The sequence below is a fragment of the Pyrus communis genome, chromosome 5 (genome assembly GCF_963583255.1).
Source record: "Pyrus communis chromosome 5, drPyrComm1.1, whole genome shotgun sequence".
Taxonomy (NCBI): Eukaryota; Viridiplantae; Streptophyta; class Magnoliopsida; order Rosales; family Rosaceae; genus Pyrus; species Pyrus communis.
Window position 1 is genome coordinate 18,606,815 of NC_084807.1, and position 72,089 is coordinate 18,678,903.

At 36.5% G+C, this 72,089-nt stretch overlaps 5 protein-coding genes, 1 long non-coding RNA gene and 1 pseudogene across 6 annotated transcripts; 1 reads left to right on the forward strand and 6 right to left on the reverse strand.

The window, feature by feature from the left end:
• Positions 1-10,117: 10,117 nt before the first annotated feature.
• LOC137734344 (uncharacterized) lies at positions 10,118-10,936 on the reverse strand. The gene has a single exon (XM_068473625.1). The coding sequence runs from the start codon at positions 10,934-10,936 to the stop codon at positions 10,118-10,120; it is 819 nt and encodes a 272-aa protein (XP_068329726.1).
• An 11,413-nt stretch (positions 10,937-22,349) lies between these two features.
• Positions 22,350-24,042, reverse strand: LOC137734706 (polyubiquitin-like; annotated as a pseudogene).
• A 110-nt stretch (positions 24,043-24,152) lies between these two features.
• LOC137734707 (histone H3-like centromeric protein CENH3) lies at positions 24,153-26,979 on the reverse strand. The gene is made up of 7 exons (XM_068473969.1): positions 26,818-26,979; positions 26,641-26,678; positions 26,259-26,301; positions 26,050-26,168; positions 25,524-25,598; positions 24,846-24,921; positions 24,153-24,512 (listed from the first exon to the last, which is right to left on the reverse strand). The coding sequence occupies exons 1-7, from the start codon at positions 26,849-26,851 to the stop codon at positions 24,457-24,459; spliced, it is 441 nt and encodes a 146-aa protein (XP_068330070.1). The 5' UTR covers positions 26,852-26,979; the 3' UTR covers positions 24,153-24,456.
• A 1,839-nt stretch (positions 26,980-28,818) lies between these two features.
• LOC137733310 (rhodanese-like domain-containing protein 4, chloroplastic) lies at positions 28,819-32,345 on the reverse strand. The gene is made up of 8 exons (XM_068472469.1): positions 31,648-32,345; positions 30,939-31,041; positions 30,763-30,849; positions 30,268-30,342; positions 30,093-30,167; positions 29,688-29,768; positions 29,341-29,574; positions 28,819-29,218 (listed from the first exon to the last, which is right to left on the reverse strand). The coding sequence occupies exons 1-8, from the start codon at positions 32,256-32,258 to the stop codon at positions 29,171-29,173; spliced, it is 1,314 nt and encodes a 437-aa protein (XP_068328570.1). The 5' UTR covers positions 32,259-32,345; the 3' UTR covers positions 28,819-29,170.
• A 487-nt stretch (positions 32,346-32,832) lies between these two features.
• LOC137733311 (uncharacterized) lies at positions 32,833-37,197 on the reverse strand. Its single transcript, XM_068472471.1, has 8 exons — positions 36,629-37,197; positions 36,304-36,377; positions 35,766-35,846; positions 35,262-35,346; positions 34,892-34,989; positions 34,587-34,674; positions 33,749-34,097; positions 32,833-33,311 (listed from the first exon to the last, which is right to left on the reverse strand). Exons 1-8 carry the CDS (start codon positions 36,878-36,880, stop codon positions 33,058-33,060), a joined length of 1,281 nt encoding a protein of 426 aa, XP_068328572.1. The 5' UTR covers positions 36,881-37,197; the 3' UTR covers positions 32,833-33,057.
• Positions 37,198-43,657: 6,460 nt separating this feature from the next.
• On the forward strand, positions 43,658-45,061 carry LOC137733467 (uncharacterized). The gene is made up of 4 exons (XR_011068489.1): positions 43,658-43,764; positions 43,857-44,027; positions 44,396-44,463; positions 44,902-45,061. It is a non-coding gene; the product is annotated as an uncharacterized lncRNA (long non-coding RNA).
• A 6,535-nt stretch (positions 45,062-51,596) lies between these two features.
• Positions 51,597-53,913, reverse strand: LOC137733666 (abscisic acid receptor PYL3-like). Its single transcript, XM_068472816.1, has 3 exons — positions 53,647-53,913; positions 52,709-52,924; positions 51,597-51,961 (listed from the first exon to the last, which is right to left on the reverse strand). Exons 1-3 carry the CDS (start codon positions 53,767-53,769, stop codon positions 51,746-51,748), a joined length of 555 nt encoding a protein of 184 aa, XP_068328917.1. The 5' UTR covers positions 53,770-53,913; the 3' UTR covers positions 51,597-51,745.
• Between the last annotated feature and the right edge of the window lie 18,176 nt (positions 53,914-72,089).

Consider the following 72,089-nt stretch of genomic DNA (forward strand, 5'->3'; position numbering starts at 1 on the left):
TTAGTTAGTACTCTGGATATCATTAATTAACACGTAATTCGATGCGGTTCTTGATTAGCACCATATCTAGTTAATCGGCTACTAAATTTCTAGAAGTTTGATATCCACACATTCTATTTTACTTTTCACACATTTTTTTTAATTTTCAACCGGCGAATTGGATGAATTGAAGAAGATCCATGGATAAAAATTATCAACAGATGTGTGAGAAGTAAAATGAGATATGTGGATAGCACACCTCAATTTCTAACAGTGAAGCTGTCTTGACAACTAGTTATTGAAATTGACTGGCACACAAAATACCTCTAAGCACAAAAAGACTACTTGCTAGAAAAGCTATCATAAAGAGAATATGTACTCCCTGGGTTTGTATTGTGATCACATGAGGTGTGTCGTAGTTTGTTTCTTTTTGTTTTACATTCATATGTTGTTGAGTTTGTGTTTCGTTTTGGTATTTTCTTTAATAGGTGCATATATGGTGAGGTTTTTTGTATGTTACTCCAAGTGAAATTTTGTGTTTGTGTGTTATTGGCTACTTCTGAATCTATTTCATTGTTTTGGTAAATATGTGATGGCGTTTCTTTGCTTCTTATCCGATTCGTCATACCCACAAATTCATCATTATGTTAGCTACTAAATTGGCCAAGTTGGCTTGTCTAATACATAAGTCGAAGCCCTTTGATTTGAGGATCTCCTGAATGTTATCCGTAATGTTCTCTTTGATATTTACATTATTTTTTAATGTTATAATAAAACTACTATCATTTCGCTTAAAAGAAAATTTCTATTGTTGTTTATAGTGGGGACAATATCAATGCTATTAATGGTAAATTGTGGCTAGTCCCTCTAAAACTTTAACAAATTTTCAGGTATCAGCTAGTGTATACAATTTTGTATTTGATTTACTATATGACTGGAGAAATGCTAAGGAGACTATCAAAGTGAGATTCTCCACCACCTCATGTTTTCAGAACATTGGTTTATAATGAAGGCACGAGTATTGTGCCAAAACCATGAGGTTACAGAGACTCCATGGAAAGTCCCACTTTTAAGAGAGTTTCCTTAGCATTTCTCATGTGACCGACTACAAATTCAGTCACATAATAAATGAATCAAATACAAAGTAGTATACACTAGCTGACACCTAAATATTTGTTAAGGTTTTAGAGAGACGGGAAGCAACCTACCACTAATAGCATCGACACTGTCTTCACTAAATCACCAGTGCAATTGTTGATGTGAAATTTTTATATAAAAGACCTCGAAATAATTAAAAGTAAAATTATTTGATATAAGTTTTGTGAGAAACGATGTCAGATTATTTGACTTATTCAACAAAATTTCTCCTACAACAGCCACGCAATTTGATACTGTTTTAATCCAATTTGTTTGTGTAAATAATCTCTCTTTATTTCTTTTTCCTTTTTTCTTCCGGATGTTAATCTGTCAAATGTCTATACTGTTGTAAGTTGTAATCATGTTTTTTTATCCTAGTCAAAAGGACTAAAGGACGGTGTGGTTGGCTGTTTTTTAGTTAAAACTTATTATCCACTTTGTTTGTAGTGCTTTTTTGAGTAGTTGATCTTTGTTTTATGGCAACATCTTTTCCAGAAAATTGTACACTAAAAAAGAAAAAAAAAATAAAAAAAGTTATCACCTTCATATATATTAAATGTAGTTTACTTCTACTCTACTTTTTCACTCAGTGATTTAGTCGCTCCCCCTTTTAGCTTCTTTCTTCCTACTAGCTGACACATTGGGGAGCAAAAAAAAAAAGCATAAATCATGATAAATCATTCAGAAGAGAAAAACTAAAAAAATGATGTCTTTCTTGTTTGTTCTATTTGGTGAGGCCATCACTTTCAAGAATTTAGTATACAAAATTATGAATTTAACCAACAACATTTGATTCTGAATGCTGGTCACACTCTCAGTCCAAAAGGTAAAAATCAAAAGCATATCCAGTAATCTGCAAAAGCATTGTTGTTTTCACTCAATAGGAAGGGATTTTAAATTTTACCCAAAAGTTGAAATTTGGTAGGGAAGTTGATAAAAGTATAACCCTAAGGTTTGTGCATGACTTTGTAAAGTTTATACATTATTAGGATGCAGACCATACACAAAACTATATATTCCAAAATGTCTTTATAAAAGTTAAGGGTTAAACGTAGAGAAGGAGAAGATTCCTGCATGGGTGAATGTTTGGTAGGACAATTAGAAACGTCAAATGGGAGAGGAAAAAGCCGTATTAACTTTTAAGATTGTCTTATTCCTTCGATTTTGTGCTGGATCTTTGTGCAAAGAACATCATAAATATAAAACCCTTGGCGGTTGGCCTTGAAAAGGGCTGCCTAGAAATCACATTTGACAGCTTTTGGAAATCTTAATTTAATACCTTTCTGAGCCTTTTGAAGTTAAAAAGAGTCCTTGAAGTAGGTTTCTTGATGCATTTTCATGTTCTTGTTTCGAGCTCAGATCTTCGTGTTTGTTCTAAACCTACCTAACTGACACCAACATGTTTTTTTCATCTCATCATAACTTCATATGTAAATTAATGGATAGCTCTAAAAGTAAATCTATTCGGGTTTGAATTTTGGAATTTGGGTCGAGGGAACATAAATCAAGGGGGAGGGCTGATAGTCTCGGCCCAATAATGAATATTTAGTCCGAGTGACGTTTTCTGCCCAGAAATGAAATGCCAACGATTCGATGGGAGTCCTAGTGGAATTGGGTTGCTAAGGATCAGATCTAGGTGTGGCTCGGTTGAGTTCAAGATGAATTAGAATTGCTAAGGATCAGGATTAGTTTTGATAAGATTCGAATCATTTCAAGAATCAAAGCTTGTGGCTGATCAGATAAGAAATGAATTGGATGCATAAAGGGACTAGATTTAGAATCCTAGTTCTAGTCGATGTGGTCGAGACCTAATAGAGATAGTCTCTGTAGAAAAGGGGTTTGATGAAACAACGTCAAGAATATCCAGGTACATGTTGAGGAGTCACAATTCTAATAGGGTTCGACCACTCAGCAAACTTGTTCATCACGAAATTCACCCCTATAAATAGAAAGAGGTTTTGTAATGTAAAGAGGACCTTCAAAACAACACACAAATAGATGTTCAGCTAGAAACCCTATCCCACCCTAAGAAAATAACTAACTGCTTCACTAACTCTCATCAGCATATATTCAGTTCGGTTGAACATCACTGAATTGACAAAACGACGACAAATGGAGTTTGGTTGAACATCACTGGAGTTGAAGAATAGTCGATCTAGGAATACCTTAAATTTGATTAAAAAACCCTACTTCCGTTTCGACTGATTATTTATTCCAATTCTTAGCGGGCGAACAGTCTTTAATTCTTTCGTCGAACAAGGTCACTTCATTAGCTTTCCCAGCGATCTGAGGTGTTCTATGATTGATTACTCATAAGTGCATTTTAGAGTTCAAAATTTGGATGGCCGAACCACTTTTACCTTAAAGATGCTCATCTCCCTTGAGTATCTTTATCCATACAACTTGATTCATGTTCGGCGCACCTATATTTTCACCAATTTATATTGAGTGGAGGATGCAAACCCGGTGCAGAAGATCTTGAACTTGGTAGCGATTTGCATAACCTTATCTTCAAATTTTATAAACCTAGGTCGAGAGGCCTCAGCCAAAGTCCTTGTCTTCAGATTTGCATAACCTTATCTTCAGATTTCATCACCATCACCATCACCACACCACCACATTCATTTTACTCTCCTGACTAAACTTGGCAACTAATTAGCATGCCAGCATCAGCAATCATTCACAGCTCGTAGAATATTTCGACCTAGTCCGTATAATTTTCAAGGTTAACAAAATTAGTGAAAGCGAACATTGGATTGCAAAATAAAACATAATTACCAGAGAATGCCAAATGCAAGTACACAAGTGGATATAAAAGATTTGATAAAAAGAAATGCACAGAAGAACATATCACTTCCCTAAACTTGATTTTTGAAACATATGTAAGATGAAATTCACTCCTAAGGTTCTGTTTAATAATCATTTGGTTTTCAGTTTGTAGTTTTTTATTTTATAGTTTTTACTTTTTTGAAAATTAAAATCTTGTGGTAATATTTTCAGTTTTTAGTTTAAAAAAAAATGAAAATTGAAAACCAAAAAGTGAAAACTCAATAGAAAATTTTGAAAACTCCAAAACGTAGTTTTTAGTATGAAAGCTAAAAGTAGTAACAAAGCAAGATTTCAGTTCTCAAAAAATGAAAACAAAAACTGAAAAGCGAAATGGTTATTAAATGGCTCCTAAATTTCAATACTCATGTAATCAAATAATATGTGGGACCATGATTTTTTAGGGCCAGAGTAAGGCTAATCCAATACAGTTACCTTAGAAGTCTAGTTATGGACTCACCAACTCTGGGCGAACGGTATTAGACAAAGCAGCGGCGCCACCGTTACCCTATTTTGGGTTAATAGGCCGAGTCCTTATGACTCTGCTGGATGACCATGCTTATTATGCAAAACATACGATTTGATCCAGATGGATTCAATCAGATCCTACAAGTCTTAGAGTTCCTACAATCTAAGGATTGGCGTGCGTTGCAAGTAATTACACTCCTAAGAGGATGCAATATCTACTTCTAGATATCCTCTAGGATTCTCTTGACTTGGAACGAGGATTCCATCCTAAAAAAGTCTCTCTCCCACAATATAAGTATACCCATCTAGGCTTTATCTCTGGTAACGCTATCTAAACACTTCAATTCTCTTGCCCACTGCTTGAGTCTAAAATCACTCACTAACTTGACCATTGGACAGCCTTTGGCCTGCACCCCCTCCCCCAGCCATAGACTTGTTCATGGTTGTTTACTGTTTTGCAAGTTGCTCAAGTTTGTGCACAACCACCATCCACGGCGGTGCGCGAATTTAGTTTCAATATAATAATATTTACACTTTTCTATGTGCTCGGTTTGAAAAATTATTTGTGTAAAACCTTAGATTCATCCCAAAGAATAACTAATCTCTATATGAGTTATCTGTATAAGAGCTATGTAAAAATGAAGTATGAAAAATAAAAATAAAACTAAAATTTATCTTAAATGGTGTTTCTTTTTTTAAATTGTTAGATCATTATAATGGTATAATGAAGCGAAATGCAAAAATTTATATAGAAGAGAAATGTGGGAAAATATGTAGAAGCTACATGCAGAAGTTCGGGATTCAATATTTTTCCTGCACTTAACGTATTATAATGTTTTTGAGCAGTGTTTGAAAATACCTTGGTTGCATTTTGTGCAGCCTGACAACCACATCCATTATTTGGTTTGATATATAGATCTAGTACAAGAGAATGTCGGATTATCTAACACCAAAGTCATATGTATGTCAAGTTTAATTACATAATTGATTTATACTACCCAATCAATCAGCCCATGAATTCATTGATATGATGTGAAATATAATTTCAATATGATCTCAATATTTCTCTATTTATGTTAGGAACCATGCTAATTTTATCGCTCCAATTTTGTCGGATCAGAAATATAATCTTCAATAGCGTCGGGTTTATATTTTTATGTTGTGTGCACAACTAAAAAATTAGTTTTGACTTTGGGTTTTGGGCAAGCAGAATGGTGGATAGAAAAGAGGGAATGCATGTTTTGCTCTAGCCTTTAGGAAAAATGTATACCTGTCATTGTTGTAAGGTTTGCAATTTGTAGTTTGTGGTGATGTACTTTTATATAGACTCGGTCACCTGGAAGAATGAAATCACTGGTTTGGATTCTCAAGTACAATCTTTTCCCTTATTTATCTTCTGTCTTTTTATCTTTTACTCACATCCATTCTTTATACAATATGTTTTCTGCTGGCGTAGTTTTGTTCGATCTATCCAAGTCATGACGTGTTTAGTCTCAAATCCAATCAGAGTACAACAACAATGTAAAGTTCAAACGATGCTAATGTGGAACTTGCACATCATGACTTGTATTGAGCTAAACTATACCAATAATTCTTATACAATTGAAGTACAAACGAGAGTTGAAATCTGAGCGTACTTACGGGGGAGAAGTGATTAATTATAGAGAAATGAGAGAGAGAGAGATATATATATATATATATATATATATATATATAAAATAGTGATAGGGAAAGACACTTTTATGACATTAACCTCCCGCAACAAACGACCAATTGGACCACGACCTTGAACTTGGTGACTATGGGATTCAAGAGGGAAAACAAAATTGTGTTCAGGGATAGACATTAGAAGTTATGTAGTTGCTTTACTAACAAAGAAAATCATTGGTCGTGTTTTAAAGAAGAAATGTTGTAGTGTGGCATAAAGGGGAACATGAATATGTTGGCCTATAGTTTTGTGGCACATATGAACAATCCAAATGCTTGCTCTTGAAGAAATCTAACAAAGCACATAATCGCTTAGCCTGTTGGCCTTATGCGGTAGATGTTTATTGATTTTTGTGGATGTGGTTGGAGGAAGATCATATTTTTTTAGATACTGCATACACTCTCTTGAAGTTGTATTGATCGTTTATGGTTGGATTATGAACGCAATTTCAATTGATAAGAAAAAACATAACTTTTAGGGAAATTTGGAAAAATAACCAAAATTTGAACTTCATATAGAATTATAGCCAACTTTTAAAATTTATGATAATTATAACCAAAGGTTGATATGAAAGTACTAATATACCCTTAATGACTATAACTTTTAACAAAACAAATCCAAGGACTCTCATAACCCAAATGGTTTTGCTGCTCTACGCTTCCCTATCTTCAATGTTTTCCTCCACACCTGATTGTTCTTGTTTTTTGGCACAAAATTTAGTCCAACAAATAGAAGGAAAGAGTTGGATAAATGTGGGTTCTTGGGTGAAGCGAATATGGTTCAATTGACCGAGGGTTTCCTCATTTGACTGAAACTCCTTATGCATATTTGAATCTTGGTTGCTGAGTTCGGAAGAAGCGTGAGATTTGAATGATTTTCTAGTCTACGTAAGGAAAAGAAGAATAGAGATTATATTCACACATCCCAAATTACTTCGCTCACACCTTTTTAGTTTTTTAATATTTTTTATCAAGTGTTAGTGGTGTGTAGAATATCTAAAAAATATTTAAAAAATAAAAGATAATCTCTCAAGAAGAAAAAGGAGTGAACTTTGGAGTGTGGAAAACAAAGGAGTGAAATTTAGTTGTCCCTCAAGAGCAAAACCCGTTTCTCCTCCATCGACAGAGCGACGACAACGAGGAAAACTGGTCATTGGAGAGAGAGAGAGAGAGAGAGAGAGAGAGGATGAGTCGAATGTTGAGCCACAGGAGGAGGCCAAGGTATTTGTTGGAAATTTAGCTTTTGATGTTGATAATCAGAAATTGGCTGAGTTTTTTTAGAGGGCTTGGTTTTTTTTTTTTTTCCCACCAAAAGCAGATTTGCTTTAAAGTTAAGCAAAAAAGTGTGCTTATTTTAAAAGCAGTGACCTTCAGATAGGTTAATTTTAAAAGTTGTTTTCATAAAGAGTAAAGTTGAGCCTGTAATGAATATTTTCAATTCTTGCAATATCCCTTTTAGTTTTTTAAAATGACATTATTTATCCTTTTACACACATTTTTTCCAATGGAGAATAAAGTGACCGCTACTACCTTCCACTATAACCACTAATCGTACACAACCACCACAATCGTTATCATTACCGTCGCTACCACAATAATCACCACCACTACCACCACACAACCATAACTATTGCCACAATAACCACAACCATGCACCACCACCATCATGACCACAATCATGACGACTACCACTATAACCACAACCACCGCCACATGCATTACCACCAGTATCATTGCCGCCACTGCCACCATCACCTCAACTACCACCTCTGCCACTGCTACCCTCACCTCTATCACCATTGGTACTTTTGCACCCCAACCACCGTACTCCACTATCACCACCATACCCCCCAACATTGCCTCAGCCATCCCCACCACTGCTTACATTGCCTACACCACCACCACCATTGTTGCTACCATCTACAATTATAACCACCAACCTTACACCATCGCCATCATCACCACCACCATCTTTCAAATGCCACCGCCAACAAGGCAGCGACACCTAGGGTCGTTGACACCATTGCTACCTCTATACCCCAACGTCCACACTCTACTATTGGCACCACCACCATACCTTCACCATTGTTGTTGTCATCACCACCATTGCCCCAGCCAACTATTGTCGCCACAACCATCACTAATGTCCATTTTTGTTATTATAAACAATTTTAGCACTTTTACGTTAAAATTTACTAAACGCTTTTACACTGCTTTTCTTACTCGCATCACTTTTAAAATTAATTTTATCAAACACTCAACGGCTACATTTTATAGCTAATTATTATTAAAGCACATCAAAAGCAATTAAAAAAAAAGCACAAGTCTCATGAGTTTCCTCGATCAGTGCTCAAATCCTCCTCAAGATCTTTCGAGCAATGCTCAAATCCCTGCTTTGAGAGGTTAAAATTAAGTAACAAAGATTGTGCATATAATTTATATAAGAAATGATATTCACACACTATTTGCTTCACTCAATACTGTTTATTTTTTTCCTTAATGTTTAATGAAACAAAAAAAATATTTATGGATTAAATAAACATGATCGGAAGGTGAAAAAAAATGTTGAAAAATTATTTCCAATACCCCTTGGTCCATGCATTTATTGGCTCATCATGAACTTATCAGCAACTACGGATAGGTTGGGCAAAACTAGAGAACTGTATGAATGCCGACACTGATAAAAATTCAATCATAACTTACATACATGTTTTTGCGTATCTTCTCATCATTAAAATCAAATAAAAAAGAAACATATATACATGATGAAAAACCAGTCACAATCATTGATCAGAAAAGACCATGAGGTGGACCAATTCATGGCTTTATCAATAGAGGATTTGGTAGTTTAGGTCATGGAATTCAAGGCTTACCAGCTTGAATCATGGAAGTTCATATCAACCAGCAGCGACATATATTGAAGAAGCCACTTTGCATTTTATATATGGTGGGAGCTTTGCTCTGATTAAATTTATGAACACAGATAAATTATATACTGTGGAATCCTGTCACAGAATCTTACCTAGCTGATGGGGGACTGTTAAAGGGCAGAGAATCAACTAGACGAACAATAGCACAACTAGAGAAGGAGACTAAGATAAAGAGTCAGGCTCTATTCATAAATTCATTCAAATACCTCCCCCCCCCCCCCAAACCTCTAGAATTCTAGCATTTTAAAAGGCCTAGCCAACTGCTTAATTAAACACTAACACAACTTCCTAGTCCACTAAAACTTCATAAATGATAATAAAGTCTCAACCCAAATACATAATTAAACACAACTTACCAAAATACAAATTACTAAAATATAAATTAGCCATTTAAATATGAGAGCTCAATGAATTTCTCTTTCATGCACTCCATCACTAGCTCTTAGGAAATCTTATGAATTTGTATTAATGTCTATTGTGCTTATTTTAGTCATATTCGTGTATGTCATAAATTTAAGGTTACGAGTCCACTAATATGAACTGACACACTTAAAATGTATTACAAACTTATCTTCTCTTTTACTTTCTCGCACACCCTTATGTTTATAATATGTGACTAAGGTTAAAAGTCAAGAAAATACAAGCAGAGGATTCTAATCTCAACAAGACATATGCAATTGTGATACACATCATAGCAAAATCCTCTTTTCCATGAACACAATAGTTTTTTCTTGTGTCTCTAATTGTTAGCTTGTCCCCAAATGTTGAATCTGTTGATTGTCCCAGTGTAGGTTTGCTTGCCCACGTGGTGTACCACTAGGGCCGGTCTTGAGTTTTTGGGTGCCCAGTGCGAAAGCTCAAAATATGCCCTTTTTTAATATGGAAACATATGTTTAAAAAAAAGAAATATTTAGTGAGGGCTGGAACCCAGTCAAAGCTAAGGGGGCTAGGCCCTCACGCCCAAATTATATTACTTGAGAAAATATACAACAAGGGGAACATAGTACCTAAACACCAACAATAAAAAATACAATCATATACAACCATTCCTAGCAAAGCTCCTTGAAATTTCAACCTTTAATAAATTGTCTTCTGGCATTTTTTGAAGCAAAATCATCAATTATATCATCATACTCCAAGTCTTCAATCTCATCCTTTTCAATGCATAAGATTGCAAATCCATTTAGCCTATCTTGAGTCATAGTGGTCCGCAAGTAAGATTTTAATAATTTCAGTTTTGAAAAACTTCTTTGTGTAGATGTCATAGTCACAGGTACAGTCAACAGTACGCGATAAGCAATCAAGACATTAGGACACATGTCAGTTTCTTTTACAAAGTTTGCTATTTCCATGGATGTCCAAGGGTTATTAGAAAGAAATGCTTCTTCAGGTAACATCATTTGCAACACCTGTAATTCGGAACATAAGTCAGCTCCATCTACATCCATGGTATTTCCATGTTTCAAATGTGCTTCAAGATTCATACAATTTTCTTTTAGTTGTTGATCATCCAATGAAATTAACTTCGATGCATCAAACAAGAAGCCAAAAATAAATTCAAAAGCCTTTAACTGTTCGAACCTGTGTTTTAGTTGAGAAAGACCAATATCCACTATAACAAGAAAATAATCTGTTCTAAATGATTCTTTAGCAGACTGTTGTTCCCTCTCATTACCATCAACTTCATCATGATGTCTTTTTCTAGTTCTATGACGTTTAGTTTGAAAAACAGGGTCAATTTCCAAATCAAGTGCAATTTCTTTAACATCACGCATGGTAGAAGCAAAACCAGTTTCTCTGTAGTTTTCAAAAAATGTAACAAATGCTTCCAATGCCTTTATAGCAACATCAAGTCGCATGTCTTCAGATTGTAATTTTTTGCTCACCATGTTAATCTTCAACAAAATGTCATACCAAATAACCAAACTTAATACAAAATCAAAACTAGAAAGTTCTCCTGATGCTAAACATTCTGCATCCCTACTCAATTGAGGATTCTCAGTAATTTCCACCAACGTAAACAAAGCATTTCTAACTTGGGCTACTTGGGATTTAATTGCTTTAACACTTTCAATGTGACTTTCCCATCGAGTATTTGACAATGACTTCAAAGTTAAACCATCAATATGTTCAAGCAAAATATTCCAACGCTTTGTAGAGTTGGAAAACACCGTATATATGCATTGACATGCTCCAAAAAAAAAAATTTGCTTTAAGACATGAACTTGCCATATCACAAACTATTAAATTAAGACAATGAGAACCACATGGCATGTAAAAGGCTCTGAGTTTTATGTCTAGCAATCTTTTCTGGACACCTTGGTGTTTCCCTCTCATGTTAGATCCATTATCATAACATTGTCCCCTCACATTATCAATATCAAGATCAAGAGACTTTAGGACATCTTGCAACTCATTAAAAAGTCATTGTCCTGATGTATCTTCCACACTTAAAAACTCCATGAAATACTTCCTTATATTTATTAACCTACTTGACAAGTCAGCACATCTCAAAATTAAAGTCATTTGTTCCACATAACTTGCATCAGGAGTACAATCAAGAATGACAGAAAAAAAATTTGGCTTCTTTTACTTTTTTAATGATTGTGGTTTTGACTTTTGAAGCTAAAGTAGTATCAACTCATTTTGGATTTTATGGCTCAAATAGTGGTGATGAATCTCTTTATTCTCAATGAGTCAAAAATGCTTTGCATTATTGGATCAAACTCCGCAATCATTTCAAGTAAACTTAAGAAATTGCCATTAGAGTCTTTATAAGGTCTTTCATTTGTTCCACGAAATGCTAAATTACGTATGGCAAGACATTTCACAACAGCAATAATTCTAAGCATCACTTGTTTCCAATGATTTGTCTCTTTCTTGATTCGCATTTGAAATTCTTTATCAATTGTCTGATTTGTTGTCAATCTACTTTTCAACTCAACCCAAATTCTCGAATTAGTGAGATGCTCTTTACTTTTTTCATGTTGGTCAAGCTTCACACCAAGATGTCTCCAATCACTAATTCCATCTTTTGCTAACTCACTTTTTGAGGCAATTGTTTTAAACAATTTACAACAAAAGCAAAATACTTTATCCAACTCTTTTGAGTACACGAGCCATTTCCTATCATAAATTTCACCCATTGGTAATTTTCGATCATAATAGTGTGAGGAAAATTTTCTAGAGAGTTTGCCCTTAGGATAAGTGAGATTAGTTTCTCGAATTGGCCCCTTTTCTACAAGTAAGTCTCTCATTTCTGCATTAAGATCATCCCAAACTCTTCGATCATAAATGTTTAAATGGAAAATAGGTTCAGGAGACTCAATATTTTCCTCTACACCAATATGATCATCATCAACATTTAAATCCACATCACCACCATTTTCATGGTCTTGAGACTCATCACCAACATTTTCTTCTAAATCACTACCATTTTCATGATCATGAGACTCCCCAACAACATTTTGTGGCTCTTCACCAACATCATTTTCTCTTAAATTTTCAACTGACTCATTCTTTGTAAAGAAAAATTAATTAAGAGATCCTCTTAAACTTTCGGCAATTTCGTTATCCTTTGCCTGTTTTTTCCTTTTCATATTACCAGAGAGTTGTTTCCTAAAAGATATGGCTTTGATAATTTGTTTGCAAAAATTACCTACATATGATATAACAAAAATTTCTTATCAAAATTATCATTCCAACACATTATATATTATAAAAACACCAACACATAGTCTAACATATTATAAAAATTGAGCCTAAAAATTGGGTTTCAAATGAAATCAAATCATTCAATTCATCAACAACAACAATTCTATACATCAATTATCAATTTATCATATAATTCTATGTCACTTGCATTGCAAAATTTTATATTAAATTATAAATTGATATATCTGTCTAGCTACGTGCACCAGCTTGCACTTGCAGTTGAGACTTGACTTAAGTTGCCAACTCAAGAGGAAACACCGAAACAATAAAGCTTGTAGCAGCAAATGAACTGAGAGTGAAAGGGGAGAGTCAGGACGGCAGGAAGTGGGCAGGGAAGTGGGGAACAAATTGGGAAGGGGGTAAGGAATTGGGAAAGGGTTGGACATATTAGGGATTAGGGTTAATTGGGGACCGAGTGGTCCCTGTTATGCTTTGTTGATTTTTTTTTATTTTTTATTAATGCCCAAAATCTGCGGTTGGGCCCTTTTGTTCTCTCTTGGGCTCTTGCCTTCCAGCCTCTATTTGGGCTCAAAACGTTTTTTTTTTTTTTTTACTTAGTTATTTGGGTTTTTTTTTATTTTGGTGCCCCCTTCATTTTGGGGCCCTAGACAGCTGCCCCTGTGGCATTGGGCCTGGGCCGGGCCTATGTACCACTTCGTGTACCGATTACATTGAAAAATCTCTCATTTCCATGATCAAGCAACAAAAACCTTTTTCTTTTTGGGGTTTATCACTATCTAATAAACTTGAGTCTTGGACATATTGAAGGAGCAAGAGTCATCCAAAAAGAGAATTTATGGATGTTAGAATTTTGGGTCAATAACAATGGTCAAGATACAGCTGCTAAAAATTTCAAAGTATAAAATACTGTGAAGTATAATGGAATTGTTGGGATAAGATGTTCAATAACACCCAAGGTACTCTTTTTGACCAAAAATCTAACAACTAAAAACTCCAGAATATAAGATATGTGAAGAATATTAGAATTTTCGAATAAGATGTCCAATCATACACCATCTACCCAGGTACTGTAGAATTATCAGAGAGACAGGCTGAAGGCCCACTTCCAACAACACCGATATTGTCCCAACTTGGTAATTACCACCTGCACAATTCGTCAGGTGTGAGGTTTTATCACAAAAGGCCTCAGTGTTAGTTAGAGTGGGGTTAGGATATTTAAACTATTAGTTATCTTTTATTACAGCTGATGTGGGATTCAACATGCCCCCTCACGTGGGACCCAATTAGTGGGTCACACGCGGGAGATCCACACATTAGTAACCATGTGGAGCCAAGGGGGCCAAGGGACCCACCATCATCGCGCGCGGTCTAGGGGACCCACCACTACAAGAAAACATGGAATAGGCGACGACATTTTCTGTGACGCCCATAAGTTCATCACATTTTGGTATAATAAGTGAGGAATTTTAAAAAAGCGTCATATACATACTAGTGTGGGATACGAAACATTTTTGGAATGTTGTTCGTCACATAGCAATCCTAAATTCCTCACAAATTTTTTGGCGCCAAATTTTGCTGACCAATTGTTTTCACTTGGTGACAAAAAGATTGGGTTCTTCACAGAACCTAAGATTAGGCCACCTAGGTATGTGAGAAAAGTCAATTCATCACCATTTGTTTTACTAAAGGCAAAGGGAAAAAAATAAAAATAAAAATAAAAACAATTAAAATCAAAAGCCCTAATTAGAACTCATATATTCTACTCCCACCCCACTTCGTGGCTTAGTCTCTCAACTTTGCGGACGACAGATTGTTGGTGGCCACGACTGCATCGCTCTTTCGTCTTCCTCAAACCTCAACTGCTTGCTCTCATACTCTACTCTCTTTGATTTAAGAAGACCTAGTTTCTCAACTATCCTTTCTCCCAATTTATTCTTAAAAGGTACTCAAATCTCTCTCCATCTCTTGAAATTACTGCACTTTTCTTTATTTCTCTCGTAAATTTGTCTTAACTGTGAAAATTTGAAATTTTTCTTATTTTTTGTATTGAGTTTTCAAGATACAGAGAAACCCAGTAGTAGAAATGTCACTTGTGTTATTGGGGTAGAAGATTTTTCTACTTTTGTTGTTTAATTAAATTTTAGGATGATGTTGATATATATTTCTAAATTAGGGTTTACAATGTGGGAGTGAAGACTTAAATGGCATGCTTTCTTTTTTTCTTTTTTCTTTTTTTAAAAAAAATTGTAGTTAGATGGGTGCAAATGCTTAATGGTCTGCTTTCTTTGTTTTAGCATCTTGCTGATCTTGAATTTCCAATTATATGAAATTCATCTTTACTGTATTGTATGCCTATCTTTGCTTTCTTTGTTTTATTGACATTCATCTTTGCTATATTATATGCCTATCTTAACAAATTTTTAAAAATTTCTTATGGCAACCTATATATTCTAATATATCAAAGTTTGTGCCCAATGCTAGTATTGAAGCGATTTGACGTCATGGATAGACAATTGATTCATTGTAGGAATCGCCTTAGTTCGGAATATAGAGAAGGTGTCCAATAATTCATTGTCGGTACTTGTCACCATGTGAACCAGAATAATCAGATACTATGTCTTTATAGAGTTTGTCATAACAGATTTTTTCACTCAGTTGAAGATGTTCATCTCCATTTATTGAATTCTAGTATGGATATGAATTATGATATATGGATAAATCATGGTGAGCATATTAATCAAGTGCAAGGAGAGTCTTCAATGTCTACGAACAACAAGCCGATCAATAATTCTAATGTCAACACTCATTTTTGTCATTTCAAATGCACTGGAGATTAAAATTTTACAATTGACAAGATACAACTTAAGAAACACAGTTGGAAGTGAACATGCAAAATTGACACGATACTACTTGTTTGTCCCACCAATATATCTTATGCTAACTTTGCTTTTGTTACTTGTTGAGAAAAACATTGTATGTGCCTAGTCCAATTTAATCCATAATCAAATAGAAACTACAAATCATGTTTACATACAGGTTTTGCATGGTGATTTGCTTCTGCATTAGATAAGGATAACATACAAGTAGTCAAGTTGTGTTGTGTTTTCTTAAGCATATTATAGCTGAAATGTTTGGAATGAAAGAAATTGAATTGTTTCTATTTAATTATGAAATGATAACATGAAGAAAATGAAGGATGAAATGAGGGAAAAGCTGATCCAAGAAGCACCTGGAGGTACACCATCAGATTCCGTACATGTGCCATTAGATGATGAGTTTGGAATCATGGTTGAAAACCTTGGAAGGAAGGGAAAATCAGTTAATGGTGTAGGTGTTTTTCCTCGTACGGATACCTCTAGTTGCATTTCTTCTATGACATCAAGTTTCGAGTTAACTGATATGAGATCTCAGATCAAGCTTTTGTCAGATGGTTTCCTCAAATTGCAACAAGAGAATGAACAATTAAGAGCTTGATTGGATTTACATAATGATGATGAAAATCTATTCACAAAAATCAAGGCATTTTTTGCTGCAAGTCAGGAGAAGACCAACAACTCTACAGAATCTAATGGTTATATTTCAGAGGGTGAAAATACTTATCCTGAGCTAGAAGAACATGATTTGGAATAGGAATGATGTCCATATTGTGTCTTTTGCAATTAGTTTCAAGTATACACATGGTACACCTCTTTTGTTATCACATGGAGCACCTCTTTTGTTAGCACCTAAATGTGCCTTGGACTTCTCATTTGTTAATACCCAAGATGTCTATATATAGATGTTACTACTCTTGATTATTCTGTCTTAGACTTCTCTTTTGTTGGTACCTCAAGCTATTATTTGTTAGGCACCTCAAGCTATCTTTTGTTAGGCACCTTAGGCTGTTTTAAACTTCTCTTTTGAGATAGGTCACCATGACTTTAATTTTTGGGAGTTACATTTGATGAATGTATTCAACTTATGTGTTTTAATTGTTGATTAATGAAAATGTGAAGTATTACCTTATAATTGTTATGAATTGCAATTCTAGGTTATGAAACGAGAAAAACAATTAGTTCGTTGTTATTATTTCTAAAAAGGTATTTGATTTAAACATATGTGATGTAAGTTGCGCCACATATCAAAGGAATATGTGACCTTTTCAGCATCACTTAGTGTAAACTATATCATCCGATATCATATTGGGTGACTACAAAATCATCACTTATAAACCTGATATGAGATGAAAAAATAGGTCACATTGATAGGAGCATATTTATGCGACTTTGTTATCTTATTTCTTTGCATTTATTTAGTTAATTTTTATTTATTGTAGTAAATTAAGTTATTTTTGTATTATTGTAGGTCCAGTTGGTAAAGATGATAATAAATAGAAAAATGGAGCAATTTGAACCAATTTTGGACTTGAATTGGATAGCATGCGTGGATAGCATATAGGATGGACGTTTTTGGTAAATGGTGTTAGACATGTGCTAAAATCTAGAGAAATTAAAGTTGAGGCTTGGAAGGCAAGGAATTAGACAAGAAAAAGGAATCCTAGTTGGAGAGAAACATTATCTTATCCTATCTTATCTTATCTTATCTTATCTTATCCAACCTTGTCTTATCTTATCTCTAGCTGCAAGAAGGAATCCTCATCATATTCCAACACTTTCTACTTGATTTTTAGAGTCCTAAAATAACTCAAAAATGCCAAAACCCTTTCCTCCTTGGATTCAGCCATTTTCCTCTATATATATGAAATTCTTGCTGACATTTAAGAGTGTGCCATGCCTACCATTCATCCATTGAAGTTGCTGGAATTTTCAGAGTTCTTTCTATCTTTGTTTTAAGTTTCAATGTTTATTTTATATTGTTTTTCAGTTATGATGAACATGTGTAACTAAGTTTCTTTTTAGCTAGAGGTGAATTCGAAGCCATGATCATATGTTTTATATAAATTGATTACATCCAGTTATTGTTTCATAAAATATGAATGCGATTTACTTATCTGCTTTATAGAAAACTTATTATTGTATGTTTATTAAGGGTGCACACTTAGTTTGCATGCAGGGATTTGATGTTAGAATATAAGGGAATTTCACCTAATCGTTATGAACTTATATTTGTAAGTAGTAAAAGTCACTAGTCATGATTGAGTTAAGTAAATTCTTGGCAAGAGTATCATGCTTTTCATAGTTACAAATGTTTTGTCAATGCTTATGATTTTCACAGAACTTCATCTTTGAGATGTATCTCTATCATGCTTTTCATAGTTAGGGAACTCGAGAAGAATAATTTGGTTGCGTCGCTGAGTCCAATTCAATGAACTTAGGAAAATCTGAGAGTTAATTAGTACTGTTCACAGTTAATTTGGGGCATTGTCATTCATGGTTTATAGGAAGAATAACTGGAAATCGATTTGTATGCATAGGTTTCATGTGTGGAGAAGAATCCTTTAGCTATCCTTTCATCCATATTTCATTCACAACTTAATTTACTTGCTGCCCTTTACTTTTGTTTTAATTAAATTCGTCCAAAATATCCCCCCTCATTGTTTTCATGTTAGTTTAACTTAGTTTTCAGTTTTATAAGTTTAGTTTGTGTTGATTAGCATCCCTTCTAATCCCCGAAATAGAACGATCCCTACTTACTCATACTACGATTGCATAATTTATAGGGTTTAATTTGTGTGTTAGTTTCTACCACATCACACATAATTTTGTATTTTGTGATGTATAATTTGTCACATATATTGTTATTAAGTGACGTATAATTCGTCACACATATGGTTAATTTGTGATGTATAATTCGTCACACATATTGTTATTAAGTGACGAATGTTGTGTCACGTATGCTGAAAAAATGTGGCGAAAATAAAATTCATCCCATGGACTATAGGTGACGCAAGTGGTGATGCTAGAATTTCGTCACATATAGTCAAATGTGACGAATTTTCTTGTTTATGCGACGAATTTCTGTCACCACCTAAGCCATGTTTTCTTGTAGTGCACCCATCACGAGATCCACACATTGGCAACCACATGGAGCCAAGGGACCCACCATGGTCGGCGGGGCCTAGGGGACCCACCCATCACGAGATCCATACATCAGCAACCACGTGGAGCCAAAAGACCCACCATCATCGGCGGGACCTAAAGACCCACCCATCACGTGCCAATACAATACATGACCACTCCCTAGCTTTGATACCATGTAGAATTATAAGATAGATGGGTCAAAGGCCCAATTCCAACAACACCGATACTGTCTCTAACTTGGTAATTACCACCTACATAATCCGTCAGGTGTGGAGTTATATCATAAAAGGCCTTGGTGTTAGTTAGAATGGGGTTAGGATATATAAACTATTAGTTATCTTTTACCACAGTTGATGTGGGACTCAACACGCCCCCTCACTTGAGTTTTATCACAAAAGGTCTCGGTGTTAGTTAGAGCGGGGTTAGGATGTTTAAACTATTACTTATCTTACTATGGCCGATGTGGGACTCAACACGTCCCCTCACGTGGTACCCAATTAGTAGGTCACATGTGGGAGATCCACACATCAACAACCATGTGGAGCCAAGGGGCCAAGGGACCCACCATCATCGCGCGGGGTCTAAAGGACCCACCCATCATAAGATCCACACATAGGCAACCACGTGGAGCCAAGAGACCTACCATCGTCGACGGGGCCTAGGGGACCCACCCATCATATGGCAATACAATACATGCTCGCTCCCTAGGTTTGATAGCTTGTACAATTATCAGAGAGATGGGCCGAAGGCCCAATTCCAACAGCATCAATAATGTCCCCAACTTTGTAATTACCACCTGCACAATCCGTCAGGTGTGGAGTTTATCACAAAAGGTCTTGGTGTTAGTTAAAGTGGGGTTAGGATATTTAAACTATTATTTATCTTTTACTACGACCAATGTGGGATTCAACAGGTACCAATTGTCGAATGTCCATTCTGACCATCCCATTTCAAAGTTCTTTACTAAATGAATCAAAATCTTATAGCTAGAATTATATGAATAGGATACCAATTTCCGGTATGCAGTATGAAAACATGCAAACTCACGGCCAAGCAAGGCTATAAAAAGATGTATAAAGAAATAAACCAGGAAAACGTTCTGGAAAATGAGTTTCTTTTGAGCCAACCCATGAATCTAGGTGATTACTTACAGAGCAAGCAACAAATACGCGTATGTAATTGACAGAAAACTTCTAATGCCTTGAAAAATTAAAAAATAAATTAGTTACGTTTATGGTTATGTGGAGGAAATTGAAAATAAATTGAATTAGGGTTATAAATTTTGAATGGGGAAAATGCGGAATCCCGTTCCTTAATTCGATTATTATTTATGTTGTATAATTTTTCGTTATGTGGAAAAGACGAAAATGCCCTAGTTGGTTTAACGTAATTATACGAGGATGTATTTTATCCTCATATATTTTAAACTATTTCTGTCATATTTGGATAGAGCTTGGTCCCACAAGCGTGTAGGTGAAAACCGTTCGCCAAACGAAGTTATAATGAATGAAATGGAAACAAACAAAGATAGGGGTAAAATGATCATTTTGCCGTGAATCTAGAATGCTCCAGATTTGCTGGAGCTTTGTCTTGGTGTAGAAAAGCCACCTAGTGGCTGTGGGAAAAGGAGGGGTGGAGAAAGAGACCAATCGAGGAGGGGGTGAAACAAAAAAAAAATGGAAAGGAGGAAGAAGGGGAGAGGGTTGCCAAATCGGGGAGAAGGAAAAAGAGAGAGTGACCAATGAGAAAAGGGAGCAAGGAGGGAAAGGAGGGAAAGGAGGGAAAGGAGGGAAAGGAGGGAAGGAAAAAATAAAAATAAAAATAAAGGAAGAACGGGTGTTCTTCCCGACCTGACCTGGCAGCAAGCAACCCGACGCCATTTGCCGCATTTCACGGTGAATTGTCGCCATCCATCACTTGGGTTCAACCTACCCAACCTTCCCTCCACCATTTTTGCCCAAAAATCAGAAGAAATTCAGTTGAAGTTTGGTGGAAAACCCACCGTGGGTGCCATGGGAAACCTTGGCCGAGATCCTCCATTTATGAAATGATTTCCTTCAATCACCACCACCAAGACACTTCTCTTGAGGCTTAGAACAAAGCCCAAATAGCTATAGGGGCGGCGGAGCACCGGAGGTGAAGGATTGAAGCCACCCATTTCTAGGGTTGCCAATGAGTTCGAGTGAAATTGGGGCCTTCTCCGGCCGAATTGTACTTCGGCCCAGGTATGAAAGTTGTTCCACAATTTGGTAATTTTTAGAGTTAGTCGGAAAATTGGGTTTTCATTCATCAGAAATCGCCACTTATGGAGGCGCGTGGCCAGTGGGCCGATGCTGCCTTTTCATGCAAATTTTGATATTTTAAATCCGTAATTGGTACCCATTTGAGGTGATTCAATTGTGAAAGCTAATGTTGAATATTTCCATTACTAGAATATTTTCGGAAATTGATAAAAGAATGAATGGTGAACTACGAAATGCTTGATCCCGCATCAAGGGTACATAGGCAGTCTAACAGGGGCTAGATGCAGCCTTAAATAATTGAGATTAATCTTTTGTTGGGAATTTGATTGAAGAAGAGAAATTTTGGGGAATTATTTGAGATTTTAATCTTAGGTTTTTGGTAAGTAAATTATGGTTATAGATTTTGTGAGTGATTAATAAATTTAAATAAAGAATTGTGATTAACGGTAGTTAGTTAAACAAGAGTTTAATTTTGGCCTATACCAAAATTAGTTTCCGAAATAAAATTTTCAGGTCGGGGCGTTACAAAACTAACAAGATCAGGATTAACTTTTATAACTAATAAATTGATAACGAACCACATAAAAATCATACTAGAAGGTTATAAATTCATCCTCATTCACATTTTGAGGTCCACTATCGGAGGGAAATTACAGGAAAAAAAAAAAGACTACAGAACAATCACATGCCAAAGATGTCATAGTGCAAAAATGTGACGATTAGCAGCACGGTGTAAGAACACGGATGCTTAAACTAGAACCTGGCACATGAACTATCCTTCCGGAATTTATACAGATATGATATGAGATTGGTGAACTCATTGCCACAGGCCCACAATGGGATAGAGGGATATAAGGTAAGCCATCAATATTCTAAAACGGCATCAACTCTATTCATCCATCGAGATTGTACGAAAAAACATGAACGAATTTGCTAAGCCATCAGCATTCTAGCTTATCCCGTTAAGCCCTACTTAAATCAGTTCGCCGTCTGCAGAACCAATCTCACACATTATCAAAGTTTTCATCCCAACTTAATAACTTCAAACTGACTTAAGCCTACCCCTCAAACCACTCAATTTAACATACTTGACACTCTTGTGCCCGACACAACAAAGAAAACAAAATTATCCAACAATCCTCGTTCTATATGCGATCAATCAATTCGACGTCAAAAAATGCAGGATCATCACAAAACAAACTTAACATATAAACAATGAGACCCAGATAGTCTACCAAATCAAATCATCTCATAACAGACATCATCAGAAAAAAAACATAATGGTCAACCACATTCCAATCCTAAATCACTGATTCACTACCAAAGCAAAACGGTGTCTTAATGTTCTAAATCACCTTCTGCTAGAAGGGGAATATAAAAGAAATCAAAACCAAATAAGAAATACTGACAGACATCATCCAATCTTAAACATTGCCTCCACAAAGACGAAGCACGAGGTGCAGGGTAGACACTTTGTGGATGTTATAATCAGCCAGCGTACGCCCATCCTCAAATTGCTTCCCAGAAAAAATGAGTCTCTGCTGATTGGGCGGGGTACCCTCTTTATCTTGGATTTTAGTTTTCACATTGTCCATTGACCTCAAGAGTGATTGTCTTCCCAGTCAGAGTTTGACAAAGATCTGCATACCTTCTGGTTGTTACAATCTGCCAAAGTCTTTCCGTCCTCCAACTGCTTCCAGCAAAAATTAGCCTTTGTCGGTGGGATTCCTTCTTTATCTTGAATCTTCGCCTTGACATTGTCTATAGTATCAGAGCCTCAAGAATGATAGTCTTTCCAGTAAAAGTCTTGACAGAGATTTGCATCCCACCCCACAATCGAAGAACAAGATGCAAAGTAAGCCAAAGTCCTACCATCTTCCAATCGCTTTCCTGCAAAAATTAGCCTCTACTGATCAGGAGGGATTCCTTCCTTGTCTTGGATCTTCGCCTTAACATTGTCTATAGCATCAGAGCTGTCCACCTCAAGAGTGACAGTCTTTCCAGTTGATGTCTTCACAAAAGATTTGCATCCCACCGCGCAATCGACAACAAGATGCAAGGTGGATTCCTTCTGGATATTGTAGTCTGCAAATGTCCTACCATCTTCCAACTGATTTCCGGAAAATATAAGCCTATGCTGGTCTGGTGGAGTCCCCTCTTTGTCTTGGATCTTTGCCTTAACATTGTCTATAGTATCAGAGGTCTCCACTTCAAGAGTGATTGTCTTTTCTGTCAACGTTTTAGCAAAGATCTTCATTCCACCACGTAGGCATGGTACAAGATGCAAAGTAGACTCCTTCTGGATGTTATAATCGGTGTCCTACCATCTTCCAACTGCTCTCCAGCAAATATGAGCCTCTGCTGGTCCGGTGGAATCCCCTTTTTGTCTTGGATCTTCATGTTAACATTGTCTATGGTATCAGAGCCCTCCGCTTCGAGAGTAATAGTCATTCCTCTCAGTGTTTTAACAAAAATCTGCATTCCACCACGCAAATGTAGAACAAGATGCAAAGTCGACTCCTTCTGGATGTTATAATCGGCCAAGGTCCTTCCGTCCTCCAGCTGTTTTCAAACGAATATGAACCTTTGTTGGTCAGGCTGACTCTCCTCCTTGTCATGTATCTTGGTCTTGCCTTATCGATAGTATCTGAGCTCCCTCCCAACCTCCAGGGTGATAGTCTTGCCGGTAAGGCTCTTCACAAATATCTGCATGCCGCCCCTGAAGGGCAGAATCAAATGCAGAATGGACTCTTTCTGGACGTCATAGTCTGCCAGTGTCTACCATCTTCGAGTTTCTTCCTGACAAAATAACACTGCTGGTCTTACGGTATCCCTCCTTATCCTTAACCTGGGCTTTGATATTGGCTATGGTATGGTGCCTCTCAACTCCGAGAGGAATGCTCTTTCCTGTAAGCGTTAACCCGTATGCTTGCATCTGTAGAAGAGTTTGTTTCTCGCTTGCGGTTATGAGGTTTTGGAGAATATTGGGGGTAGAGGCGTAGAGGTTTGGTACAGCTAACTAGGGTTTGAGTTGGATAGCGCTTCCGGGAACTCAGGTCTTTCTGGACTTTCTGCCAAGTATTCTAAACACGTTTGTACGCTTAATTACGTTTATACAGCAAATATGTTTATACAGGAGTTACCTTTGCACCCAAGTTACAATATCCTTTCGAAAATTACCACATATGTCGAATTCAATAATACTTATAATCTATTAGCAACAAGAATAACACTTCCCAAAACGATGAATGATCGGTCCACCAATTGCAATAACCATCCTATCATTGAAATCTGACATGGAAATACAGATGATTCGAACTACTATGAATGAAATCTGCCTACTTCCTAGTTCTGAGAATTTCTAACTGCAACGAGAAAAACAAAATACGGCTACCGTGAGAGAGCAAATGCTGACTGTTTCTAAAATTGTTACGATTAGTGATTATGGAGTCAGTTACTGTTGTCATGCTCTCACCAGATCCTCCCCTTCCCTCCAATCCGACGAGCCAACTCAAAATCCTTCTTCACTGAGGATACGAAAGTAAAAGAAACAGGTTTGTTAACAATTATATTGTACAATAATGGTAAAAACTGTCAAAGACTAACTGAAACTTGAAGTGGAAGATGAAACAGTAAACAGACGGTTAATCCAAGACATACAATAAGATAATGCATCTGAGGACATCCCCTTTGAGTTTTGTCAAAATCCACTACCCCAAAGAGTGCAATTTTTTTCATTGTTTAGGTGTTATCTCACTACAAGCATCAGTTGGTTGCAGCTTGCAAATTTACATAGCATTAGGGGGATTAGGGGAAAATAACATTTAGTTATGCAGATATTAGATCTCAAGTTTACTTACTAAGAGTGACCCGCTTTGCATGAATTGCACAGAGGTTGGAATCTTCAAACAACTGAATGACATAATCCTCTGCAGCCTGCAAAAGAACAAAATTCCGATAGGTATGACTGATTTGTCTCAAATAACTCATAGTAACTCCTCCGATGGACTGCAATTTAGAGGGTGATGGTTAGATGGTATGCTTGGATTGGGATAACAAGACAAAATTCCAGCAACCAAATCCAAGCAATTCATTCTATAGGCTTCATTTGTTGAGCTGATTTGATGACGAAGTAGAACAATAATGGTGGTAACGAGAAACTGTTGATTGTTATCAAGAACAGTTTTTATTGCAATAGAACGAGTAAGTCCTCAAAGATCTTGGGTTGGCACAGCAATGCCATTGTGTGATCAAAGCATAGCAAGAAGCAGATGGGCAGCTGAGGAAGCATCCAATGCACTTCCATAGATGTTAATAATACTTATGGCATTATCATCACTCATCCAGCCAGCATATTTTAACAGATGGATAAACAAAGATTATGCTACAACTCACTGAAATTACAATGCAGAAACGTACCAGTTTATCAAACAGACAGAAAAGGAGGAGGTGGGGTAAGAAAAGTAGTATTTGCAAGGTTAATCTCTTACATACAACTAAATTCACTTGCCATAAAATAAATAACAACATATATTCACCTCTTGAATTGCTAGTAAAGCATCAGGCGTCCAACGCTTAGGCTCTCTAGACACAGAGTTGGTGATTTCTCTTACCTACAAGGAAATAAAAGATTGTCAACTTTGTGTGATCAAACCTTGCGCATAACTAGTGCTTAAAATCTAATAGATAATATCACCAGACGTGAACCACACAAAAACGAAGCACATTCCATTTCACAATCCAATTCTAGCCTCACTAAAAAAAGCTTAACTCTGAGATTGCCAAGATGTCAAGGTCAACTTGTTTATACAATACGAAATGAGTTAATCAAATCGACATCAATAAATTGGAACTGTGATTCTGGGTTTCCATGCCAACAAAAAAAATACATTCTCTTGATTGTGTGAAGAGAAAATTGCCAGAACTAGCAATAACACTACCCAACATTTCTTTTCTGTTTGTTGATATCATTCGGTGCACTGCACGCCCTCATGTATATCTTTGCGCACATGCATGTGTGGGTGCAATTCTGTATGTATAACAAACAGGGAGATAAGAACTCACAGTTCTGATGAATGGAGCAGCTGGGATAATCATCTTAACTGTCTTCTGGAGGTGACGAATCTCCCGAAGAGCCACTGTTCCTGGCCTGTAACGCCGCTTCTTCTGCTGCGTTCCTGGACCTATAGACATAACAACTATAATCATTCAGAAACAACTCACTTCCACTATAGCATCATCACCACCAGCACCAATGAAGAAAACATATATACTTGTCGGATTTGCCTCGGACCTCCTCGTGCCTCTAGAAGATTCCTTCAGTTTATTGAAACAAAAGGAGTTAAAATAAAACACATTAGGAATGCCAGATTTAAAGATATGAATTGTCTTCACCAGATTACAGATGAGTGACAAGTTTAACAGTTTCCTGCTATTTTCAAGAAATTAAACAACAGAGAAAATAACGAAAGGGGTAAAGCTCCGTTTGACTAATAAATTTCTCCCAATTCCCCTCCTCCTAATCCTCATTCCCACAGTTTTTCAGTAACCAAACATAGGACAAGAAAAATCCGAAATTAACGAGAAATTGAAGAGTGAGAAAGATAGAGGGAGAGGAAGAGGGGGGGGGGGGGGGGGGGGAGAGAGAAAGAGTACCGGATGAGCAGGTGAGGCCACCGAGCTTCGGCCTGCAGCTGAAGGCAGAGAAAATTAGGGTTTTTGAAAGCGCAAAAATCACAATCGTCAACAAAATACACATACATCCATGCATTGTAGAGAGAGAGAAAGAGAGAGAGAGAGAGAGAGCAGTTTGTGCGCGAGTAGCTTTCTTGCCTTTTCTTCCGGCGGTGTGTTTGACTCTCGCCATTGAAGTTCTGGTCAGAAGGAGGAGGAAGGAGCTTCTTCGCTGGTGTAAGAAGCGACGTCGTCTCGCTGATTGTTTCTAACTGTTGCAGATCCAGAGATGCGTCGTCGGCTCCGACTATAAATTTCAGAAAAATTAAAAAGCTTCCCGCTCCAACTGTGTGTCGTTTCGTAGCCGGTGAGGCATAAAACGACGCCGGACGAATTATTTGGGAGCCACCGCAGCAAAATCGTCTCCAACGGTAAGATTTGGACGTTGTACGAAACGACATGAGTCAACCGGTAAGTCTTTTCAACAGTGACTACGGCAGGAATTGGATCCGCTCCGGACCTCCGGAGCCTAAAGATCAACATATCTAGGCCATAGAAATTGAATTTGACGGTCTCTGTTAACTCATTTTGCTAGCTCACCACATATAATCAACAATTCTGATTTCTTTTACAAACCAATCAGCGACTCAGATGTATTGATCCTTAGGTTTCGGACACTAAGGATCCAATTCCAATTTTTTCAAAGTTTGCATTCACAACGTGGTAAGCTTATTGCGGTAGAAAAAATTGAATTACTGTCACGTGATATTATTAAATTATTAATGTTGTAATACTTACATTTATTAATTAATACTATATAATAAGCCTTAGAGTATGTAGTTCGTTCATTCATATTATAAACTTAAATTAGTAAAATCATGCGAAGATATTTCAAAACTTTCTTAGTCTCACATGTGACTTGGTTGAATTTACAGTTTGAACGGCTAACATGCAATTGACATTAGCAAAAATTCTTTTTCAAAAGACCAATGCCTTGTTTGGTGGCAATGATTTGATTAAAAATAGATAATTCGCTAGATTCATTATAGAGGTATTCATCAAATTCCCCCCTTAACTTGTGACTGTTAGCCAATTTCCCCCCTCAACTTTAATTTTGGCCAATTTCCCCCCTCAACTCTCATAATTAGTCAATTTGCACCCTACTGTTAATTTTTTAATTTGATCATAATTAAACAAGTGTGTGTAAGAAACTAAATAAGATGTATGTTAATCATGTTCCTATATCTTTATCCTATTACAAATAGATTAAAATTTAGAATTTTACAATTTATCATAGATAGTATTATTAGTCATAATAAATCAGTATGGAGTAATTTTATTTGATTTTTGACTATACAAAATTGATAACGAAAAGGATTGATGTGTAAATTTTTATATGTGAATACAATTTTCTTTATAAAAGTGAAAGCTAAGTTCAAGTAAATTGCAGAGAATCGAGCTTTAGTGAAAAACATGGCTAGTCTATTCATAATTTTCGACTCCTTATTAAGAAAAACGCATTTTATTGAAATAGGTCTGATCCATAAGTTTAGGATTATTATTTCTTTTTGTTATTATTTCTTCTTCTACATGCTTTAAGCCCGATTCATAACTTTTTCTTATAATCAACCCATATCACATACTAATTGTATTATGTTTTTGTATATTTTACCCTATATTATGCAAGTGAGTTTATGTTAATTTTAGTACTTTGTTGGAAGTTATTAGAAAGATTGAAAATTAAGAAAAGAATAGATGGAAAATTAAAAAAAATAAAAATTAACAGTAGGGTGCAAATTGACTAATTTTGAGAGTTGAGGGGGGAAATTGGCCAAATTAAAGTTGAAGGGGGAAATTGACTAATTATGAGAGTTGAGGGGGCAAATTAGCCAAAATTAAAGTTGAGGGGGGGAATTGGCCAATGGTCACAAGTTCAAGGGGAATTGATGAATACCTCTTCATTATATGCTGATTGAAAAAAGAAAAAAGAATAGACGTCAACTATTCAATAAAATATTGTTTGTCTTGATCCAATAAAATATTGCTGTACTTATTATTTTTAACTTATGCTGAATCTCATTTCTCAAAAGTTGGAGCTTATTATTTGTCTTGATCCAATAAAATATTGCTGTACTTGTTATTTTTAGTATTGGACCAGAATAACAGACACACTAGCTCTTAGGCTAGCAATTAAACACACATATACATTCCAAAAGTCCTAAAGATATCATATTTATAGTAAATCCAAACAGAGCTTACCCATGAATCACATCTACACAGAGATCCACCTGATTACAAACAGTACATTTGAAGTTAAGCAGTCAAAAGTCAAAAACAAAAGGGATACTTGGGGAAAACTATTTTATCCAACTCATGACAGTGAATTATCTTCAGACAGATGTAGCCTCCAAAATTTCATGTACCACACTATCAGGAGCAAAGCTAAGAGTGTAGCCTCCAAAATCGTTCGTAAACAGCTTGCTGTCGAAGAAACAAGCTTTAAACAACGCCTCTAGGGCTGCGACGGTCTGGGAGATGCCGGAGGCTTGAAATCCGGATACTGCAACCATAAAAAAAACATGAAAGAAAGAAAGATTTGGTTAGTTCTTGCACAAAATAATTGATCATGAGGGTTGATATAAATGAACATAAATTCAAATAGAAAATAAAGTGAGTAATTACATAAGGGAATGGGGAAAGTGGTTTCGAAATCCCAGGAAGTGATTCTGCTTTAACTTCTGGTTTTGGTACTGAATTCGGTTCCGGGGTGGCTTCTATAGCTGCTTCTACTTTTGGTTCGACCACAGCTTCTGCTTTCTGTACAGTATCACTAGCAGCAGTAGGCTCTGGAGTTGGTTCTGCAGGTGCAGGAAGAGCCTTGCTAACAGTTACTGGCAGAAGAGCTGTCCCAATTTGCTGAAATTCAAGGCGGTTGAGGATAAAAACAGCGGAGTTTAGTATATTGTAATTGTCAAAATAACTAGTCTGTGAGGCAGTGATGAGGGAATCCGTCATTTTTAGTCTCATACCTTTATGTCATCGACGAGCTCCTTAGGGGCAACCTTCGTGGTCAAGAACTTATCAACTTGTTGTAGAGTTTCTTTTCGATCCTGTCATAAAAGTAACTTAGGTTATGACAATGAAGTTGAATGCTAATCCTTGGGATCAGAATGTAATATGCTTTCAAGGCCGCGATGGTTACAGATGTTTATGATTAATAAACCTTCATATTTATGACGAGCTAGACGTGTTTCACAATAATTACTAAAATGCAAAGGCGGTCTGTTAGAACAAAATAACTAAGAGGAAACATGGAATAATATAACTTTTGGCCACTACGCATTATTTCAGAGACGTAAAATTTTCTTATCGACCCCGATAAACATTCCATCAAAATAACTTCTTGGAAGTATAAAAGAGAATAGGAGACTCACCTCAGCAAAAAGGAGTTTCTTGCTCGCAAACTGAACTAGTGCAGCTGAGCCTAAAACTTGGAGGATTGTTTCTAACTAAAAAGATGAGAGTGCAACAGTCAGTTCGAAAGATGTTTGAGAAGGATACATGTTACACCAAAAGGAAAACAAATAGATCAGCATGGATGGACTTTACTTCAGTAAAAGCCAATAAACCCAATCCGGTTGCTGCGGCGACCCCAAGGGAAAGAGACAAGGCACCTGAGTCCTCCTGCACATAATTGACCACATAAACATATAAGAATCCTGTTAAAATCATATAAGTACATCAAAATTCTTTCGAACATAATCATCAACGAGGGAATCCATCACTGAAAACCAATAAATTTGCTCGTCCCAACCCATTTTCGGAATGGCACACATCAACAGCTTTCTTGTCCCATCTTGATGAAATATGTAAGCTAGGGGCGGGGGGATGTTTCAAATGTTTATATACTTCTATCACGATCAATCCGGCTTTTCGTTTATGATTTTCTACTAAACTTTTTAGACTAACCAACATGTTGTTATTTGTGTTCAATATAACATCCTTGCTCGAAAGTAGGAGACCAAATAGCACCTTACTGTTCAATAAGACAATAGATTTTCACATGTGAAATATCAATCAACATATGGAAGTCAAGAAAATTACTCCAACTGCACCATTAAGAGCATCTGTTAAATTGCCAAAATCAAAACTCAGTGCTTTTGTTGGTGGTGTCCAAGGAAGACCGCTGTTCTGCAAAATGATATTTCATGTCAAGTACTAAAGCTCAATAAGACTCGTATGGAAACAAAGATTAGATGTAGAAGGGCAATGGGACTGACCACCCATCCTCGTGGTCCTTCAGCACCATCTTTAATAGCATAAGCAGCTTTGAACCCATTTACAGTGACTAATTCTGCAACCAGCTCGGAGTTCCCATCAAATCTGGCTTCCATCAGAACATTTGCAGGATTAGCTTCACATATTAGCTTTGGGAATAACACAAACGTCACAAGCATGAGAAAAATGAATGTCAAGGAAAGAACATTATAATCAGAATCGATTTTACGGTAACTAGAAATGGAAATGTCAACAAGCAGTTTCTTCATGAAGTTATTCAATTAAGCTTTCTTCCGCCCCCTTTCACGCCACTGAAGAGAAGCATTGTTTTCAAGAAAGGGATTTGGAATGTGCACAAACCGGAGTTGATATTTTTGCGCTAACATATGACAATTTGTATGAAATTCTAGGAAAACCAACGTCTTTTATGTAATACTGGTAACTGAGTTTTATTGTGAGAATTCTCTACTCAACCGTCCTCTTCGAAACTAAATGCTAATGTGAACTGAATTTTTCTTTCGCAGTCCAAATAGTGATCTCGACATAAACCAATTGCATAATGTACACATTCTAAGGTGATGTCAATTCTAGGCACTTGATAGTAGCTCTTGATTGTGAACAACTGCTTCGAAATAAGCTCAGAAATTGACAATTCATGATTCGTAAAACAATGAGGAAACGAAAACTAAAGAATCGGGTTAACAATCTTACTTATCGAGGATGAACAATGTGGTATTTTCTGGCTCCTTGAACTTCAAAGAGAGTTTCTTCAGGAAACCCGGCTTATCTTCACCTTTGTAAACAATCGACACCGCCTTCTTCCCCAAACCCTTGACATCCGGAGTACCAATCTGCCTAAAATCCGCTGGCGATCTTATATCAAGCAACTGAGCATTGGCCTCCTCACCCAATTTTACATAAGCACTTCTGGCAGATTCAACACCGAACGGCTTAGGCAGAACCTGAGACAGAATCAATGGAACCGCCAAAACTGCGAAACCGCCAGCGACAACTGCAGGATTATCTGTCACAAAACTGATAACACTGTCAAGAACCCCACCTACTTCCAAGTCTCCACCTCCACCACTCACAGTCTGCCCCAATGCTTCATATGTCAAAGCCTTGGCAAACCCGGCATTGAAAACTGAAGATAAGAGCAGCAAGCCGCCGTGGAAACTCCGAGATGAAGACTCTTGTGAAGCTTTCAAACTTGTGGGATTGGAGAATTTGGGAAGGGAAATGGAAGGCAGTGATGGGATTTTTCTTCTGCCACCAAGAACTGATCTTATGGGGGTCAAGCTTGCTGCATTGAAGGCCTCCATGGCATAATTCTAGCGAGAGAATCTAGTGAAAGAAACAGAGGAAAAAGACTCTTTTTGGTCTCTCAGAAAATTGATGAAAATTGATGATGGAAGGCTTTACAAGCCTTCAGCTTCAGTGGGTGCAATCTGGCTGCCGCCTTTTGGGTGGAGGGTGGTGCTGACGTGTCATGCAAGATGAGAGGTTGCCCATTGAGCGATTGACACGTGGCAAGTAAGGATTGCGATCACTTTATATTGTTTGATGGCTGGGATGATGACTTTGGGTTGTAAATGTTTTGTGTGGCTGAGAAAAATGTCACTAGAAGTCTTGAGAAACTCTGCAACGAAAAATACGTATAGAGTACACTCCGCGGGTGCAGTACGGACCACGGTACAGTTGATGGTGGCTGCCTGGTGGAGATTTCCCGAAGAACGTCCATACAACTTAGACTCGTTATTACAGTATTCCAAGTTAACCACATACCAACATACAAAAAGATTAAGACACATGACAAGTTTGGTAATCCGTGCCCGTTTGGTTCACCAAATGAACGTTTTTTTTTTTTTCTTTCAAATAACGGTAATAGAAACGCCTTTTGAAGAGCAAAAATAAAACAAGTTCATTACATGCACCAAAATGTCGCAGGTAGTTGCAGTAAGCTGTAATCCTAGTGTGCTATATTTCTTGAAATGTCGAACCAGTTATACATGATAGATTGAATTCTTCAAATTCTTGTCACCCCTAACTAAAACTTTGTCAGACTGAGCACATACCCAAAATGTATAAATTATGTTACATCTGGATGATCAAATGACTGCTTTACAGAAGATCGAAAAAGTAATCCAAACCTTGCCCAATTTCCCAAATTGAGATGCCGCATCCCCATTTGCGAGCTTCCTCTAGCCGCACGGAAATTGACATTGGTGATGGATAGAACACAGCGTGGTAATTACTTTCATCATCGGAGTAAAAGAACAAATGTTCTGCGCTGTTCTTTTCCCATTGCAACTCGGGCTTGTGCTTCTCCAACAAGGACAGGTAATCCCTTCCAGTGATAGCACCACCACCTGGACCTGCATTTTCGATAACATTAAAAGACTCTCCCTAAAATGTCGAACTACTAGAGAATTCAAACACATTCAAGCCAAAAAAAAAAAAACTTCAAGAGATGTCCTGGTAAATGAATTACCAACGATTTGGAAGCCGGAGACAATAGCAGATGCTTAGATAAAATTATCAAATGCACAATGTTAAGATGATCAATCCAAACCCCATATAGTCATCGTACAAGACTTGTTAAGTTTATTTACTCACCTAGGTTCAATTCCCTTCCAATTCTAGGACAACCGCCAATAGATTCATAGGACAAACAGCATGGGAACTCATAATGAGTTGACCCATCATATTTCACTCCCCATGGGCAATAACACGAAACCGTAAATCAAATATAGATTCTCCAATGCCAATGAACAACACAAATTGTACAAGTAGAAAAGAAACAGAATAATACCTCCTGTGAGGACGAAATCATTGCCGTAGAAATTGATGCCAAGAAATATCTTGCGGGCTAGAGCACTGTTTTTATTGGTACCAAGGAGCAGCTGCAGGGTAGAATGAATCCACTTCAGAGGTGCATTGGGACCAGGATTATTGGGTCCCGAGAAATCATACGTCATAAGTGAGAATCCATCCACAGCATCATCCACGCTCTGAAGATCTTTAGGTCCAAAATCATGCGGTTGGAGCTTCTCTGAATGTGGCGGACCAATAACATAGACTAATTGCAACCGTTGCTTATCATTCCTGTCTAAGCTCACACCATGTAATGCATCACCAAGCTCTTTTATAAACTGCAATGCCTGCACGGGCAGAATAACAAAGATTCTCAGATGTTATATAATTTGAGAAGAAGATACATGGTATCACTTTCTAGAAAACAGCACCAATGAATAGCCACAACAAATAAGTTCATTAGGCAACATCTACACCTCCAAACAATAGTGACTTTCAGCAAACTTGGATGTAGGTACGAAGAAGACAAGTTCTTGTTATATTCGGTAACAAAGTGACTCCGATCAAAAGATTTCATTAGCCCGCTAATACAATTTCATATATCCTTTATCTTTGTATTGAGGAATGTATATTAAACAGTTGCATCTCAAAATAGCAAATGGAATTCTAATTTGGAACATTGCAGTTACAGTTGATCAAAGTCCTGACACGTCAACATATATGAATACTATATACTTGTGAAAGGTATAAAAATATTTTCAACAGACAACAAACATGACTTTTATGAAACAATGCCATCATTTGCCTAGTTGGGTCATGCAAAATTAGTACTTTACCAAATTCCGCAAGCTTGGATCATGCAAAATTCTGTAAGCTGCCCACCTTGACCAAGATTCCAGCACAATACCGTCATATCCCATCTCCCTGATCAATGAAAAAGCCCCCCACAAAATTAGTACCTTATCTGCGTTAGATATAAAGAAAAATGACCAAAGTTTTGGACCTTTTTTGGTACATACAGACTACAGAAATCATTAAATAGTAAACAAGTTCAAAAGGATCAGAAGCCAATGGGGTAGAATTAGGACGTAATATCTCAATAAAACAAACGTATAAAAAGTACTCTAGGTTGGAAGCCTACTTGCACTCGTTTACTATAAGATTAATAGCTTTACTCCTCTGCTTCTTCTTTGTAAGCAGCTCTGCTGGAAATGCTTCCAGAACAACTCTAGGCAATACCTATACATTATCGAGGTATGCTACAGATGAGATTACTAACCGATTGAGATAAAAAGTGTGCCACAACTACATATAAAAGCGCAGGACATATATCGACGACTTATAAAAAAGAATTTAAATTGTTTCTAAGTTGACTAACTGTTGAAAAGACCTCTCAAATTTTATTACATGTCTTCCCACATTCGATTGTGAACAATTGATGTCACAGCTGTTCAATATTAGTCAAATACAAAAAGGTAGTGAGAAGGGAGTTAAAGAATTCTTCTTCATACCCAAGCATCTCCTGCCATCCTAAGATCTGAGATCCATCCCATATCAGCATTATGCCTACCTTCCAGAATTAAGCTGTTGCCTTGGCTGTTGACAAAAGGGGTGAAATACTGAAAACTTATCCAGAAATAATATAGCTACACAAATCTTAATTATCGCTTAATTTTCACAAATCTACGACTTACTGAATCTTAACAGATATTCCTACTATCTCTAGAGGTTGAAGGTCATAAATGAGAGGATTATCCCCATCCCCCAACCCCCACAGCCAAAAAGTAATCATACATTAAGTTTGATTCCGAGCCAACTTTATTTAGCAGACAGTTCTAATCTAGAGTTTTGAGAATAGACACCCCAATGGTCACGTATATAATCAAATAACTGAGCAGAGTTTTGACAGTTACCATCGGCTTATTTGGGCAATGATAACAATTAAAAAACATGGTACCAAACAGTACATCAACTACTCATATCACTTTGTCCAACCACGAAAACTGGGAGCATACCTCTTTAGGTCATACCAAATTGGAGATAAATGAGTAAACTTGGAGTTGAACCATTTGGCCATATCATAGCCCTTAGAATTCCTGTATAATTTGACATGTGAGAAGGAGTTCGCAAAAATTTCAAGCTAATTAATGCAAATACGTCTAATATGATTATAAGAGCAACCAACCAATACAAATTACTAACCTAGGTATTATAGAACAACAAACTTTAAAATGGAAAACTTTACATAATCACATTAGATCCACCAAGCTACGTTAAACCAAAAGGACCGGCACTTTGTAGTTTTTCTCAAAGAGAGACTAATGGATCAGTTCAAACTCTACTACTTTCTTTACTATGATTCCGAGTGTATTTCGTTACCAAATGATTTCCTCAAATTTTACATATACTTCAATTCCAAGTAATTTTTTTTCTCATATTTGAAACGTTAACTGAAATTCTCGTTGTATTTCATTCCAATCCAAACAGCTTTTAGAAAATAATACAATCCCATAAATTATTATATAGCCAAACAGATTGAAAGACATGGCATACCATGGAGTGATGTAGGCCAATACAGGATATGCAAAGTGCCTGCCACTCGTATTTTCGGAAACCTTTCCATTTTCCTGAATTTTTCAAACCACATTATCAATAAAAACACTGTAAGATCATAAATTTTCTGTTTGGCAGCTGAGCAAAAGTTTGAATCGAAGCCAAAAATAATTATAAACACTAAGGTTTCGTATCATTTCGTGCATTTCTTGACTAATAACAGCTAAAATACAGTAAACGATAACTTCAATTCGTCTTAATTTTTCCCGCATTTTCTCGGCAATCAAACAGACAAATTGAAGAAATCAGTAGGGAGGGTACTTGCAGTGAGGATCTCCTGGTAATTCACATCAGGTTTCACGATTCCTCGCTCGTAGAAGGCGTAATCCGTCGGGTTCGCCGTCGGAGCATATTTGATGCGGTAGGCGAGCATGGCGGTTGCTACAGCTACGCAGAAGAAGAGGACGAAGGTGACTATGTGCTGCCGGTTTGCGTCGCGGAGTTGTCCCGAAGGTTCTACTCGGTCTTCGCCGCGGTTCGAACTCGGTGCGACTCGGCGCTCTCTTTTCTTGGCCATTTTTGAGTCGGAAGGCCCGGAAAGTTCAACGGACGTTTACAGAAGCACGAGCAAGAAAGATGGTTTGTTGACGATAAATGACATGTCGTTGTTCATGCGGTTGTGTGTAGGTACAATAAAACGCCCTGTCGTTGGAGTTCAATCCCTCCTCGTTGATGATTCGTAGAATTACAAACTAAATTAACAAATGAACAAAGTAATGTTGTTATATATAAATCAATGATGACCATCTTCTACAAGATTCACCATCAAGATTCAAGAAGAAGGGTGAGGCTCCCCAACCTTTACAAAATACAAACTACTTCAAAGTAACAAGGCTAACCAAAGAGTTTCAACTCTTTTAACACTTTTTTTCTCTAAGTTAAACAAAAAAATGTTCTCACTATCTATCTCGAAAAGAAGTATGTTGCCGTCCTTGGATAACACTAAAGGTGTGAAACGGTCAAAGTAATCAATGTGTCGTGCACGGACTTCTCAAGAGAAGAAAGCAAGGTCCAAGATTCTGTCACTCCATATTCCTTCGTAATCCAAACATCTTATGGCTTCACCGTGGCAAATACATTAATAGTCTCCCAATGAACTTAGAGAATTTGCAAGATATTTCTCATCGAGGGGGATTAAAAACTCACGATATATATTTCCATGTCTTTCCCTTGCTATATGCCTTCAAATTCCAATTGGTGTATTGGAACTTTATTTTGGTAGAAAGGGACATGTTTTGAAGAATGCTTTATTTGCTACTCTTCAACCAAAAATTTATCATATTCAGTGGCTACATTCACCAATTCTTGTTGTTCAGTGATTTGTACATCATAGAACTTCTTTCTTAGATGTAACCTCAAAGCTTTTTGAGCAATGGCTATGAGCTACCCATGGTTTATAAGAAATTGGCACCTCATTCTAGTCTTCCTGAATCTCATCATGAAGTCTTTTGTGGACTTATGTTCATACCGTTTGACTTCTGCCATGTCATTGATAATTACTTTAGGTTCCACCCTGTAAAATTGCTCATGAAAAGCCACCTTCATTTGCTCCCAGTTGGCAATGGAGTTAGGAGGTAGGAGAGAATACCATGGAGAAGTCAGCCCAACTAAAGAATCCCCAAACAACCTCAGCTTGTAGCTGCTAGCTTTTGTTCATCAATGTATGCAAGGTAAGGGTTTTGGTAGGTCACCCTGAACATCGAGTGGGCTTTTGCCTAGCATTCTGCATTATTAGTCTCCTTAAGTCAGCTATCTCATTCCTGAGTTGCTTATTTACCACATTACTTGGCAAGGATGGAGATATTCCTTACTTCGGGGGCTATTTTCAAAGTAAGTGGGCATCTCAAGCACTGCATCGGGCTGTCCCACCTCTCATTTTATTGACCATAGGTGGAGGCCTACAAGGAAGTGATTTAGTGACTATTGCGGGCATACCATTTCCACTGGCTCCTCCATTTGAACTGGATGTTAAAGCATTAGTTCCATTTTGCTCGTTTATGTTTCTTTACATGCTTGTGACTGGGACTACCTCGGGCAAATTCACCCATGTAGGCCCCTTCTCCTTTGAGATCGGATTGTTGAGCAAATTGTACAAGAACAAATAATTCACTTGACAAAAGTTCACCCTCGTTCCTTTTTCTAATATAGAGTCGTTTAGAAGAGCCACCACATTAGCTCTAGTTGAGGACGTGGGACTTTGGGATTTTCTGGAAGCCAACCACCTCTTAAGTCTCAGAACATGGTTTGATCCCACCATCCCCTTTTTTTTTTTTTGGACCTGTAAAGCACTTGTACACTTTTTTTTTGTAAGGTCGATTATTTATTTTCTTTATGAAAATAGATGGTTCAACAGTTGCCCCCTCAAGCATCGTGTATAAGAAATTTTCGCATGCATGAGCCTTGATAATTTTTGTGGGCTTGGACTAATGTATTGCGCCTTTCTTTTGCAGATATGAATCTGCACGGACATTCGTTTGTTAAGCAAGCATTTACCAGGAGAAAAAGAGCATTTTCTAAGGGCCAAACGTAAGACTGATATCTTTCGTTGGACTTTATCAAGCTCGTTGTCCCTATGGAAAGCAGAATTAGGTGGCGGACGCATGCCAAGTGAATTCCAATTTTTTTGAGTTTTTTCCCCAGATGATGGAGTTATCAAAGCTTGTAGGGTTCAAGCAAAAAATTTCATGCCTGGTCACTGATGGATGTTAACCACAATGAGCATGGTGATACTGAAAAGAGACATAAAAACCCTTGTCCCCCTCGGGCTTTTTATCTATGAAGACTTGCATAGCAAACTTCTTTTGCAATTTGATTTCACTATGAATGAGATATATTTACACATTCTTCCGACTATGCAACAATTTACTTCCAATACTTTTGGTGGAAGGAATATGTTTTTGGTGATTTATGGCTGTAGTTAATTTTTGGGTTAGATTGCCTACTACTATAACATCCCACATCAACCAATGGAGAAGGGGTAATGTGCTTTATATGTACATGCCCACCTCCGTATAGCACGAAGCCTTTTGAGAATTCACTGGCTTCGAGTTCCATGGAAACTCCGAAATTAAGCGAGTTCGGGCGAGAGCATTCCCAGGATGGTTGATCCACTAGGAAGTTCTCGTGTGAGTTTCCAGAAACAAAACTGTGAAAGCATGGCCGGGGCCCAAAGCAGATAATATCGTCCTACGGCAGAGTCGAGACTAGCTTTAATGCTAGCTTTAATGCTAGGCTGCCTACATACCCTTTTGAAGGATTAAGCCATACTTAGTTCAAAGGAAATGATTTTTTTCCTTTGCTTACGTCCTCTATATATGCCTTCCTCTTAGAGTTCTTTAGGCACTATTTAGGCATAAAGCTTCTTCATAAGCTTTCCATTGATGCATGGGTGTATAAATTTCCCATTGGCATTAGAGAGCTCATAGGCACATTTTGTGAAGACTTTAGTCCCAGTTAGCGTCGAAGTTCATCAATAGTAGCTTGCCCGTCTTTTATTTCAAGTGCCCCTGGTCGTGTGTTGTGGGTAAATTCAATTGATTCGTCACCATTATTGTTAGCCTTAGCAGCTAGCCATGCAATTAATGCTACAATTTCGGGCATAGACTCGGCGTCTTCATTTTTGCTCTTCAACCATTTAGAGATGTTGTTCGAGGTAAATACCTTGTAACGAGACTCATGTAGTCTTACTCGAGTCATTGATTGCTTGATAGTTCCTATACATGGTCGTGGCTTGGCTTGGAGATCGAGGAATGCCCCCTGTGATTTTGAGCTAGCATGAAGTCCCATTACTTGACTTGAGATTTTGGAGATGCCATTGTATGTGGGCTTGAACTCTCATTGTTTCATTGTTGACATATTTTTCCGGATCCTTCTTCTTTAACTTAACATGATTTATCACTTTGGACTGCCATCATGGGTGATGTGTGTTAGCAACCTTGACTTTACCCTCAATATATCGTGCTTGCAATTGGGTATTTGAGACGGTATTATCTCTCTTGGCAAGTTGTTTGCACATTGTGGTATTTTTTTTTTTTTCTTCTTTAAAAGAAGCCACCTTCACAAGCTCCGCAGTGATTGACGGGATTGGGGTTGAGCCAATCACAATTTTAGTTGTGGTGCAAGCTTTATCATCTGCAAGTGCGTTGGTCTTGATGACTCTGCAATTTTTTGGCTTTCACAGCTTTGGTTGATGCAAGTGGAGCCTTAGCAGCTACAGTTGAGATGCCTTCAGTAGCTTCCATGAGAGCATCTTCACATATTTTCTTACTAAGTTCTTTTAGGAATTCGTTTCTTCGCATTTTTTGGGATCTTTGATGGATTCTTCTTCTACATAGGCTTCACGAATTTGACAGCTGCCTTGCTGGCTTCGACTCCAGGAGTTGGCTTTTGGACATTGAGTGAGATTGGTTCTTAATCAAGGATAAATGATATTCGATACCTCCTCACACGCCCCTTCACCTACGTGTGATGAATTTTTAAGCCAAATACGTGGACAACACGAATTAGGCGACGTGGAGCATGTGTGGCCATTGAACTTCATACATTATCAATCTCTAATACGGTAATATCATGGTTCCACCATAAAACCAATTAGCAATACCTCCGGAGAGTAGCCCAACCTTTATAAGCTTTTGCAGTGTTTCTCTTTTAACTAATGTGACTTTTTTACCTTTCACATCCTCAAAATTGCTCATAGTCTATGTCCAACTTCATCTCCTTTCCATCGCACGAAAAATTATTGTATGTGCCGATCATATTTAACATGTTTTGCGTAACATGTACTAGGATACCTGTCCTCTGCATGTTGTTAAAGAATAATTATATATAATCGGCGCTTACAATAATTACACATCTACAACCTATAAATATGCATGGTCGTAGCTCAAAATTTAGAAGGATAACAAGTATTTGCAGGTCTCTTAATACATCAAGCTTCAAAGCACTGGTTGTTCTCTCCCCCTCAAGGGCTTCCGACTTTTACCATCTCAACATCTCTACGAGACCAAGTGAGACATGGCCGGAGGCCATTGTCGGGGTATGGAACAAGACGTGCCTTGCTTCCATATATGGTTCGTTGTTGCTTGATCCGAATGTGGAGCTCACGAGATCTTCCATGCACTTGACAATAGTTTATCAAACTCTTTGCGGAGAGTGAACAACATTTCCTTCTTTTGTGTAAGAGCTTCTCTGTTCTCACTATCCAATAATTATACTTTTTCAGTCACTGCCCTTTAAAGTCTTTCATATTTTTACCAAAGATTTCTTAAGCTGTAAGCATGTTTCCTTAAGATAGATAGAAAATGGTAAAAAAAATGTAATAGAGAACTTGAGATGTATAGGACCTTAGGCTCCCATTTGGTTGGCTGGATGAGATAGGTTGTGATCAATTAAAATGAACTTGAGTCCCATCAGCTATTTGGTGTGTCAAAATTTAAGAGGAACATGACTGGTATGATGAGTTATGAATCTACAATAGAGTGGGTTGTCTAACGAATCTTGTTTTACAAACCCTTGCCAATCCAATCATATTTCTAAGGTCCAATCCCGTTCAACTGACCAAACAGGTTCATACCAAATGTTCTTTGCTGCATCAACTCTTTAAAACATCTGCACTACATTTTCAGCATTGATGACATGCATGCTGAAGTAACTAATACTATTAGAAAAGTTACCAATTAAGTAACGTCCGACTGCACCTAATGGCTAATTGCGGGAATTTTGGAAGGTAATAGTACTAAATTGGTGAAATTAAAAATACGGGTACAACAGTAGCGGAGTCAATATGGAGCAATGGCGGCTACTGACCCCAATAGAGTTTATCCCGACTTTGAAATTTTACTTGACCCTATACCAGTTAAGGCAAATGAAATAAAGATACCTTTAATTAATATTTATTTTAATTGACACAAACCAAATAGGTGTGTGACGTGCAGTTTTCAAATAATCCAAAGCAAAGGTAAACGACTAACTAAGCAAAGCACTAGGTACGGTCAGCCTTAGACAAGACAATAGGGTTCTGATGAGGCTTTGAATTGGGTTTGAGAGTTTTGATTTAATGAGGGAGGTAGGGAGTGTATAGGGAGAGACGGAGGTAGGTGATTTGCAGAGGGTGAGAGAAAAACGGGAGAGAAGGGGTAGTACATTATATTTTGATTTTATAATTTTGGGGGTTTTGTGTTTAAATTTTGCGTTTATACTTTTGGGGGTTTTGTGTATGCGCATGGATGCTGAGTGTGGTATCTGATCTGATTTGATTTTCAGTTTCAGAATATGGTCATGTTGGAATTTTGGGGCTTTCGTATGCAACGTTGGAACCACTTTGTGCTCAAGGTATATAATAAGGTACGTAGCCTCATTATTACACCTTATCTTATCTTCTGTGAGACGAATTTTGTTGGTTTTTCGATTTTATCAGGTCCCTTTTTTTAACGTCTGGCGTTCGTTGGTGAGTTTTTCTACTTTTTTAGTACTTTTTTGCAGATATAGCCTACAAATGTTGTCCCGAAGGTTGGCCATAATCATTACTTCCTATTACAATTATTAAAGTTAATTCAATTAACTAAAGTTGATTTGAATGTGATGATGATGGAGATATTTGCATAGGTGATAGAATCTCGCTGACAACTTTCGATATTCAGATGGAATTTGCATATGAATTTTGTTTATCTAATTTTGGGTGTTCTGTTTATATCGTTAGATTCGTCGCCTGAGTGTATGATTTGCTTCTGTTTTTTGTTTCAGGAGATGTTGCTCTACATTTCTTCGGGCTTTTGTGTGCAGCTTTCGAAGCCCTTTGTGCTCAAGGTAAATAATTTTAGTTTTTTCCTTTGAGGCTTGCTTATTAGGACAAACAAAAAACGTTTTGATAAATGGATGCAGATGGTTTGAGAGTTTTGGCTATTCCCTCAGTGTGTGTAGGCTTTTATTCATGACGGGTTAAGTAGTTTTGAACTTCTCTTTTGCTTCATATGGAAACCTGCTTTACCATCTCTAGGCTACTAATAAGTGTGCTCAACGTTCAAATGGTTCTTTGACACGCTACTTAGCATTTCTGATTATTCAGTTAATTAAGTCAATGATGACAATACTATAGTTTCATCTTTCAGGAGAGTTAAGTTTCTCTTTTATATGATTCGAAGTTTAATAAATGGTGCCTTGCTTCAAAACCTTTTGTGATCTCATGCTGCCATTTTATTTAGACTCAAGAGTGTTAGTTGATTGACGTAATTACCCTTCATTTGCTAACAATTATCGACTTTTTTTTATGTATTGTATAGTAAAATCACGGATTTTCCCCTTCTGTACGAGTGTCCGCCGTCGTAGAAAGGAAAGGGACGGGTGGCACTCTTCTTCTGCTTCTCTCAGGTTGAAGAAGATTTCTCAAGCAGCTATAATTTCAAGGTAGGTTGGTTTAAAGCGGTTCCAAAATTTGGGATCGTTTGGGATATTTTTAGTGCATTGTGGTCTTAATTTAATTGCGTGGTTGGTTTCAGGATTGCTTGAGTCGAATAACAACCTGGGTGATCAAAAGGATAAAAAAGCATTTAGTCTCTGCTTGCAAGATGACTTATTTTCATGTCTGTCCTCCCTCTAAGTCAACTGAGGATTCAAATCTAGCGGGGCCAGCTCAAGATATGGATAAAACAATTTCAAGTCTTTAAAAGGTATAATTTGCTAATCCCCTTTTCCTTGGAGTTAATTTTTAGTGATGTGTTTTTAATAGGATTGCAGATTTGAGTAGTGAGTATTTTCAGTAGTGTGATTTTTTATTAGCAATTTATAATGCTATTTGTAAAATTTAGCCAGATTTTTTTTAACAACTATAATATCGTTTGATTTCAATTTGTAATTACTTCTTTTGATAAATTTAAGCTTAATTATGTTAGTAAATCTTTATACCTTATGTCCAAATTCATATACAATATAGTATATGATACATATACAATATATTCCAGGATACATATACAATACTGTATATGTATAGTTTTGATATTGTTGCTGACCATTTTCAATGCATGCATTTTGTGTGTAGAGGGTGAAAGTTGCATTCTTCACAAAGGCAAAATAAAGAACAGATTCTACTTCATATGAAAAGAAGAGGTTAGTTTGATTATCATTGCTTTTTTGATATGGTTAAATTCTAAGTTACTTGGCTTACGTCTAATTTAATCATTTGCTTGCCCAAGTTGAAGTCATTCGTTTTATTAATGCTGGTGATCAAGATCAACCTGAGTTAATGTTAAAACAGTATCATAATTTTCATTAGTCTTGATTGTCTTAACCCCTTTCTTTTCCATCTTTACCAAAATTTCATGAAATTTTTGCACAATTTTTTTTAAAGAAATTAAGTTGTTTTACTATTTTACTGTCTCTTGATAGATTTTTTTTTTTTCGTTGATCAAAATTAGTATTGCAAATTTTAGGAGGTGGAGCAGACTCTTTTGAGATTAGCATCTAATATCTTCTTTAAGACAATTTTTTATATTATATTATCAAAAGCTGTAATATCTTCATTTTATTGTTGTTTTGTAATTTCAGAACAATGTGTTTGTACGCTTCTGATTAAACACAAAAAGGAGTCCTTCAACGTGGAACATGAAGATGTAATTGAAGTTTCTACGGAAGTTACTAAATACTTAATTAACAATGACAATGATGTATCCCTTCACATTGCAAAACTCATCCCCTCCGTTAGCAATTCTGGACAATTTGAATCAACAATTCATTTTATCAATTTTATTTGTTTGAGCGATTAATTATCGCATAAACCCAATTAAATTTCAATACAAAAACTTGAATTTTGTTTTAATTTTAATAGTTGTAGTAGTATATACCATTGATTTAACTTTGTACAGCAATTCTTTCCTTCTGGTTCTGCAAATCCGTGAACTTCGCACCAGAAACCAATGACTACGATATAGGCACATATATGTTAGTTGTTGAACATATCGTTGTAAATAGATTTCCACATGAATGCAAATAGTGTTGTATATCATAGGTATTTAGAACTCTCTGCATGTTTAATATGGTTTTAAAACCCGCAGCATCGCGCGGGCACCATTGCTAGTAAAGACAAAATAGCTAGGTTGGAGAAATACAGCAGCAAAAATCAAATTGTGCCAAATTGTGCACCACCGTTTGAACAAATTGTCCTCTATCGCTCTAGTTTTTCTCAATTGTTGGAGAATTTGTGAGGAGTCAACCATGCTTAGGAAACAATATTTATCGTATTAAGTGGAGCATTTTGTTTAATTAACAAACATCTTGTAGAGCTACTTAGTACTACGGTATAATGTTATTTCTATTCACTTGTAAGTGAGAAGTCTTAAATTCGATTCTCGTCAAAAGTGAAGTTGAACCACATGATTTTGGCAGACCCATTGTGAGACTTAGTCCACTCCCCCACTCCCTTAGTGTAAATACTATTGTTTAAAAAAAAAAAAAAAACTGTCTTATAGTTTACAAAACCGAACATGATTTGGATACAAAGAATCTAATTAATTTTTTACCCAAACAAAGAATTCAATTTTTAATGTTTTAAAATTGAAGAAAACAAAACTGGGAAAAAAAAAAACCCCTCCCAGATGCAGGATTTAAAGAACTTACCAGAAAACATTAGCCTTTTTGGCTAAAAATCATCTTCAATCCAAATCAAAAGGCTGAAGAAGCTTAAACTGCTTCCGGTTTTTTTCAGCGAGCCAAGATTTGTCAGGGACAGAAGAACCTAAAAATATCCCAAACGATCCCAAATTTAGGAACTGCTTTAAACCAACCTACCATGAAAGTAGTGGCTGAAGACTAACTTGAGGGGCGTTTTGGTCCGCACACTGCTCTAGAACAGTAACCAGAAGTTTGGGTTTTAATATATATAAATTTCCGCATTACATTTCTCTAGCACACCAATCGGATGTAGTTGATAATCTTTTAGGGCTTGAAATTAAGTACTTTGAGAGTAAGTGTTTGACGTGAAAAAGGAGAGAGAGGGAGGCCGAACACAAGAATGTTTTCATTGATACCATATTTATGATTTGATATAATTCGATGGATTTCATTGATAGGGTTAATACTTTTTATATATACAATGTGACATCGGGCAACAAAGCCTTCGAGCACAAGTAAAGGAATTGCGTATATATATGTGGGAGAATATAAAAAGCTCGTCGGAACTTGCGAAAAGAGTATATAGTTGAAACACAATTTCTTCATTTCTCTTGCTTTCTTGTTTACAATCTTTCTGTTATAAGTTCTTCCATGTGATTTCGTGGGATAGCCTTTGTGAGATATGAGAGATCGACGAGTTTGCTTCTTTCTGAAATTTGGTTTTTCTTTTAACTTATCGGAGCCGTGATTTTAGCCATAGCTTATCCGAGCTATAGGTCGTCATCATTGGAGGCCCATTTTAGCACAAAGGATCTGTATCTCACTAGACGTTATTGTATTAATGATTAAGTATTGTAAATGAGAAGGTTAGAATTCATTGTTATACAATAAGCAATTAATGGACGCTCCACAGTCGTTGACTCTTGATTTTCGATAATAAGATGATACAACAGTAATTAACTACTAAAACCAAAGAGAAATGCTAATTAGGAGACTAAACATGGACAATGATATCCCATGTTCAAGAAACAGAACTAAACATGAACAATGATATTCCATGTTCCAATAGTTGATACATTTAAACTCCTATAAAAATAAAATAATAATAATAATAATAATAAATAAATAAATAAAATAAAATAAAAAGGGTAAGAGGAAAGCACTGCCAAGCCTCAAAAGGCACAAAAGGATGGCCCCAAGCCATCCAGTTAAAAAAAAAAAAACCTAATTAAAAGGGGCCAAGGAAGCCCATCTCTTGAAAGAACAAGAACCAACGCCCATCTGTGGGTTCTCACCATCGCATCTGACAGCATTGAGAAACGACCAAAGCCTCCAAAACACAATGGAGAAAATTTTCCACATAACACTAACACTCTTTTTTGTTATGCAGTCCACGATTCCTTTAGAGTCACTCTCTTAAAAGTGGAATTTTCGATAAATTTTTTACCACATCATGTTTTTGGCATAATATTTTATAATATTGACATAAAAATTAATGTTAAACTATGAGATGACATAGTCTATGAAAAGTCACACTTTAAGAGTCTCCTTAGCATTTCTCAAAACCAAATGGAAAATAATCAAATTAATTGGTTTCATTAAATAATTTAGGTTTTGACCCAAAAAAAAAAAAAAAAGATTTTGGTTATTGTAGAAACTATAATTTTGGAGAATCGTATAACTCGTATACCTTGGAGATGTTCATGCATGTATGACAAGAAAAGTTAACCAATGTTAGTGATTATTGCCAACTTTTCTTGTAGTGATGTGTGTGATTGGGCGTCGTTAAACGCTTGAAATCAATCTTAATTATGTCATTTTTTTTTTTTTGTTAAATAAAGAGTAATATCAACGGGGCAAAGCCCAAAGAGACCATGAAACATAAAGCAGGCACAGAGAAACTCTCAAAGCACCCACAAACGAAAGGGAAAAGAATCCCAAAACAAAGCCTAAACCACGTAGGGAAAGATGACAAGAAGGCCTAGAGCCTAAGGAACAACATTTTTTTTGTTATGGAGGACCATCATATTAATGGTGGAGAGCTTAACATGCAAAGTACACAGCCGATACCGGATCATATTAGTGATTGACTGAAGAATAGCAACAGGGGGTTTTTCTACAATTGTTGAACATGCAGTTATTCCTTTCACACCATATGCAATAGACAGTGATTGCAAGAGAGAGCTTTCTAACCACCACGGGAAGGGATTTCCCACGCCAATGGGCTGCCACATGGTCCACATAAAAAGGCCATGGAGGATGAAACCAAGGAACCCCACACCTCATCAACACATGCTACCGTAGACCTTCAGTAAAGGGGCATTCAATGAAGAGGTGGGAATGAGATTCCAAGTCAAAATCGCAAAGCACACCGTTGAGATTGGCACGAGAAGAAAATTGACCAATGCGGTCAAGCGTAGTTAGCTTATTCTTGACGGCTGACTATAACACAAAATTCACACACGGAATACAAGCATTATGCCACACCAAGTGGTCCCAAGGAATTTTCAGAGCCACACAACGAATGCAATTCCACATAGAAGCCGAAGAGAAAATACCGTTGTTGCTAGGAAACCAAAATGAGAAATCCAAACTCTACAAATGCAATTCCACAGAGAAGCCGAAGAGAAAACACCTTGTTGCTAGGAAACCAAAATGACGAATCCAAACTCTGAGAAGAAGGCACGATACTATAGGAATTTGATTGAATGAAACGATATATACTTGAGACATAGATGAACTCTAAAAACTCCAAAAACATTGTTCATCACATAAACACACTATTCGTGCGAACATTACCATTCACATCTAGAATTCGCCAATCTGAATTGCTTTTATAGTCCTACGTCATATTGGGTAAATGGTTGTACATGGTACAACTACAAGTTGAAACTAGTATGCATAGATGGAGCAGTAATATAAATAAGGTCATCTCCAACTGAGCCGGTCAAAAGGCATAAGTCAAAACATGGCTCTTTTTAACACAAAATCCATCTTCAATGGAGGGCTAGGCCCAAAAAAATTGGAACCCACCGGGCCAAAATCCAGGCATATGGCCAGTGGGCTGGGCATTCTTAGCCAACCAACCCGAAATGTTGGGCCTAGTTGTCAGCAACCCACTTGCTAGCTGACATCTGCTAGCCATTGGATTTGATTTTTTTTTTATTTTTTTAAGATGAATTAAAAAAAAAAAAAATCTAGTTTGTTTCTTATAAATATATAAGTCATTTTTACTCTATTTCTCACATCATTTTCACCATTCCACACTATTTTACCTTATTTTATTTCAATTCTTCACAGTCTTTAAACTCTTATCCGAAAAATTAATTAATTATTTTTTTGAAGCCAAACAAACAGAGCATTCCGAAAAATTATTAAAATTACATAAAGATAAGAAATATGAAGAGTTATTCATTTAGAAATATGGCAGTTTAATTCAATTAACCAATAAAATTAAAGAACAAACTTAAAATTAATAAATTATTAAGGGGACTAAAAAATAACCTCATTCAGTTGGAGATGGTATATGAATATAGACTGACATTGTTCACTAAAAAATAATTTCTTGCAGAGCAATCTGGACGGAAGCTAAACATATCTCCTTTGGTTGGAGATGGCCTAATGATTCATCTTTCAAGCATCGTAAAGTACGATCTGAATAAAACAAAAAAGATAATCTAACTAAGTAGATTATGCTTGTACTCGTCACCCTGTTTGAGGAGAATAGATGGATCTGGTGAAGTAATCGATTGAAGCAGGTAGGGAAACACCAAAAAGAAATAATAAAAATCTAAGCAGATAATACAATCCGAATGAAACAAAGAGATAATGAGGTCGACAGATACAATTGGCCCTTTTATTCTTATGTAAACCTCCACTGATAGTTCATGTTCTTGTTAACCAATTAATTATAGTTAAGCTGGTCTGAACTTTCAAGTGAAGCTTAGGGGTGAGATGCGGCAGACAGTGCAGGGTAATGCTAAAAAGATCTAGTTTTTAAAATTAAATAATGTTATTGTAGATGATTATATTATTAATTAAGTATCAGTTAACATGCTTATCTTTTAATAGTGACATGTCATTTGGGTTGCAAACTTAGTTTAAAAATTTGGTCTCCTTAGCATTATCTGCGAAGGTATGATTAGCTAGGTTGAATAATATATACATGTGAGCAAAGAATCCACGAAGATGTGGAAGCTGGCCCATGAGATGATAAGTGATGCTGGGATCCCTTGCTCACGTGTATACTCACCATACAGTTATGATGCTGAGTAAAAATGCACCCTCAAATCAAATTAATTGGTTCTATAACTGTAGTTTATGCTCAACATATCTTTATAGCGGATGCAACTATATGGGGTGCTTTTATCACATCCTGTCGAATCCGTAAAAACCTGAGGTTTGCAGAGATTGCAGCAAAGAATCACTTTGAGTTGGAACCTCATAATCCAGCCAGTTACGTCTTGATGATGAACTTATATTCGATGTCAAACAGATGGAAGGATGTGGAGCGTCTCAAAGATTCGATGAAGAACGCCGGCCTGAAGAATGGGCCTGTATGGAGCTGGATACAAATTGATCAGACAATTCATATGTTTTCTGCACAAGGGAAAACCTCATACCGATGAAGGATAGGTATATTTTGAATTGTATCATCTGGTTCATGAGATGAAGAAATTAGGGTACGAGGTGGAAAAGAAGAAGCTGCTGCTAAGTCGCACGGAGAAGTTGGCCATTGCTTACGGACTGATGAATACGAAAAGTGGAGAACCTATCAGGGTGATTAAGAACACACGAGTTTGCTCCGATTGCCATACAGCAGCAAAATACATGTAGTTAGTGCGTAAACGCGAGATTTTCCTCGAGGACGGTGTTCGGTTTCACCATTTCAGGGAAAGCGAGTGTACCTGCAATGACTGCTGGTAGGGAGGGAGGGCTACAAAATGCTTCAACCGGCTCAGACGGAGCTAAGATCAAGGCAGATGGGGTGAGAACTTCACCCCAATTGGTCAAGTTTTCGGTGAATGCTCCTAGTAATGCATAGAGGTTTGGAGGACTGATAAGGCCAGTCTTTGTAACAGTGAATCCTACACAGAGCTCACCCGTGTAGGGATGCCAGCCGGTTGCGATTATACGACGGAAGCTCCATTGCATGTTCTCATCAATCTGTGCAGTGTATTCTCATTGAATTCCACAACACTGAAGTTATATACGAAAGAATAGGTCATTATTATTGAGGCATCGACATATAATCCACCAAGTAGAAAGACACAAGTAACGCGTTTACGATAATTTATTAAGAATGCAAATACATAAGGTATATACAAAAACAAACAACAACGCAACGGCGGTTCGAAGCCCTGAATCCTTCCCTGCACTACATGAAAACCCCAATTCCATAGATACCATCTCTTTCCAAGATAAATATTTACAGATCAGAGTCGTACTAACATCGGTATCACCATGCACGAAACACAGGAACAATAAAACTCACAGTAGCTTTCCCTTTCCATCCATGGGGAGCTTATAAAAACCTATAAAGCTCGTCCATCAGACATGAATACGAGAAACCGCACAATCATTTCCAGTGTGAGAAGAATATATGCGAGAGCAATTGGAAAGAGGGTAGGAAGGATGTTCATCAGTCAGAAATGCAAAAGATCCAAAACTTCTGTGAATGGAAGGAAAGCTCCGACTATCTCTACACAGCATTTGAGACAAAAAAACCACATGCTTGGTTTACCTATAGCCTATCGTACTCCTGTGCCATTCCCCAACTCTACTAATGATTGATAGGTTCAGTTCGGTCCTGGACAGCCATCCTCTCTGAGACATCAGCCAAAGACTTGAGGTTGCACCGGATCAGGGCCTCAACAAAGTAGCATGTATCATCCTTGGTATTCCCCTCAGGCACATCCACCACAAAGGATTCAATAACAAGTGTCCCCGGTCTTCCTTCAATAACCTCAGGGTGTACAGTAATAATTGAAGCGTAGTTCTGCAAATTCAAAGAACATATAGAAATGAGGTTAGGAAGGCGTTCGTGTACCACATAATAATACAGGTGTAAAAAGAATATTTTCCAAACATCAATGAAAAAATTGTAAACTAATTTGAGCAAATAAATTGACAAAATACATATTTCATGCATGTGATGGCCGGATGCTGGCAACGTTGTCTGTATACTGAAAACCAGACAAATGTTTGCCGTTATCAATATTACATGTTTTAAGATTAAGTTCTGAGATACGTTGAGAATGTTACGGGCAATCACTAAGGAACCCTAAACCCTATTTGCAGGCACATATTACATGCACTCCTCATACCATGCATACATAGCATGTGAGGTAATTGGATGGGACCTATCCATACATATTGCCCCATCAACGTCTGAGTGACCATGGCTGTCATGAACAAGCAGCTGTTGCTACCAGTTAAAAACAAACTATCTTCACTCTTTCTAAAAATAGAAAGTGAAACAAATCAATTATTGACAACTTGATTTCGAAAATCAATATATTCAAAAGGAAACATTATCAAAAGCATTTCCAAGCTAAACAGCCACTCATTATCTATTCACACACAGAGAACCCTAAAATATATTCTGCTGATTAAAGAACATACATGAAATTGCATAAAACACAGCAGGCACACAGCAACAGAGACAAGCTTACTTCCTATTTGACGATCAAATGGATAAAAGCAAGAACACACCAGTAGGCAAAGGCACAAGAAAACTTCTTACCCTTAGCCTATGATCACCGCCAACAATCTTGATTCCAAGAATGTGCTCATCATCATCAAGAAGCTCCAGCCTCTCAGTGCTGGTCGTTGCGGGCAGCCCAGATTTAACATTCACCTCTCTAACGCTCCCAATGCCAAGGTCCCCCTTCATGGTGCACCGACTAACAAACGGCTTGTACTTCTGGGGCTGATCAAATCTCCTCACCAATGACCACACCTGATCAAAGACACCAACTTGATCACATCACTAAATCAACAAATTAGTCTTATCGTAAACATAGCAACAGTGAACCCAAAAGGCAAGCGTCAAGCTTCCACTAGGTCTTTGCCATTAAAAAAACTAACAATTTGTTTGGCTACAGAGAAAGTGCAAAAAAGGAAACATTTTCTTTGCGTGGAAGCTAAAATTTAAGAAAAAAAATGGAAAAAGGAAAAGAAACACCCCTTATTCAAATTTTCATAGTTCCTTAGGATTTTCTTACACTTTTCAGCGACTACAAAAACAATTACAACAAACTGAAAGGGGAAAATTATTAAGCCAAACCACTTGGAATTCAATTTTCTTAAATCATCACAAACAAAACCAAAATTACTTAAATTACCATCCTAATTTTGCCATAAATTACCATCCTCTTCACAAATATTACATTTCAGCAACAACAAATTCATTGAAACAAACAATCAAACTCGAATCTGAACGCAAATCCGACCCAATTGAACCAAATAACAAAACCCAGAAGAAAAAACACAAAAAAGAACCCCCAAAAATTCCCATAGTCCCCAATTTCCCAGATCTCCAAAACCAAAAAAAGTCAAACCCACCAAGAAAATCCTATCTTTAACAAAAAGTCAAACAAATCAACACCACCCAAAATCGAAAGAACCACAATTCGAAGCTCGATATACAGTCCAGAGAGAGATGAGGAGAGAGAGGCTTACGAGATGCACAGGGGCTTTGATGTGCCTGACCAGAGCCGAAGTACACTGGTTCTCTCTGGGCTCGTGCCTGTGGTGCCTCCGTATGTACTCCGCCTCCATCGAATCACCGCCGCCGCTGCTCATTTTCCGATTAAGTATTGTTTCCCTTCAATCTCTCAATCCCTCAAACCGTTCCTTCCTCTCTTTTTTCTCTACAAACAAACGAGGACACCGGGCGAAGAAGGCAATACAAGACAGACGCTTCCAGAGAGAGTAAAAAGTGCTTTTCTTTATTTCTTGAGGAGAGAGAGGGGGAGAGAGAGAGAGAGAGAGAGAGAGAGAGAGAGAGGCTTTTGGTGTGAAAAAAGTAGCTTAGCTTGGCGGGTTATCAAAAAACTATGAGAGGAGGAGAGTCCACTCTCTCCCACCGACAGGACAATTTTTTAGTCCCAAAAATTAAGCCCAAAGCCCTTTTTTTCTTCCATTGGGTCTATTTATACTAATTTACAAGTAAATAAAAAATTACAAATAAAGACTACAATGACAATGTAAGTTTATCTTCAATCATAAAGACTAAACGTAACCCTTAACTATATTTTTTATATTCAAAATATTTTAAAGACTACTTTATGGTTAAACTTTTCATCTCTAACCTCGGCCATATTTTGTTCTCCTACATATTTTTTTACTTTGTTTTTCTTTTACCAAACATAACTTGTCTTGGGGCTAAATGTTGTCTGTTTTGAAGTCAAAGTTAACTTAATTCTTTTAGCTCGATTCCCTTCAATCCTTTATTTCTAGACTGATTTTATCAATATTAGTACTAAATGTGATTTATAATCCTGGATTGAAGATGGCCTGACTATAATATATAAGTTACTCTTATAGACTATAAAAATGAGATTTAAACTGAAGCGTAAAACTCTAGCTAACCTAACGAATAACGAGTTTTCCTTGAACCCATTTACAGGCCTCTATTAAAAAAGTGCTTTAAGCCCTTGTCAGTTTTTTTTATTAGTAAAATAATAGGAAATTGTTGGAAATTGTCCCCAAATTTTGTGTAGGGTTACATGGTGGTGAAGGATTGTGTAGTGACAGTCCACTCTCTGGCTTGGAATTGGGTTGGTTTGTTGGGTGGTGAAGCGGGGATGGTTTTTATTGGGTAGCTAGCTTTTTGGGTTGAGTGGATGGGTTCTGCTGGCTTTTGTTTTATTAGCCACTGAGTAAGTGGATGATTTTTAAAGTCGAGATTTGGTGGAGTGGGGTTGGGGATGATGCCCACTTGCCTCCTTTGCTTAATTGCTACCATGACAGTTACAGATCATTCATCATTTTTCACATTATTTTAATGCAGTTGAATATTATGATTGGAATATGACACATCCCGACCGGAGTTGAGGTATGCTGGCGGATAACCGAGAATGACGTAACCAAAAAGGAAAAGATGCATAAGCAAAATATGGATAAATTTAAAACAAAACTAACATTTATTTAATCTAAAGTAGAGAGTGCGCAGTAGTGGGAAGAACCTATAAAACATAATTGTTTAGAGCATAGATGACAATACGACATAAGTAGTGCAGTCGAAACTAATTAAAGTACTTAATACACAATCAGGAAAAAGCCCCTACATTTATCTATGGAAATGTCAAAATACGCCGGAGATTCCTCGTACGCCATAGGGTATTCAACTAATTAGGTCATGGATGGGCGAAAAACAGAAGGGTGAGTGAGCAAAAACAAAAGTTTATAAAACATATTTATTTTCTGAACATACTAACCCCTCGCGGTAAAACATGTATAGTTTTCAGAAAATCATACTACCTATAAGTGTGAAATCAAATGTAAATCAATAATAAATCCAGGAATACACCAATCATAATATCTCAGCAATAGCATAATAAAATCAAGTGCTCATCAATCTATGCCAACACACGAGTTCATGCAGAGGGAATCTGATATGAACAGAACTGGGTGTAATCATAATATACACTATAGTACTACAATCACGTGAAGATTGGCTCTAGGCTCATCACATACGAGTCCGAGTTGCCTATTGCAACCTGTACGACAGGACTGGCACCTACAATGAATCCAAGGTTAGCGTGCGGTGCGATGTGAACATACACATAAAGCCTGGTCTTAGCCTAGGCGAGTACAACACCGGTCCAAGCATGCATGATGAGCAAGTATAATGTATGTGAACATGCCATGACAACATATAAAAATCTCAACAATAATATGGCATTTTTAGAATTAAATAGAACATGGCATGACAGGCGTAAAATCAATCCAAAAGCATATGTGGAAACTATAAACTTTATATATAATATATAAAAACAAATGTCCACTCACTGATACATCGATGAATCATAGCCTCCTAACCTTGTTTGTCCTCGTACCTTCTCGGGGTAAGTCTCACCTATATGTGAAATAACTTTACTAATAAATTAATTAGGACATACACTAAAAGGCTAGGAAAATCCCCCATAATTTGCTTAAACAGAGGGTTTAAATATACGAAAACATTCTACTCGACATCACGAACCCGTAAACGTCAAGCACGCACTGCTCGGAGGCCAGACACGCCCTCATGCACCACTAGGTTGCGGCCACACGTGCGCCCATGCGCATGCCACGCGCCTGACACACTGACAGATGACAAAGGAATATTCCATCAGATTTGACGGAATATTCCATTAAATATTAACGGCGTTACCTAACAGCTTCAGAATATTCTGTTAACTTTAACGAAATATTCTCCTTCTTCTCCGGTTGTCCTCCATCGTCTGCTGCCGTCATCTGGTTCATTGGAAATTGGAGAATTTTCACTAGATTCTAGAAAATTTTTAAAACTTCATTTCTTAACCATTTTTGACGTACTTTATATAGAAATGAAGCTTATGAAGAGTAGAACAAGTCTATACCTTTAAAAGTCCAAAAAGTGGACGAAAATGGACTGAAATTAGCTCGAAAGTCTTGGACCTATTTTCAACTCCTTGAAACTGCACATTTTGACGTTGGCTCCTATCCCAACTTAGGTTAGTGGTCACGGGGAGTTGTGTAGTGGCCTTCAAATCTCCCAAAACTTTGTAACACGAGCTGGAAATCGACGGGGAACCTCCACCCTAGTCGGAGCTCCGAGTTGCTCCAAGTTGGAAGCTCAAAACTCGTCCATTTTAAGATCGGTTTGTATGAATGGACTCGTGGGGATGAGTGGAGTTTAATGGTGGTGGTTTGAGGTTTGATCTGTGAAGTTTTTTTTTTTTATGGTGTAAGATTGTTGTAGAGAAGAGAGAGTGACAGGTGAGGGAGAGAAGAATGTGAGAGATAGAGAGAGAGAGAGAGAGAGAGAGAGAGAGAGAGAGAGAGTGTGTGTGTGTGTGTGTGTGTGTGTGTGTGTGTGTGTGTGTGTGTGTGTGTGTGTGTGTGTGTGTGTGTGTGTGTGTGTGTGTGTGTGTGTGTGTGTGTGTGTGTGTGTGTGTGAAGAATGTGAGAGATAGAGAGAGAGAGAGAGAGAGAGAGAGAGAGTGTGTGTGTGTGTGTGTGTGTGTGTGTGTGTGTGTGTGTGTGTGTGTGTGTGTGTGTGTGTGTGTGTGTGTGTGTGTGTGTGTGTGTGTGTGTGTGTGTGTGTGTGTGTGTGTGTGTGTGTGTGTGTGTGTGTGTGTGTGTGTGTGTGTGTGTGTGTGTGGGAGTAAAGTTGATTAGTTGATTGGTGGGCGAGGTAGAGCAAGTCATGGGAGAGATCTGTCTGTGTGTGTGTGTGTGTGTGTGGGAGAAAATGTGGGAGTAAAGTTGATTGGTGGGCGAGGTAGAGCAAGTCATGGGAGAGATCTTTAAAGAGGGAAGGGATAAGGTTTTGTACAATATAAAATGTACATAAAATTTGTAAAATCTAACTCACCCTATTTGAAACAATGTTTCCAACATTGAACACTCGTGTACAAATTTACCCGTTGTTAACTCACTTTAACTAAACGTAACTTTTTCGTTACAAGTCTGATTTGGGTCTAACTCACGTTCACGTATTTGTACGAATGAGTACTAATTAATTACGATATGAGAAAAATAATTCAAAAGTCGAATAACTACGTCCACGTCAAGTTCCACTTTGCCAAAAAGGGCATAAACGTCAATTTACACACTTGGGGAGAAAATTACATGGAAAATTAGGGACAGGTCATCACAAAATAACTTTTCACTTTGATCTCTGAGATTTAAAATCGATAGGAGTGATTTTTGAGTTTGTCCATCGTCAATCATTTTAGTCATTCTGTGAAAATTCTCTGTTTAATAAGACTAAAATAACAAAAATACTCTCAAAATTTGTCAAATCATTTTGGTTCATTGTTTATTAAATTAAGGATATTTTTGTTATTTTGGTTCTTATTTAACCGAAGTTTTTCACGAAATGACCAAAATGATTGGTGGTGGACAAACTCAAGAATCATTTCTATCAATTTCAAATTTCAGAGATCAAAGTAAGGAGATATCAATTTCAGGAACTATTTTGATTAAAATACCTTATAAATAAGATAGTTAAAATTTTAGTATACTCTAACGTATAAAATACATTAAATTTGAGCATATCCCTATTTATCGGAAAACTAATGAAAATGACTTGAAAACTTTGAATTTTAACCATAATGACAAAAAAAAGGGTAAAGTGAATAGTACCAAGATTGACTTTTTAATGTAAAAATGTGGTTTTTTGTTAAAATAAACAGTACCAAGAACTTTTTATTCAAGTTCCCTTTAAAATATTCTAGAATACAGCCTATGATTCGTCACCTCTCAATAGCAAATTGGGAGAGATTTGGACATTTGGATAAATTGTTTTCCATTTCATCATTTTGAACCTTTTTGTGGCAAGATTTATTATGGGAGTTTTAATGAAAAATCTACGGTACTACTCACTTTAACAAAAAACCATATGTTTACACTAAAAAGTCAATCCTGGTACTATTCACTTTACCCTTTATTTTGTTCTTATCGTTAAAACTCAAAGTTTTCAATCATTTTTCTATTAGTTTTCCCATTTATTAATTCACACATATTATAACATGTGAAAAATTATTCATAATATATTACAAAGTATAAACTCATTCACTTATTTATGATATAAAACATGAATTGTTAACACCATATGATAATATTGCTTTTACAAACATTCTCAAGCTTTCAAGTTGGACCTTATGCAGTAGGAATTTAGGGTCTCTTACTCATATGTTTGGTGTTGAATACAAAATAAATTGGGTTATTTAATATTTCGTTGTATATGGATTACAAATCATGTCTTACAAGTCTTTACCAATCCAATTCTATCTCTAATGCATAATCCCATCCAACATACAAAACGAGCCCTTAATGACTACCAATTGGTTTTCGAATCCCTATTAAAGAGTTTCTTATTTGACATAAACTTAAAACCAAGTGATATGATTGATGAAATAGTAAAATTAGTTGTACAAAATGAGATGAATAAAAGGTCGATTAGTGGTTAATTGGGTGGGTAAAAGACATATTAGTGACTAATTGGTCCCATTAGTCACCATCAAGCTGTTTACCCGCTTCATTATGTACACATATAATGTAAGTGACTATTCTCAAATTTTTTGTTGTTGTTGTTGCTGTTTTTTTTTTTTTTTTTTTTTGTACTAGTAAGTCTCATCGCCCATAAACCTTAACCCTTTGTACTTTTTATTCTCTATTTCTAAATCTCAAGAGAGCCTAGTTGGGATTACTTACGTAGTAATTACTTTTTATGAAACACTTTTATTAGAAGCATACAAAAAATTTGATTAAAAAAAATCAAAATGCTATAAAATCATTTTGATAAAAAGAAGCTTAATCTGTTGCGTTATTTGAATATTGGAAAAAATGGAAAAAAGTAGGTACCTGACCCATGATCATTTTATTAATTTATAATAATTTTTTTTTTCTATTTTAATTTAAAATAAAATTTTAAATTGAAATTGTCTAGAAAACAACTAGTAAGTAATTTTACTCAGCATTCAAAAAGTACTTTTATGCCATATTTTTATATTTTTCTATCAAAGACTATTATAATCGGTACTAGTTGTCTTAAAATACTTTCAGTTATTTCATAAACAATATCAAACATGTCTTTTTTTTTTTAAACATACCATGTTGGTAACTTAAAACCCTTTTTTATTCTCTTTTACAACACAATAAGTTTTGATAAATCGATATATAAACAAACGGAAAAAAAAAAATCTTTTAGTAGGACTTTAATTTATGGATTTCATTTCAACGCTTTATGTGAGCCGGCTAATTGTATAATTAAAACCCTTTTTTATTCTCTTTTACAACACAATAAGTTTTGATAAATCGATAAATAAACAAACGGAAAAAAAAAAAAAAAATCTTTTAGTAGGGCTTTAATTTATGAATTTCATTTCAATGCTTTATGTGAGCCGGCTAATTGTATAATAAATGTCAATCGCAACTTGCTTTTGATACATTATAGTGTGACCCAAATTCTTGCTCTGGTTCAGTTACCTTTTTTTTTTTTTTGGTATATAGAATAAACTTAAAACCTTATATAAATTCAACATTTAAAATCCGAACTCTAAACCTAAGGCAAAAACTTGTGTCGTTAATTGATAATGCCAAATACTAAACATTGTCAATTGACCGGCCGAGAAGAAAATTGTACGATCCGACATCAATATCCGAATGAAAGTTTGAATATTAACGTCTAAACTGAATCGTGATTCCACCAACAGCCAACATCAAAGGATAATTATCAATTAGTTGGAATAAAGATAAGGGATAATGATTAAAGTAGTAGTCCAATCCCTCAAGCCAAGGGATAATTGGGATTAGTATCATCTAGGGTTTTATCCTCTTGACTTTGCCTATATATGGAATGTGATAAATAGAACCATGGTTCTTTTGTCAATGCTTGGCATGCAATAGATCCATCTCCCCTTGTCTTATTTCCAACTAGTGGTGCAAGCTGTGTTTGTTTCCCTTAGCTTTTGTGCGTGTTATGCTTCCCACTTGTTTTTGAGTTCTTCACACTTTCCGTGTGAAATCCACCCAAGACAGGGGAGATGACACACTTGGGTGTTGAAAAACAAAAGCCAAGTGGCCAGTTTTTGGTTTTTTTTTTTTTTTTTTCTTTCTTTCTTTCTTTCTTTTTTCTAGTCCATTGTACTGTCTTTTTCTACCTTTATAAAACCTAATTTTTTTCTCTGCTCAATTTCAAACTTATTCTCTCATAATTAAGCCAAAATAAAAAATAAATTATTCTCTTATTTATACAAAACCACATCTTTTAGGAACCCCACCTCCTTACAACTTTGTTCGTCTTTGTGAATATTATTTCGGTCGATATTAACAAACCTCCCGATCCTTAGGTTAGGACCTTCTTCCCCCACTTCTCCTATCTACATGTAATCTCTTTTTCATTTTTACAAGTGAAGAGGAATACCATTACAGTCTAGCGGTATTCCTCTTCATTTGTAAGTGAGAGGTCTTAGGTTCGGTTCTCGCCAAAGGCGAATTTGAACCTCATTATTGTTAACCCATTATGAGGCTTAACTCACTCTCCCACCCCCATAGTGTAAATAATATTTTTTGTTAAAAAAAAATTAAAAAAAAAAGTGGGAAGATTTGGATTAATCAACATAATGGGTCCCCGACTCCCCATAATAATGTGCTATCGAACTTGTTATTTTTATTGAGGGTAATTGTGTAAATGATTCAGTTGGATAATACTTAGAGTTCGTTGGATATTTGTTTTGTTTGTTGAGGTGTGTAGTTTGTTAGTTAAAGAGTGATTGGTAGTGGCATGTGTAAATGAGTTGTGTATATATACAACAATCTTGTAATCTAATTATTCATTGAATGAAAAGATATTCTTTCCAACATGGTATCACCCGCCTCTGTCTAGCAACTAGATCCTCTCTGCCTTTGCTGCTCAGTTTTCTTGCAAATCTTCATCCCCAAGCTTCCTCTTTCTTGAAGCTTATTGCACCTGTAAACCTTAATTTCTTTTGTAAATTTCAATTGCAGCTTTGGCTTCTCCCTCTTCTGACTTTGGTTCTCACATTCATCCTCCTCCGATCATCGATTCAAGCCCTAATTTCTCTAGAGCATCTCAAACTCCTTCAATTATGATTTAGAACATTGGATCTCTGGTGTCGATCAAGCTGACCACGTTGAATTACTTGACCAGGAGTGCCTTGTTCGCTCTAACTAGCATCATTGATGGCTCGATTGCTCCACCGCCTCAATTTCTCACTGATGCAAATGGAAATGGCACTCTGAATCCAGCTTATGTTACCTGGTTTGAGAATGAATAGAACATTCTCAAATGGATTGACTCCACACTTTCTGATTCGTTGATTCCTTACACTATTGGAGTCAATTCTTCTAGAAAACTGTGGGCTAAATTGGAATCGAGACTTGCGATAACCTCTCAATCGCACATTCATGAGCTCCGATCTCGTCTTCGAAGCCTAACTAAAGGAGATTCCTCTGCTGCACAATTCCTTCAACAAATTGAAGAGATCGATGATGCTCTTGCCAGTGTCGGATCTCCGATTGAAGATTTCAAATTGATTTCTATCATACTTCACGGCCTACCACTAGAGTATGATTCGTTCGTTGATGCGATTCAGTTTCGCCTTGGTTCTAAACAATTGATGAACTCCATGGCTTTTTTCTTAATAAAGAGATTCAATTGACCAATTGGAAGAAAACAACTCAGTCCTCGCTGTTTCAAGCCTTTCATTCTTCTTCTGGTATTCTTCCAATACCTACTTTTCAAGCTTTTGTGGTGTCTCATAACTCCAATTTTCCTTTTTCCTAAGGCCGTGGTCTGGATCGCAACAATGCTTAAGGTTGAGGCTTTTTCTCAAACCCTATAAATTTTCAAAGTCAAGGCACTTTTCGATCCAACAATTTTCAATAGAATTCCACTTGCCAAAGCTATCAAAGGTACAATCGTGGTGGTCGCTCCAACTTCAACTCCTCCGGTAAGAAAGTTCCCTGCCAAATTTGTCAACACTTTGGGCATAAGGCATTTGATTGTCCTCGGCGAATGAATCCAAATTTCTTTGGTCACACTTCTCTTTCAACTATGGTTACCAGTACCAATGCACCTTCTCCAACATGGCTTGTTGACTCTGGCGCTAGTAATCACATAACCAACTCGTACACCAATCTCTAGAGTCCAGAATCTTACACAAGACCTAAGCAAGTTTATATTGGAGATGGGAAAGGTATGCCAATTCTTCATGCATTTATCCTTTGCCAATTCTTGTATTTTAATCTTTGATGCCAGAATCTTACCAGTGAGAAATGGCTTTTATCCTTTTCAACCTCTCGACTCTGGATTTGTGATTGATAATCATCATGCATTTGCTGCCTCCGTTAATGCTTCAAGGGATGTCTGGCATCAAAGATTAGGCCACCCCTCTGCTAAGATCATAAATAAGTTGACTTCTCAGTCTTGTATTTTTCTTTTTGGTAATAAAGACACCACCTTTTTTACTGGTTGTGCGTTAAGTAAGAGCTCTAGACTACCTTTTGTATACGTACCTTGTCATACAAGTAAACCTTTAGAACTACTTCACACAGATGTTTGGGGGCCAACATCTATTTCTTCTGTACATCACCATAGGTATTATGTCATCTCTGTAGATGATTTTACAAAATATTATTGGTTTTTTCCTATGCAATACAAATCTGATGTCTTCAGTATTTTTGTAAAATTCAAAGCTCATGTTGAGAATATGATGTGTATCAAAATTATGACTCTGCCATCTAATTCTGGTGGTGAATATTTGAGCTCCTAATTTTCCAACTTTCTTGTTAAGCGTGGCATCAATCATCAACTCAGTTGTCCTCACACCTCATAACAAAATGGTTGTTCTAAACGCAAACACAAACACAAACACTTAGTTGAGACAACAAGGACTTTATTAACAGTATCTCAAGTTCCTCATATATATTGGGATCATGCATTTGCTACTGCAGTTTATTTGATCAATAGAATGCAAACTGCATCCAAGGCTTCTCCATGGGAATTGTTGTTCAATAGATCGTCTTCTTATCAGACACTAAAAATATTTGGTTGTAGTTGTTTTCCTTGGTTACAGCCCTATTCTCAATCCAAGTTGGATCCTAAAAGCAAACAATGTGTTTTCTGGGTTACAGTCTTAATCACAAGGGTTACAAATGTCTAGATCTTACCTCACACAAGATCTATGTTTCCAGACATGTTTTTTTTATGAATTAAGCTTTCCTTCTCTCAAGCAAGTTCCTGCAGCAAGCTCAACATTAACATCATCCAATGTCTCTCTTAGTCACTCTATTCTATCTCAGTTGACATTTTCTACAAGAAAATTCACACTTGTTCATGTATCATTAAGTGTCTCTACTCAAAAGCATACTCAAGTCTCTCCACCTGAGCATATTCAATTCTCTCCAGCCCCTTCAACCAGTGCATCTCCACCACTTCCAAATCTTACAATCAACATTCATCTAATGCAAACCAGATCAAAATCTGGTATTTACAAGCCTATAGCTTTCACTGCAACAGAGCACCATTGACATTCTCACATTTCCCATGATTATGTTCCCACTACTTATCTTCAAGCCTCCAAATATCCATATTGGGTTAAAGCTATGCAAGATGAGTTCCTTGCACCGAAACAAACTAGAACCTGGTCTTTAGTACCCAACTCTCATTTTACCAATATAGTACGCTGCAAGTGGGTCTTCAGGATTAAGAGGAAACCTGATGGTACTATTGACAGATACAAGGCATGTTTAGTTGTCAAAGGTTTTCACTAGCAAGAAGGTTTAGATTACACTGAGACATTTAGTCCAGTCGCTAAACCTATCACAATTCGAATTCTCCTCACTTTGGCAGCACAACATGACTGGTTTCTCGATCAACTGGATGTAAGCAATGCATTTTTGCATGGTAATCTCATTGAACCTGTGATTATGCAATAACCACCTGGCTTTGAAGACCCTATTCATCCTATTCATATATGTCATCTCCGTAAGTCCTTCTGTGGACTAAAACAAGTTCCAAGAGGTTGGTATGAAAAACTTCCGGAGATTTGACTTCTCTGGGATTCACCGGTTCTCAATTCGATCAATCTTTATTTGTCAAAACAAATCCAATGGTGTTTATCTTGGTTTATGTTGATGACATCACTGTCACTGGACCCTCACCTCCAACTTGCAAACAGGTCATAACTTAGCTCAATTCTATGTTTGCCATCAAGGATTTGGGTGCTCTGCACTACTTTCTTGGTATTGAGGTGAAAAGATCATCCAAGGCCATTTACATTTCTCAAACCAAATACATACTAGATATATTGAAGAAAGCAAAAATGGATGGAGCCAAACCTTGTGGCACTCTTCTGAGGACTTCCAAATTGGATCACACATCTCCCTTATTGGAAAATTCTATAGAATATAAATCTCTAAGGGAGCTCTTCAATACTTAACCTGGACAAGGCTCGATCTTTCCTTTGAGGTGAATCTTGTTTGCCAATTCATGCATAGTCCTCAGCAATCTCACTTTCAAGCAGTGAAAAGAATCTTCAGGTATCTTAAGGGCTTTATTGATATGAGATTTGATGTGAAATATTCTAACACTCAAATTAAAACCCTATGATTGTAGTATGTGTAAGTAGGGATCATTCTAAGCCGGAGATTAGAATGGATGCTAGTCTACTTAAATTAAACTCTAAAACACTAAACTAGACTCAAAAACACTTAACTAGACTTATATGACTCAAAACAAACTAAAAAGACTTAAAACAGCACAAAACAATCAAATAGACTCCAACTAGACTCTAAAGGGTGATTTGGACGAATTCTAACTTAACTTTGACTCCAAACACTTAAAAACATAAATTTGGACAAATTTTAACTAAAAGACACAACCAAGTAAAGGGGGATTAGATTTTGGACGAAATTAAGGTAAAAACAAACAGATTTAAAGACTTAAATAACTTTGGACAAAATTAGGGAAAAATATGGGTGATAAGCTAGCTAGAGGGTCCTTCTCCACACATTACACACTTGCATACAAATTGATTTCTAGTTGCTTTTCCAATAAACCATGAACCTCAACACCCTAGATTAACCGTGAATAACAATAATTAACCCTCAGATTTTCCTTAAGTCATTGAATTAGATGGAATACGCATCGGCAACCAAATTATTCTTCAATAGTTCCCCATATGAACAACATAATAGAGATACAATCAAAGATCATTAAGCTTTGTGAAAATCATAAGCATTGACAAGGCATTCTTAACTATGAAAAGCATGATACTCTTGCCAGGAATTTACTTAACACGATTGTGATTAGCAACCTGCACTACTTATGAATAGAAGTTCATAACGATTAGGTGAAACTCCTTTATGTTCTAGCATCAAATTCCTGCATGCAAACTAAGCGGGCCCTTTTAATCAACACATAAGAATAAGTTCTTAATCAAACAGTTAAGTAAATTGTATTCACAATTTATGAAATCACAACTGAAAGTAATCAATTCATATTGCAAATATAATCATGGTCTCAAAGTCTCCTCTAGCTAAAACAAGTTTAGCTCCTCATGTTCGCAAAACAAAGATAATTAAACTTAAACATTAAAAACAAAGATAGAATACACCTAGAAACACTCCAGGTGGCTCCTCCTTCCTTCCTTGCTGCGCATAATGGGGATTTTCTGAATTTAGGCTCTTGAGGTGTGGCGGATGGTGTGGTGTGAATTTGGGGTAGAGGGTGGTGGTTTATAAGTGTTGCGGCATCATGTATTTATAGGGTGAAGGGAAGGCACAAAATTGGGCTGAAAATGAGAGGAATTAGGACTCCAAATCACCAAAGAACAAGGACACTTTCAATCAGATTCCAAGGAGGACAAGGAATGGTCCTTATGGCAGATTCTAGAACTTCTAGAAGGGTTACATGTGACATAAAACTTAGGGCACAAAAATAGGGCTTCTAGAACCTAATATTTAGGTGATTTAATGTGAAAATGAGTCCTCTTTGAATATGGAATTAAGGTACGAAAAGATTAGGATAGGATAAGATAAGATAAGATAAGGTTGGATAAAGTTTGGATAAGATAAGGAAGTTTGGATAATATTCCTTCTTTGTAGCTGATTCCTTATCTTCCAAGTCTTCAATTTAATTCTTCCAGATGTTAATCACATTCCTAGCCTTTCTTGATCTTCAAATTAGTCCATCTCCATGCATATGCAATCCATTCCAAGCCCAAAACTGCTCCAAATAGCACCAAATTGCACTTTCTTGCCAACTTTGTCATTTAAACCTACAAACACACGAAAATAGCTTAAAACACTATAATAAATAGAAACTAACTTACTAAATGCAAAGAAACAAGCTAACAAAGTCGTATAAATATGCTCCTATCAGGATTGTGGTTTTCAAAAAGTTCATCCATTTCATCCATTACAACATTCTCCAATGTTGATTAGGCAGGTTGCTCAATTGACAGAAAGTCCGCTGGAGGTTTTTGCATCTTTCTAGGTTCATCCATTATTAGTTGGAGTGCCAAAAAGCAAACCATTGTTGCTCGCTCATCCACTGAGGCTGAGTATCGATCACTTGTCAACACTGCTGCAGAAATCACTTGGATCTAAAGGTTGTTAGTTGATATTGGCTACAAACCTCCCTCTATTTCTCAACTGTAGTGTAACAATGTTTCTGCTATCTCTTTGGCCAAGAATCCGTTGTTTCATGCTCGTACCAAGCATGTTGAGATTGACTACCACTACATTTGAGAAAAGATCTTGGCCAAAGAAGTCTCTGTTCATTATGTTTGCACACAGGATCAGCTAGCAGATATCTGTACTAAAGCTCTTTCTAAGGACATATTTCAACTTCTACGATCCAAACTCTTCCTTCGTAATCCTCAGCTCAGTTTGAAGGGGGGATATTGAGGGTAATTGTGTAAATGATTCAGTTGGATAACACTTAGAGTTAGTTGGACATTTGTTTTGTTTGTTGAGGTGTGTGATTTGTTAGTTAAAGAGTGATTGGTAGTGGCATGTGTAAATGAGTTGTATATATATACAATAATCTTGTAATCTAATTATTCATTGAATGAAAAGATATTCTTTCCAACAATTTTTACAACAGTTGAACTTAATTTTTTTATTGCAGATGAAGAGAAATGTCACTAGACATAGTACTAGTTAAATCTAAGAATTAACTTTTGAAATTATATTTGATTATATATATGCATAATTTACATATGTTAAACTTTAGATATTTAATCTTGGTTTTATTAAAAAGAAAACAAAGACTTTAGACTTATTATGTAAGTTACATTTATTTAATTATAACTTCATATAAAACAATACTCATATTTGATTTTGAATGGTTCATTTGTGAGGTAAATTTATTTTAGGGTTGTTTTATTCATAACTCACATATTGTTGATACACCCCCACTTACTTAATACACCTCACATGTAATTTTAAAATTACAATTTTTCTTAATAAACACTCCACATATTTTTCAGTACTACCCTCACATCCCACACTTTCCACCCACAACAAACTGTATGTTTGTTTCAAAATGGAAAATAAAATAAAATTGTGTGTTCGTCCCATAAGCTTGCTTTCTTTCTTCTTGGGTCTCCATCTAAATATATAATTTTTGGAGTTCAATTTAATTTAATCTCTTGTTTGATATGTATATACGTATAAACTAAAGTTCCTAAGGAAATCACCGCCATTTCAAGAAAGATAATAAGCCCTATTAATTTGGGTACATCTTGCAAAACGCAGCATTTCTTGTTTCTCAATTACCCTACTCTATAATTTTATACCATAGTCAGTTTCTCGACCCTTCTAAAAATATATATTAAATAAAAAATCTTATGACCTTAAATAGTGATTATATATTTTACATTCTTTTGTGAGGTGTTATCAACAGTATCTAGGGGTGCTTAAAAAAACCCTTCATTTTAAATATCAGCATAGGTTTTAAAGAAAAATACCAAATTTGAGGAAAACTACCAAGTCCAATAAAATATTTTAGGACAAGCCACAAATTTTATTGCATATGAGCCTATGAGAAGATAAAAGACATGGCAGATTACCATCTGAGTTTTTATTTTTTTATTTTTATTTTTTATTTATTTTTATTTTTTTGTCAAATGATAAATTTTATTAAATTCTAATAAAAACGTTTACATCTTCAGCAAGAATATTAAATAGAAACTCGGGACCAAGAGCATCCCAGTAGAAAGCACCTCCATGTGAGGTAACATATGAGGCTACAACATAAGCAGCGACATTTCCTTTCCGCTTGACAAACAAAAACCTCACCTCTCCTAGTTGAGACACCAAGTATCTAATATCAAGGATAAAACACTCCAAACTACTCCCCATTAAGCATTCTAATGAATAATTGAAAATTAGACTTGATATCCACCACAACACAATCCATCTCGCTACATACCATCAACGCCGCTCGAATCCCCACAACTTCAGCCATAGCCGTGTTGTTGAAAAATTTGCAACAACCCTGCAAAGTCCCTCATAACCTAACTATATCCTCCCTTTAAGGGACTTCCCACACTAGGCACCGTCATAATTAACCTTTAATAACCTATAGTTGGGCCGCCTCCACCGTACTTGTTGTCCAACAAAGGCAGCACTCTCAGTTTCCTCAGATTCCGGGGTTGACTTTGAGGGTTTAATGTTTTAGAAGGTCCATCAAGGTTTGGGGTTGATCATTTTAAGTTTAGAGTTTTAGAATGTCTTTAAGGGAAGCTTAGGGCTTAGGGTGTAGGTCTCGAGTTTTGGACATATCCCAATCCGAGAACTATACCCTAGGCACTAAACGATTTACACAGTAGAACTTTTTTCTTCTAAAAAAGTTTTACGTTTGCATGTTGGTCACAATTCATTGGGAATGTTAATAGATATGGCCTTATTGGTAGGATTGGGTATTATTGTCATTTTAACAAATTAGCTTAACTTTTGCAACTAGGACCTAAATTAAAAGTACGGTATTTTAGTTTAGATTTTTTTTTAAATATTTAAACTAAAAGCTCCCATTGTTTTGTGTGCTCAATGATATATTTTTTAAGTTCAACGATATATTTTACACTGAGGGGAGTTGGCGTTGGGCTAAGTTACACAGTGGGCAACATAATTTGAAATCAAATTCGCTATTTACAATATTTGAACTTAAAACCTCTCACTTACAAGTAAAGAAGAATACCACCAAACTGTAGTACTAAGTGGCGTGTGCTCAATAATATTAATCCAGAGGTTTAAGCTTGTTAGTGGAATCACGAGCTAGATTTTGTTTAGTGACACTTTTCTTCCTATAGTTCGGAATTAGAACTTGAAACTCTTTCAAAGTTTAATACACATATTTTTCTCTAAGAGATTTGAGGTTTCAATTCTCTCAAACTATAGGAATCCGAATTGAATAATATAGTGGATAGGGTTTGAGTGATTATCAACCCGCCAACTTGCACAGTTGCACGTTACAAGAAAAGGTTTGGTAAGCCTTCACGTGTTGTGTGCTTATCTTTAGAACTGGAGCATTACATGACTTTCCACGGTTGCGCATGCTATATACAGTGAATCTCAATGGTATTGCAAACTAAAGAAAAACAAAATGATGGTCCACCTTGAACACAAAATCTTAAGACGGGTCTATTTATGGGAAATTATCGTACTAATATTCGACCATTTGCATACGACACTGGAGATAATTAGATGGGGCCAACTCATAATAGGTGGACTCAAAATAAAAAAGTCTCACATACGTGTGAATATGGTCCCATTATCAAGTGGTCTGCGTACAACGCACCTAAAAACTTACCCTAATTATGAGGTGTAAATAATACTGTTTTTTCCTTTCTTTCTTATGAGGTCTTTATCACAACAAGTGGACTCGGTCACTCAGGTTCGACCTAATCTTTGTTTCTCTTCAACAAAGCAAGTTCACGAAATTTTAAAAACAATAAAGAAACTTCATACTTCCTAACAAAATTTAAAGCAGAAAAGTGAGCAAGATAAGGCAAATTTAACAATAATTAAGGATATGGTCACTATGTTTGACCAAAAAAAAAAAAGTCAGTTTGTTTCTCTAGTTTGGTTCAGTCAGGCTATGATCTATCCTAATGATTTTGGCCTAATTATATTGGTTTGAACTATTGAGCGTGTTAGTCGTGGTTTATGAAAGTGATTATCTGAGTCTTCGTAACGGTTATATTTGTACATCTAAAGCTGTTGCGGCTCCCTCTCGAGTAGCTTGGGCTTCCTGCCTTGCCCTTGTAGGCTATGGCTCGGTCAGCTGGTTTTTTGGTCTTGTGGTGGTGGAAGGGAATAGGCTTGTGAGGCGATGGCGACGACGGTTTATGCAGGTTATAGGCTCGTGATGCAGTGGCGATGAGGGTGGCTCTGGCATGGAAGTCATTTGCCACCCAAGCCTCTGTTTATTTTCGACCCTATGTCCCTACAACACTTACTGCATGCCACATTTGTAACCACTGCTTCATTGTGGACACTTTACCGCCTTTAATTAGTTTTTTTTTTGTTTTTATTTTTATTTTTATTTTTTTTTTATGTATTAATTTTCCTTGTAGCGCTTGAAGCGAGTTAGTTTAGTAGCTTTTGTGTTGCGTCAACGATTTGTTTGTGTTGCTTCGGTGATTGTGGTGGCCTCGTTATTTCCAATGGCTTTATGTGAGGGCGTCGTTGCTTAGTTTGTTGCTTTCATCTGTTTTTATGACTGATCGACTTAGGTTTGGTTTGGTACTAAGGTGATTTTGAAAAAAATTGGTATAAAAAAAAGCTGGGAGCTGTTTTTGTGTTTGGTAAACATCCAGCTTCAGCTTTTTTTCACAATTTTGGGTGAAAAAAAGCCAAAAACAAGAAGCTGCAAAACCCAGCTTTGAAAAACCGGCTTTTTTTCACATTTGTTTTACATAAAAGTTTACCAAACACTATAATACTGTTTTTTTTTTTTTTTCAAAAGCACTTTTACAAAAAAGTTTATTAAACACTCTGCTGCTTTATTCCACAGCTGCTTATTCTCACAGCACAGCAGAAGCAGCTTTTTTTCAAAGCACAGCAATACCAAACCAGCCCTTAGGGATCCTTGGTTATGTTGGTCTATATATTGTGGTACCGTGTGGGCTTTTAAAATTATTTTTGATTTGTGTGAATTATCTCTAGATCAAGAAATTAGTTATTAAAGCAAATGTATTCATATGATACCTCTTGTATTTAATTGACCTTGATAATGAAACACTCTACGTTAAAAACCAAAAGTAAAGGATCGGAGGTAAACTGTTTTTTGCCATCATTATTCTTATTTTATTTTTTTAAATGCAGCTAACCAATTACAATTTTTTTTAACCAAAAGAAACAATACATTAAAGAGAATAACCTCGATAGCATCCGTT

Bases quoted from the DNA above. Each gene is read 5' to 3' on its own strand.
- LOC137733311 (XM_068472471.1), bottom strand. From the start codon at position 36,880: ATGGCCAAGAAAAGAGAGCGCCGAGTCGCACCGAGTTCGAACCGCGGC. The intron at 35,847-36,303 runs GTATGCCATGTC...CAAATTATACAG, and splicing joins TTGGCCTACATCACTCCATG to GAATTCTAAGGGCTATGATA. The intron at 35,347-35,765 runs GTATGCTCCCAG...TTTTGTCAACAG, and splicing joins ATTTGGTATGACCTAAAGAG to CCAAGGCAACAGCTTAATTC.
- LOC137733310 (XM_068472469.1), bottom strand. From the start codon at position 32,258: ATGGAGGCCTTCAATGCAGCAAGCTTGACCCCCATAAGATCAGTTCTT. The intron at 29,575-29,687 runs GTATGAGACTAA...CTTGAATTTCAG, and splicing joins AGCTCGTCGATGACATAAAG to CAAATTGGGACAGCTCTTCT. The intron at 29,219-29,340 runs GTAATTACTCAC...TTATGGTTGCAG, and splicing joins CACTTTCCCCATTCCCTTAT to TATCCGGATTTCAAGCCTCC.
- LOC137734707 (XM_068473969.1), bottom strand. From the start codon at position 26,851: ATGGCGAGAGTCAAACACACCGCCGGAAGAAAAG. The intron at 26,679-26,817 runs GCAAGAAAGCTA...CTCTGCCTTCAG, and splicing joins ACACACCGCCGGAAGAAAAG to CTGCAGGCCGAAGCTCGGTG. The intron at 26,302-26,640 runs GTACTCTTTCTC...AATAAACTGAAG, and splicing joins TGGCCTCACCTGCTCATCCG to GAATCTTCTAGAGGCACGAG.
- LOC137733666 (XM_068472816.1), bottom strand. From the start codon at position 53,769: ATGAGCAGCGGCGGCGGTGATTCGATGGAGGCGGAGTACATACGGAGG. The intron at 52,925-53,646 runs GTAAGCCTCTCT...GTCTTTGATCAG, and splicing joins TCAAAGCCCCTGTGCATCTC to GTGTGGTCATTGGTGAGGAG. The intron at 51,962-52,708 runs GTAAGAAGTTTT...TTGAATTTGCAG, and splicing joins GCGGTGATCATAGGCTAAGG to AACTACGCTTCAATTATTAC.
- LOC137734344 (XM_068473625.1), bottom strand. From the start codon at position 10,936: ATGGTGAGCAAAAAATTACAATCTGAAGACATGCGACTTGATGTTGCT.